This window comes from Callithrix jacchus, chromosome 2 (genome assembly GCF_049354715.1).
Source record: "Callithrix jacchus isolate 240 chromosome 2, calJac240_pri, whole genome shotgun sequence".
Classification (NCBI taxonomy): Eukaryota; Metazoa; Chordata; class Mammalia; order Primates; family Cebidae; genus Callithrix; species Callithrix jacchus.
The window spans coordinates 12147593-12217832 of record NC_133503.1 but is presented as its reverse complement, the minus strand read 5'-3'; the positions used below and the strand labels follow the sequence as shown (position 1 = coordinate 12217832).

At 53.2% G+C, this 70240-nt stretch overlaps 1 protein-coding gene across 3 annotated transcripts; it reads right to left on the bottom strand.

Annotated features, from left to right (window-relative positions):
* Window positions 1-27343: 27343 nt before the first annotated feature.
* MYL10 (myosin light chain 10) lies at window positions 27344-62161 on the bottom strand. 3 transcript variants are annotated; one of them, XM_078365736.1, is made up of 8 exons: window positions 62084-62161; window positions 37967-38059; window positions 37689-37790; window positions 36799-36874; window positions 35963-36067; window positions 30360-30438; window positions 27673-27721; window positions 27344-27585 (listed from the first exon to the last, which is right to left on the bottom strand). In XM_078365736.1, the coding sequence occupies exons 1-8, from the start codon at window positions 62159-62161 to the stop codon at window positions 27487-27489; spliced, it is 681 nt and encodes a 226-aa protein (XP_078221862.1). In that variant the 3' UTR covers window positions 27344-27486. The 3 variants fall into 3 exon arrangements, with proteins under 3 accessions (XP_078221862.1, XP_017821743.3, XP_035133432.2); XM_017966254.4 differs by lacking the exons at window positions 37689-37790; window positions 62084-62161 and adding an exon at window positions 41693-41729; XM_035277541.3 differs by lacking the exons at window positions 37689-37790; window positions 62084-62161 and adding an exon at window positions 38413-38590.
* Window positions 62162-70240: the final 8079 nt, after the last annotated feature.

Genomic DNA, 70240 nt, shown 5'->3' with positions numbered 1-70240 from the left:
GTAAATCAGGCCCTATCTCTGCCTTCTGGGTCCTGGTGGCCCCTACCTGCCATCCATTACGCTGCAGGTGGGGCATCTGACAGCCAGCCCCACACACCGCCCTCATGCCCTATGCACATCCATCACGTGGCTGACCCTGCATCTTCCCACCCTCCTGGGGGGCCCAGGTGTCCCTGCAGTTTTACTTGTCTCTTGTGCTTTTTATAAATAGCAGCTGTCCCAACCCCCGATTACACAAACCTGATTGGGTTTTAACGACATGCAAGTTTTAAAAGCAAGCTGGAGGGAGCTGCGGCTGGGCTTCTACCCTCTCTCTGGCCTGTGTCCCTGTAGGCTGTTTTGTTTTCAACAAGCCAACCATGCAAAGAGCAGGCAAAACCTCACGGGGTTTGGAATCATACCGGGTGGGCTGCAGTGGTTCTGTAATTAAGAGATTTCAACCCTCTGGCCATGGTGGCTCACGCCGGCAATCCCAGCACTTTGGGAGGCCGAGACGGGCAGATCGAGACCATCCTGGCCAACATGGTGAAACCCCTGTCTCTACTAAAAAGTGAAAAAATTAGCTGGGCATGGTGGCACATCCCAGCTACTGGGGAGGCTGAGGCAGGAGAATCACTTGAACCTGGGAGGCAGAGGTTGCAGTGAGCAGAGACCACGCTACTGCACTCCAGACTGGACAACAGAGTGAAACTCTGTCTCAAAAACAACAACAAAGAGATTTCAGCCAAGTTCTTTCTCTGGGCCTCAGTGTGTTCATCTGCAAGATGGAGATAATAGCCCCTACTTCCTCAAATTGTATCTCAGGGTACTAATACTCAGGTAATCAACATTAGAGAAACCCCCAAAACTGAGTGGCTTAACCAAACGTACAAGTTTGATTTTTTGCCCCATGCAAAATCCAGTATGACACCTTCCCTCTCTCTTACAGCTTTGTTACCTAGAGTGGGTGTTCCTCTAAGATCACAGCAGCAGGAGAGGAGAGAGGCAGAGAGAGGACACTGGCTCCTTACATCTCCAGCCCAAAAGAGATGCAGTCATTTCCTCTCACATCCTATTGGCTAGAACTGGTCACATGACCCCCAGTGGATTGCAAAGGATGCTGGGAGGTAGAGAAGCACTTGGCTAATTGCAGCAGTGGTTGTGAGTATTCAGTCACGTGCAGTTCTCAGGGCAGCGCACTGAAGGGCTTTAGCAGAGCCTCAAGATGTCAGAGATGAGTCTGCGATAAGATTGGCCGGTGCGGTGGCTCAGCCTGTAATCAGAGCACTTTGGGAGACTGAGGTGGACAGATCACTTGAGGTCAGGAGTTGGAGACCAGCCTGGTCAACATGGTGAAACCCCGTCTCTACTAAAAACACAAAAATGAGCCAGCTATGGTGGTGTGTGCCTGTAATCTCAGCTACTCCAGGATACTCTGGGATCATCCGAATCTGGGAGGTGGAGGTTGCAGTGGGCCAAGATTTTACCACTGCACTCCAGCCTAGGTGACAGAGCGAGACTTCGTCTTAAAAAATAATAATGAAAAATAAAAAATAAGATTGGCTGATGGAGGATTTATGTCCAGCTCCCTTCCAAAATGGCCCAGGGTGGTCACTGGTGGTGGGCAGAGCAATCACTTTCATGTTTCTGGGGGGCCTGACTGGACGGTATAAGGCCACACACCTGGGATGCCTCTTGGGGCCAGTTCAGCAATTTCTCCTTCAACCTTGGCCCGGGGGGAGGGACAGGCAGGCCCCCACTGTCGTGAGCAGCCATTCCTGAGGGTCAGGGAGCAGGCTGAGGTCAGACACATGTGGATCGGATCCTAGATCTGCTGTTGACCTGCCCCGTGAGCCCAGAAGAGTCATTGATTCGTCTCAGCCTTCTCAGTTTCCTTCCATGTTGAATGGAGGCCAGTCAGGTGACTGATGGGTAAAGGCCCAGAACTAGGTTTCTTATTTATTTACTTAATTTATTTAGTTTTGAGACCGAGTCTCACTCTGTTGCCCAGGCTGGAGTACAATGGCACGATCTCTGGGCTCACTGCAACCTCCGCCTCCCAGGTTCAAGCGATTCTCCTGCCTTAGCCTCCTGAGTAGCTTGGAGTACAGGGAGGCACCACCATGCCCAGCTAACTTATGTACTTTTAGTAAAGAAGGGGTTTTGTCATGTTGGCCAGGCTGGCCTTGAACTCCTGACCTCAAATGATCCACCCATCTCAGCCTCCCAAAGTGCTGGGATTACAGGTGTGAGCCACCGCATCCAGTCCCAGAGACAGGTTCTAATAGGAGCTCAGAAAGTGGGCTTCACCCAAGGCCACTCTGCTTTCCATGACCCATGCACATTCCCTAAGAGCTGAGCGCCCTCCCCTTCGTGCTCCCACCACCCATTTCTCCCTTGGGCTGACACCTAACAGCACCCATGACCTTTCCAAGCCCCTGGCACCTTCCAGCCTCTGTCATGGCTTCAGGCTCCCATTATCCGTAGTCTGCTGGTGGTCCTGGAGTGCCCTCTGGGCCGTGGCTGGATGGGGAGGAGGATCCAGCAGATGAGGGTCTCCTTCGTCTCCGATGCTGGCCTGCCCCTTAGGCAGCCTCTTCAGCTGGGCCACGTGGTTCCATGGCTGGAATGTCACATGCATGCGTGGCCCTACTTCTTCAAGCAAAGAAGCAACAGGACTCTGGAAAGCAGAGGGGTGGCAGGAACCCCGGGGGGACAGGCTGGGAGGCGCTGGCAGATATGGCAGCCTCTGTTCTCAAGATAGGAGGCTGGGGACCCAGGGCTGCCTCTCCCATGACTGGAGACAGCTGGGCTAGAAAGAAGCAGCTTACACTGTAGGGCGGATGCCTGGTTCTAGTTTTTGCCCGACTGCTAATTTAGCCTGCAGCCTTAAGCCAATTCCTTTTGTGTCCAGGTCTCAGTTTGCTCATCTTTAAAATGGGTATTGTATTTATCCTCCCCACCTTACAAAGTCAGCTCCAAAGCACTTACAGGAGTGGGCATGGGGATGGAGGGTATGGGAATCAGAAGGACCCTCTGTTGGGATCTAAAATCGTGGCTGGGCGGTGGCTCACGCCTGTAATCCCAGCACTTTGGGAGACTGAGGCAGGCAGATCACTTGAGGTCAGGAGTTTGAGACCAGAATGGCCAACATGATGAAACCGTGTCTCTACTAAAAGGTAGAAAAATTAGTCAGGTGTGGTGGTGTGCCCCTGAAATCCCAGCCACTCAGAGGCTGAGGCAGGTCACTTGAACCTGGGAGGTGGAGGTTGCAGTGAGCTGAGATCACGCTATTGCACTCCAGTGTAGGCGACAGAGTGAGACTCCATCTCAAAAATAAAATAAAAGTTTGCCTGGACCTGCTCTGGACTGGGCAGCAACTCTGTACCTTTGGAATTCAGGCAGGACCCAGAGGTCAGCCCTGGACTAGAGGGACCGTTCCTCCTTTCTCCCTCCTCCCACCCTAAGGGTGAAATCTGTTGCTTGTCCCTGGTGGAATTCTCTTTTTCCAGCTTCCATTCTCAAAAGCACCCCATAAAACACCAAAAATAAACACCGTGCATGGCTTCCATTTGGGAAGGATTTGTCTTTTTCCTTTTATTACTTCTTACCATGACATACCAGCCTTTCATCTTTGCACACCCGTGTCTGTGACCCTGGGAGGCCGGCCAAAGGCAATGTGTGCAGGCCTCTGGGGTCAAATGAGGACTCACCCCTCTGCATGCTGAGGAAAGCCCAGGGGACTTCTTGGGGGAGGCAGCACACAGCGAACAGCCAGGGAGACACTGAGTCTGGACCCTGAAGAATGGGATGAGTAGGAGTTTGTCAAGTGGCAAAATTGAGCGTGTGTTTCTGGCAGAGGGAGCAGACTGGGCAGAGATCGGAATGGGAATGGGCTGGCGTGCTTGGGGAGCAACTGGAAACTCAGCAAGGCTGGATGTTAGGGTTCCTGGGGATGGAGAGGCCAGGAGGACTGGGTTGTGGAAGACCAGACTTTATCTCCAGGACAGCAGGGAGCCAGGAGGCAGCGCAAGTGAGGTGGGGACATCCCAGGACACCTGCTCACCACGGCCAGCTTTTGTGACAGCACCAAATCTTGTATCGGTGGCAGGGTGGCCTGATTTCTCCCCAGATTTCACTTCCTCGGCAAAGGCAGTCTTGCAAGAATCTGAAAGGAGCCACCACATAAAATGACTTTTTTTTTTTTTTAGTAAAAAGTCAACAGTTTCGTGATCTTTGTGGAAATTAATCAGGAACACATGTGTTCTATTTTTCATAAATTGCAAGGGATCAAAAGGAAAGGAAAATGCTCTTAGGGTAAAAGACAATGGGAGTTCCATCACCAGCTGGAATGCCCGCACACTGTCTTGGAGTGGGGGGCCTTCCCTGCGCCTCGATGGAGAGAGCATGGGCTGGGCTGGGCATGGGATATGGGGTGACTTAGATGCCACCCAGACCTGAGATGCTCCCCGCCAGGGACAGGAGACCAGGCCCAGCAAGGGGCGACCCAGGGAAGGTCTCTAAGTGTCTCAGATGCAGGAGAAGGAACAGTGAGAGAAGAGACCAAACGGGTGAGCTGGGGATGTGGAATGTATCAAGACTCTCCCTTTTTTTTTTTTTGAGACAGGGTCTACCGCTGTCGCCATGCTGGAGCGCAGTAGCGCCATCTCAGCTCACTGCAACCTCCAACTCCCAGGTTCAAGTAATTCTCCTGCCTCAGCCTGAGATGGTCTTGAATGTACAGCTAAAGAATCTCGATTTTTCTCTTGTACTTTTCTCCCCAGCTGGGGCTAGCTATCTGAGATGGGAGCACAGTGCCAAAGGCCCTGGGCACAGAAAATCAGTCCAGCTTTTCTCTTATGGTGGGGCCAATCCCAGATTTTGTGGGGTGTTTTTCCATTTTAGTAGAAACAGGGTTTCACCATGTTGGCTAGTCTGGTCTCGAACTCCCGGTCTCAAGTGATCAGCTCACCTCGACCTCCTAAAGTTCTGGGATTGCAGGCGTAAGCCACCGTGCCTGGCCCCAATCTGATCCTTTGAACCTCAATTCCCTCATCTGTAAAATGGAGATCATAATGAGACCCATGTCCCCTGGGGCCTCACACTGGCATTCCCCTTGCTGGCCTCCCCTGGGTCTGTTTGCCGTGGGGGCTGCAGTCACTCATGGGCCGGAGAAGTGAGGAAATGCAGTTGCTTGGGCCTAGACCCAGCTGATCCCCTTGTGCCCAAAGCCCAGTAAGGGCCTGGGCCCCTGGTGGCCGGGACTCTCCTGTGTCCAACCCATGGTGGAGAAAGAGGCCAGGAAGACATGGCGCACTGAGGTCTTTGTGTGACATCCTCCAGGCACCAGACCCAGGGCTCCTTCTGCACCCTGAGCCCCCCCCCATGAGAGTGGAGCACCACCCAGCCTGCCACCAGCCACCCCCGTGGTGGCCTGGTGCCAGCCCTGCAGGCAGGCTGTGAGATAATCCGGCTAGACGGGCTGCCATCTTGGCACGTCCCAAGACAGCCCGGGGCCGCAGGGAGCTTCAAAAGGAAAATTAATGTCTCTTACCAGCAATTAGAGGAAATTATTCAGATAGAAATCTTGTTTTCTATCTCCTCATCCTTGTTTTTGAATCCCCAGCCTTTGATTTCTTTCTTCTCCGGGGATTCTCAGAAAGACACTCTGAGAGCCTGGGCTATGCACAGAGGCCTAATGAGCGCCTGGCACACCTGGCGTCGAGCCTCGCCCTGGGAAGTCGGCTTCTGAGGCCTGTGCCTCCTGAACCCAGCCCTGAGGTCTTCCAAAGAGGCTGGCAGGCCCTTGGCAGCTGAGGGCAGCTCTCCCGTGGTGGGTGGGCCTCTGCTGTTTCTGGCTTTCCCTGATGCCCAGGGGAAGTGGCACGGGGCTGTAGGCAGACGTCATGCACCTGGGCGGAAGGGTGCTGAGGGAAATCCTGGGTGGAGGAGAGGGCCAGGGATGGACTCAGTGAGAACTGACACCCTTCCTGTCTCAGCGGGGACCCCTCATGCGCTCCACCCTTCAGTCTTCCCCGTCTTGGATGTGGCCTCAACTTCCCAATCTGGTGCTCAAAGCCTTGCGGACCTATCCCCAGCAGCTTCCCTGGCCTTGCCCGCCATCCCCTCCTTTACAGGTCCCCCACTCCACCTGCCCCGGGCGCTGGGCTTGTCCTAGACCAGAGCTCAGCCGTTGTGTCCCACGGTTGCACACAACGACCTTCTTCTCTTTCTCTACCTGGTAGACTCCTGCGCCTCCTCAGGTGGCCCAGCCCTGCCTCACCTTCTCAGAGAGACACTGGCTTGGAACTCACCCATCAGAACAGCTGCCATCTCCATCACCTAGCTCAGGCATCATCCTGAGCTAGTCAGGAGCTCATCATGGGCCGTCTCCCCTAGAAACTCCTCGAAGCCAGGGAGAAGGGGGGCTTCATCTCCAGGTTCCTGGTGCCAGGTGGCCCAGAAGGGCTTTATAAGCTCCTGCTTGAATGAGTGACACCCGATGATAATGACGGCTTGAATAAATAAGGAATGAAAGAATGAATGGGGCTCACTAGAAGAGGCACCAGGAACAAGGTGTCAAGAGACGAATCTTGGCCAGAACAAGGTGCCTCATGCCTGGAATCCCAGTACTTTGGGGGGTCAAGGTGGGTGGATAACTTGAGGTCAGGAGATCGAGACCAGCCTGGCCAACATGGTGAAACCCTGTCTCTACTAAAAATACAAAAATTAGCCCGGGGTGGTGACAGGCGCCTGTAATCCCAGCTACTCAGGAGACTGAGGCAAGAGAATCACTTGAGCCAGGGAGGTAGAGGCTGCAGTGAACTGAGATCACGCCACTGCACTCTAGCCTGGGCAACAGAGCAAGACTCAGTCTCTAAATAAATAAAGGGGTTGAGCATGCAATTATACTAAAGGTCCATGTGCCACTCATCCTGCCCTCCCTTCATTCATCCATCCACTCATTCATCCGATTATCAATTCATCCATCCATCCATCCACTCATCCATCTATCCACTCATCCATCCATCCACCCACTCACACATTCACTCATTCATCCCCTCACCTATTTATTTATCCATCCAATTATCCACCCACCCACCCATCCATCCATCCATCCATCCATCATCCATCCATCTATCCATCATCCATTCTCTTGTCTATTCATGTAACTACCCACAGAAGCCTCCCACATGCCAGACCTGTGTTGAGGAATGGGGGACAGAGTGGGGTCGGAAGCAGGACCTACCTCCAGAACACTCTCAGAGAGAGGTCATCAGTGGCAGCAGAGAAGCCCAGACAGGAGCTAAGGGGAGGAGGCCAAGCATCCCATCTCAAGAGTGCAGCCCAGGCCGGGCACAGTGGATCACACCTGTAGGAGGCAGAGGCTGGCAAATCACTTGAGGCCAGGAGTTCAAGACCAGACTGGGCAATGTGGTGAAACTCTGTCTCTAGAAAAAAAAAAAAATAGCCAAGGCTGGGCATGGTGGCTCTTGCCTGTAATCCTAGCACTGTGGGAGGCTGAGGTGGGCAGATTACCTGAGGTCAAGAGTTTAAGACCAGTTTGCCAACATGGTGAAATCCTGTCTCTACTAAAAATACAAAAATTAGGTGGGCGCGATGGCATGTGCCTGTAATCCCAGCTAGAGGCTGAGGCAAGAGAATCGCTTGAACCCAGGAGGTGGAGGTGCAGTGAGCCGAGATTGTGCCGCTGCACTGTAGCCTGGGCGACAGAGCAAGACTCCATCTCAAAGAAAGAAAGAAAGAAAGAAAGAAAGGAAAGGAAGAAAGAAAGAAAGAAAGAAAGAAAGAAAGAAAGAAAGAAAGAAAGAAAGAGAAAGGAAGGAAGGAAGGAAGGAAGGAAGGAAGGAAGGAAGGAAGGAAGGAAGGAAGGAAGGAAGGAAGAAAAAGAAAAAGGTAGGCAAGCATAATGGTGCATGTCTATAGTCCCAGCCACTTGGGAGGCTGAGGCAGGATTGCTTGGCCCCGGGAAGCGGAAGCTGAGGTGAGCCCAGATTGTGCCATTGCGCTCCAGGCTGAGTCATGGAGCGAGTCCCTGTCTCAGACAACGAAACAAGACAGACAAAAAGAGCGCAACCCAAACCTCTGCCTCCCCCACCGCAAGTGCACCTGCTCTTGTGACGTTCAGCCAGCTTCAGAAACGCTGGGAGACCAGGAACGTTTCTGCCAGGGGCCCAGTTGGGAGGGCACTTGGAGGGGCTGGTCATGGAGGTGAAGAGGAAGGGAAAAGCGGACACAGAGAGGTTAAAGATATGCCCCAGCTACATGACTGGGAAGCTGTGAAATTGGGATGTGAGTCCTGAGCCACATTCTAACCAGGCCCGCAGCCCGGATCAAATGGGCCCTCAAGTCAAGTGCTCGGAAACCCTCCCCTAGCTGGCCGGCCAGCGTCTGTCACATACCTCCCCTGACAAGACCCTCATTGCCTTTCCAGGCTAGTGAGGCTCGTCTGTGCTCAGCTCTGACTGTGTAAAGCTCTTTCTCGGATAGAGGATCCACACTGGCCCTGGCTCTGCCCTCTGGACCCTTATTCCTGCTGACCTGGAATATCCCTGCAGAAACTTGAAGATCATGGCGTGTCTCTGAACCTTCTCTTCCCCAACCTGGGTACCCTTCCCTGGTCCCCCCCAGCCCTCTCACCTCTCGGCAGTCTGTCTGGCACAGAAGATCAAGTGCATTGTTGAAACCACAAGGGAGGGGAGGCAGCTTAGGAGATCAGGAAAAAGACTTCCGACATTCATTTAGGGTGTTAGCCTCACCCTTGACCTTATCCTGTGCCTTTCAGACGTTAACTTTCATCAGCCCCCAAATCTTGATTTAATCACTCCATCTTCATTGCTATCTAATGCCATTTGAGGAGTAGAGATAAACAATAAATAATAAAAAGACCGGTTAATCCCCCTAAGTTTGGGGGAATAACCACATCTGGGTCCTTTTTCTCTTGCCTGCTTCAAGAACCAATTGTTAATCCTTTTAGTAAGTTTCAGGCCAGTTGATGTCAGGCTAATATCTTGAAATCAATAACAGCTGGGCGTGATGGCTCATGCCTGTAATCCCAGCACTTTGGGAGGCTGAGGTGGGCGGATCACCTGAGGCCAGAAGTTTGAGACCAGCCTGGCCAACGTGGCAAAACCCCACCTCTACTAAAAATACAAAAAAATTAGTCGGATGTCATGGTATGCGCCTGTAATTTCAGCTACTCGGGAGGCTGAGACAGGAGAATCGCTTGAACCTGGAATCCAAGAGGTGGAGGTTGCAGTGAGCCGAGACCGCACCACTGCACTCCAACCTGGGTGACAGAATGAGACTCTATCTCAAAAAAAAAATCAACCGTAGTGAGGGTCTTTACACCATGAGAATTGGCAAATGCTACCAAAGTCGGGGCTTTCCCTGCTACATTTTCGAGCACACAACTAAATATGTCTCTCATCTTTCTTCTCCCCATGGAGCGGTCAAGTGAGGAAGACTGCTTGACCCTAGAGACCCTGATCCTCCCAAGATGCAGAATGAGGCTCTCATTCTCGGAAGACTTTCCCTCACCTGACTCTCCTCTGTGCACATGCTGTCTTACTCTATATTCTGTTAGGCGCTGGAGAGTTTCCAGAATGCATCCATTCATTCAACATATGTTGATCACCACTGTCAAGCACCGGGCTTGGGACCTGTGACTGGTGACTTCCGGATTGGACAGAGCCGCGGTCTCTACCAGTGCCTGAGGGGGACTCAGACGGTGGGATGTGTATTATACATGCTATGTGATTCAACCCTCACAACAGCCGGGCGCCTTTCACAGATGAGAAAACTGCAGAGCCTGGAGCACGAAGTGGGTCATTTCTATCTGTTCCACCCCGAAGACCCAGGCTTAATGCTCCAAAATGACAGTGGTGGTGATTTGTTTCTTTTCTTGTTTGGTCTTCACTGTGGCTCTGAGAGGAAGCGGTTGGCTGCTCTGTTTGCCAAGGAGGAAAACCTGAAGCTCGGGGAAATTGACTGGTCTAACTGGCAAGCTTGAATGAAAATGCAGGACTTGGCCGGGTGAGGTGGCTCACGCCTGGAATCCCAACACTTTGGGAGGCCGAGGAGGGCGGATCACCTGAGGTCAGGAGTACGAAACCAGCCTGACCAACATGGGGAAACCCCATCTCTACTAAAAATACAAAATTAGCTGGGCGTGGTGGCGCATGCCGGTAATCCCAGCTACTCAGGAGGGTGAGGCAGGAGAATTGCGTGAACCCGGGAGGCAGAGGTTGCGGTGAGCCGAGATGATGCCATTGCCCTCCAGCCTGGGCAACAAGAGCAAAACTCTGTCAAAAAAAAAAAGAAAGAAAGAAAGAAGGAAAGAAGGAAGGAAGGGAGGGAGGGAGGGAGGGAGGGAAGGAAGGAAGGGAGAAAATGCAAGACTCTGTCTCCTAAATCCAGGTAGTGGTGCAAAATGAGCCCTTCTCCTGGGGTGGAGCCTTGAGTTGGGAGCCCTGAGTTCTTGTCTTAGCTCCATTGGGGATGTCAAGGCTGACCCTGGACATGTCACTTCTCATGATCTAAACCATTCTGTGCCCCTCAGCCCTGATCACTCTGAACCCCAAACCTTGCTACCCCCCTCACTTGAGCTCTATTATGGGATGTTCCATGAACATTGCCAGTTATTGCCACACAGATGGAATTCTCTAAGCCTCTTTTCTCATCTGTAAAAACTGAAATAACAATAGTTTCTACTTTACAGGATATTGTGAGGATACAATAATACATTCTCAATGGATCCCTCAAGGATGCTCAATAAGTGTCAGCCATTAACTCTCTGGGAACATGTCCCTACTGTCTAGCTGGCTTTGGTGCTCATGTATGAAGCCCATGTACATTCAAGTGTCCAGCGATCACCTAACATGCACCCAAGTTCATTCATTCAACGTTGACATGGACAGATAGTATGGTGGACTATAGATGGCTACAAATCATTTGTCATGCCTTTCAAGAAATCTATTTCCCGGCCAAGCACATTGGCTCACACCTGTAATCTCCGCACTTTAGGAGGCCAAGGTGGGTAGATCACAAGGTCAGGAGTTCGAGACCAGCCTGGCCAATATGGTGAAACCCCGTCTTTACTAAAAATACAAAAATTAGCTGGGTGTGGTGGTGTGCGCCTGTCGTCTCAGCCACTTGGGAGGTTGAGGCAGAAAAATCATTTGAACCCAGGAGGTGGAGGTTGCGGTGAGTCGAGATTGTGCCATTGCACTCCAGCCTGGGCAACAAAGTGAGACTCCATCTCAAAAAAAAGAAAAAGAAAAAGGAAATCGATTTTCCCTTCTGTTGAGTCTAGGCTACCCTCATGGCTGCTTACCCAACAGCATGCAATGGAAGGAACAATGACCTGTTACAGTCCCGGTCTTTAAGAAGACTGGCAGTTTCTGCTTCTCCCTCTTGAAACACTTGCTCTTGGGACACTGCTTCTCAGAAACCAGCCATCATTCTCCAAAACATGTACAGAAGCCACATTTAGGCCCTCTGGTTGACAGCCCTGCTAAAGTCCCAGGCAACACCCAACATGAGCTGCCAGTCATGTGGATGGGCCGTCTTGGATATTACAGCCCACTGGAGCCCCCTGATGGCTGCATCCCCAACCAACATCACATAAAGCAGAAGAGCCTCCCAGCTGAGCACAGTCAACTGATAGGATAATGAGATTTAAGATGGTTATTGCTTTAAACCACTAAGTGTTGGGGCAATCTGTTATACAGCAAACCAAAACATATGATATACCCATTTATGAAACTGTAAAGTATTTATTTACTATTTTTTTTTTAAAAAATAGTCATTCTATACTACAGAAAACTATAGACAATAACTTGCTGCCTGTTTTGGTACAGGCTGCAAGGTAAGCATGATTTTTATACTACAACATGGCTGGAAAAAATCAAAAGAAGAATATTATTGTGTGAGCTATGTGAGAAATTTATATAAAATTCAAATTTCAGTATCCACAAATAAAGTTGGATTGAAACACAGGCATGCTTATTCTGTCACATCTCATCCACCGCTGCTTTGTCACAACAGCAGTAGAGTTCTGTGGTGGTATCAGAGGCCAAATGGACCACAGCAACTCAAATATTGACTGTCTGGCCCTTTCCAGGAAAAGTTCACCAACTTCCTTCTGTAGAGCATTAAATATGTATCACCATTTTGAACTTAAAATCCTGCACATAAGAACTTGTATGTGGCCAGGCGCAGTGGCTCACACCTGTAATCCCAGCATTTTGGGAGGCTGAGGCAGGAAGGTCACAAGGTCAGGAATTTGAGACCAACCTGGCCAACATGCTGAAACCTCATCTCTACTAAAAATACGAAGATTAGCTGGGCATGGTGGTGGGCTTCTGTAATCCCAGCTACTCTGGAGGCCGAGGCAGGAGAATTGTTTGAACCCAGGAGGTAGAGGTTGCAGTGAGCCAAGATTGCACCACTGTGCTCCAGCCTGGGAGACTCCATCTCAAAAAAAAAAAAAAAAAAAAAAAGAACTTGTATGTTTCTGAGCACTTATTTACTGAACCCTGCAAAGAAAAAGCAAAAAAGTAACAGTGGACTTTTCTGCTTATTTATTTTTAATGTTTATAGAGACACAATCTCACTCTATTACCCAGGCTGGAGTTCAACTGTGCAGTCATAAGTAACTGCAGCCTCCATGTCCTCAGCTTGAGTGACTCTACCACCTCTGCCTCCTGAGTAGCTGGGACTACAGGTGCATGCCACCAAGCCCAGCTAAATTTTTTATGTTTTATTTTGCAGACACAGGGTCTCACTATGTTGTCCAGGCTGGTCTCAAACTCCTGGGCTCACACAATCCTACCACCTTGGCTTCCCAAAGTTCTGGGATTACAGGCATAAGCCCCAGTGCCTGGTCTATTTGTCTGTAACTTTGAAAGTTTTCAGAAGTGTCAGAATGGCCCGACAGTGTGCAAATGTAGGAGGAATGGCTAGAAAGCATTCAAAGAGAGCTCAAAGGGAGACTCTTTGATTGGGGATGAACAAAGGACTTTGAAGAAAGAAACTAGAAATGGAAGGGGTGCTACTGAGACAAGGACATTTCCTAAGGCCCACACAGCATCCATGTCCCTGGTCCCTTCTGTCCACCCCGCCCCCACTGTCCTATCCTGGCGGGAGCTCCAGGCTGCACTGTTCCCACTCTAGGGCCTCCTACCCGAGCTGTCCCCACCTTTGTCCCCTGCCCATCTTCCTTCACTAGTGCTCAGCTTGACAGCCCTTCCTCCTGCAGCCTGCCACCTCCAGGCCTCCATCCCTCCCTTCTCCATGCTCTGAAGTTCTGTATACAGGACTTGCCTATAAAATCCCACTGGCCAAATCATACCATTGGGTCCCAACCGCTCATTCTCCCGCTCGCTGGGCTGGGTGCGCCTTGTGGGTAGTCACTGGGCTTGTTTATCTCTGGGCCTCCAGGGAAGGCATTAGAGCCAAGCTGCTGAATACAGGGGCCCTGCAGCTTGTACTGAGCATCTGAGCACCAGAAACTTCTAGGATTTCATGGTGGAAGACCCTGAGGTATGGCATCTCCTCCCCATACCCCACTATCAGGGACGAGGGGTGCAGAGACATTGGGGCCTCCCAGCTGGAGGGATTGTTCGGGCCCAACTTTGAGCTGCCTTCCACCCTTGCCTAGCCTCTGGCGGGCCTCTGGCCAGGCAGGAACGGCCAACAGAGTCACCTCCTGCTGACAAGCCTGGCGCTGACAGCTGGGATCTAGGAGAACAAGAAGTCCATTCAGGGCACAGGGCCGGGCGAGCCTGCTTTCAGGTGCATGATCTCACCTCTCGGAAACTGGCAGGCCGCTGGAGGCCTCGTGGAGCCTTCGGTGACCCAGCGCTGAGGACGCAAATCGCAGGCCCCTAGGCCTCCTGTGCCGGGCCGACACCCTGCTCCAGGGACGAATGATTGAGCCCAGAGAGGGTCCCAAATGGGGCTGGGTAGGGGTGAAATGGCACAGGTGACAGGCAGAGCATCCACCCTGGAGAACAGACCCAGGCCCTACGGGGACCCAGAGCCTGGACGAGCACGTGGAGGGGCAGGGATGGCCCAGCCCCCTCCCACCCCATTCCTGTGAAGCACAGCTTGTGTGTTCTGGTCAGTCGGTTTTGGCAAAGCTGACTGGTGACATCAGGCAGGCAGGCACCACCTCTCATCCAGATCTCAGGCCCCCCCAACACGCTGGGCCCAGCTGGGGGCTGGAGCTAAAGGAACTTTGCTCCCAGCTCAGCTTGTGCCTGGGCTTGGTCGCCCAGTGGCCACTGGCACCCCGGTGGAAGGGACCGGCCGGGGGAGCAGTTCCCCATCTCAGCTGGAATCTGGCAGGGTGGCTTGGCCTGCAGCTCACTGGAGTCTGTACTTTTCTGTGAGCTCGCCGGGAAGATCCCAGGAGCCAAAACTGATGACCCAGAGGGAATGGAACTCAGATGGCCAAAGAAACCACTGCCCTCTGCCCTCTTGGCATGCGACCTTGGTTCCGCCCACGAAGACCAGATGGCGGCCGTCTCTGGTTTTCCAAGGACTCCCGGGGCAGGAGGCCAAGACAGAGCACACACTGTGCTCTCACCATGCCCAGTGGTTCCGCCTTCACCTCTGTGGACGGCAGCACGGGCTTTCCATCCATTCCCCAAAAGGAAGGCAAAGCCGGGGGCCCTAGCCTCGGGGGAGGTTCCCCATGCCTTCGAAATGACAACTCTGCTCTGGCTGGAAGCCCCGGGTCCTGCCACCTGACCCCGAGGGCCTCTCTCAGCTCAGGCCCTGCCTCCTGACCACTCACTGAGCTTGGCCCCCCAACGACTGTGACAACAGGCTGTCGACTGCCTCTCAGAGCTCCTCCTGCTCTGGCGGGTCTGGCTCATTGGTGCCCTGGGTGGCTCCCCAACCCCCAACAACCAGACATCTCTCCTCCAGGCCCCCCAGGGACTCTGCCTAGCCCATGCCCCGGGCTGTTTCTGGATGCATCCACTGCTCAGCCTCTCAAGGACAGAGGTTGGGTGCGAGCCTGCGTCGATTCTGAGTGCTTTACCAGAGCCTGGTGCTAGGAGGCACCCACCGGTGGTTTGCAAAGTGAAGTCTCTGGTCATCGACAGGGCAGTGTGACCACATCCTCGGAGTGCAAAGATGTCAGGCTTCGAGAACCGACAGCTGTGGGCAGTGGAGGCCCTTGGACAAGTATCTTAGTTTCTCTGAGCCTCAGTTTCCTCATCTGCAGAATGGGAATATTAGCACCCATTCCCCTGCAAAATAGCACAGCAACACACGGCTAAAGAGAGGGCTTTTTTTGGCTGGGCGCAATGGCTCACATCTGTAATCCCAGCACTTTGGGAGGCCGAGGCTAGCGGATCACCTGAGGTCAGGAGTGCAAGACCAGCCGGGCCAACATGGTGAAACCCCATCTCTACTAAAAATACAAAATTAGCTGGGTGTGGTGGCACATGCCTGTAATCCCAGCTACTCGGGAGGCTGAGGCAGGAGGATGACTTGAACCCAGGAGGCCGAGTTTGCAGTGAGTCAACATCACGCCACTGCACTCCAGCCTGGGCAACAACAGCTAAACTCTGTCTCACTCTGTCACCCAGGCTGGAGTGCAGTGGTGCAGTCTCAGCTCACTGCAACCTCTGGCTCCCAGGTTCAAGCAATTATCATGCTTCAGCCTCTCGAGTAGCTGGGATTACAGGCACACAATCATACTCAGCTAACTTTTTTTTTAGTAGAGATGGGATTTCACCATGTTGGCTAGGCTAGTCTCGAACTCCAGACCTCAAGTGATCCACCTGCCTCGGCCTCCCAAAGTGCTGGGATCACAGGCGTGAGTCACTGCATCTGGCCAGGCCTCCAGCTTTTATGGGAGACTCACATCTGCCCACTTGATGAAGCACTGGGCAGAGCAGGAAGGAGAAGCAGCAGCATTTACCGGAACGGATGAGGGATTCCAGGAGGGCCTTTTGCTGAAGGGAGGCAGTGTGGAAAAGGTGCACGCGGGACCTGGATGTGCAGGAGCCTGAGCTGCCCCTCGAGGCTGTCCCAGGAATCCGGAGCCTCAGCCAGGACCTGTCCTTGACACTTCCACTGCCCCCGGCCATGGAAGCAGGAATCTTGTCACCCCACTTAGGGAGTCAAACTTCACAGACAAAGCCCTCCCACTGGAGGTACCTGGAGGCCTCGCACCTGCATCCTTGAATAACCCAGTGCACTGACGGCCTGGGCTGCAGTGAGGGAGGAGAGGTGAAGGGAGTGCTGGGAGTGGAAATGGCTGGAGGTACAATGTCATTCCATCTGCAGTCCAGGAAACAAGAGATGACAGAGGGGATCACACAGCCAGGCAGTGACAGGTCGGGGACAGAAAGGGACACCCCTGCCGGGCGCAGTGGCTCAAGCCTATAATTCCAGCACTTTGGAAAGCCAAGGTAGGTGGATCACGAGGTCAGGAGTCCAAGACTAGCCTGGCCAAGATCGTGAAACCCCATCTCTACTAAAAATGCAAAAATTAGCCGGGAGTGTGCCTGTAATTACAGCTACTCGGGAGGCTGAGGCAGAGGTTGCAATGAGCCAATATCGCACCACTGCACTCCAGCTTGGGTGACAGAGAAAAAGGAAAGAAAGAAAGGGGGGGAGGGAGGGAGGGAAAGAAAGAAAGAGAGAAAGAAGAAAAGAAGGAAGGAGAGAGAAAAAGAAAAGAAAGAGAAATGAAGGAAGGAAGGAAGGAAGAAGGGAAGGGGGAAGGGAAGGAAGGAAGGAAGGTTGGAAGGAAGGGGGAGAGAGAGAGAGAAAGAGAAAGAGAAAGAGAGAGAGAGGAACACCCCCCTGCCACTCGTTTTCCTTGGGGTGCTGCCCACATTCCTGAGTCAGTGGTTGGGTCCGGTCACCTAAAGAACCCTTGGAAGCCCACGAGGAGAGGAAACCCACCTCCAACAAATGTGGAGAAAGGCGTGAATCGGAGTTTAACAGGGGAGGTCCCTGATGACTGTGTCCTGTTCCTCCTGTGGACATGGGACCAGCATCTGGCAAGGTCTCTTCCCCTGAATATCCAGCCCTCCCTAGCCCCCTGCCAATTGCCTGCCTTCCAGTGCCCCAAGAGCGCAGGACTGAGGCTGGATAAACGATTGCTTCATGGATCATTGCTGGGGCCTGTGGACGGGCAGGGTCACCAGCCCAGAGCAAAGACTACACCAATACATGGAAACACTGAAGATGGGGACACAGAGGCACCAAGCATTAGGTGGCTGGAGACACCCGATCACAGCATCTGGAGCCAAGGGTTTCCACTGTCACCAGGTATAATCCCTCCCTGCAGCCGTGCAAGGTGGGTGCCTCAGATGTACTCACTCGGCTGGTCTATGGGTCGCACAGTCAGTAAGCCGCAGAGCTGGGATAGGAGGTCAGGCGGGTAGGTGTCTTACCCTCTCTAGCCTCAGTCTTCTCATCTGTCAAATGGTCTAATAATAGGATCTACATCTCAGGGTTGCTGGGAGGGTTATACACGTGAGTGCACAGTGCCTGGGGCTCAGTGACTGTTCTCTAAGCGTTTGCTGCTATTTTTTTTTACTAACGGAAACTTGTCGAAGAGGCTAACACGCAGCCAGGGCTTGCATATTCGGTCTTGCCCGCACCAAAGTTGTGCTTTGGACGCCTGCCCCCACGGTGATCCGGAGATGCCCAAGCCCCAGAGGCTCTGGGGAAGGCGGAGCCAGGCGAGGCTGCTCAGTTGTCAGTAGATGGCGCTGCGGGGCCGCAAGAGCCTCCCTCGCTGCAAAAGCGCGTTGACGCAGCAAGCTGTGCACAGACTAGGGTCTCCCCGCTCTAGGCCAAGCCCTGCACCAGGTATGGCCCAGGAGAGGGGCTGCCGCTTAACCTGCTTCTCTGACGAGGGATATGAAGGCTCAGAGAGGTTGAGCCACTCGCCTTGAGGTCACACAGCTATAAGGGGCAGGGCTGAGGCAGGGCTGGGGCTCCCACCCCAGATGCCCACCTCACTGAGATCTCCAGCCCCACCTCGGTGCCTCCCCCCAACCCCTCACCCTGGCCCTCAAGAGGCCACAGTGACTCCCCAACGCTTGATGGGAACCAGGCTCGCCCCTCCTCCCCTCATGGCTGGACATTCCAATGAAGCTGAAGCCACCGGCTTTGAAGAGACAGCTAAACCCGGATTAGGGCGGCTCCAGGCTGGCCTCCCCCTCCGAGCTCCATTGCCAGGCCCACGCCCACCAACCATGTCAGGTCAGAGTCCCCGTCCGTGCAAAGGGGTCTGGGGCTCAGAGCGGGCAGGACCTGCCCAGCACAACACAGTTCTGCTTATGGAGGCTCCCTGCTAAGGAGCCTCAGGGGCCCCCACGACCAGCCTGAAACCCCACATTGCGTGGCTGCCAGGCCGGAAGCTCCCACGGGGCTGGGCTGCTGTCTGTCCGTCCGTCTGGCCGTCGGTCTATCTGTGAGCAGCAGCCACGCTTCCCCATCTTCACCCTGCCTATGTGGTTTCCAGGATCAAGCCTTTTTATTCAAAGAGATTCGGGCTCAAGACCGGAAGATGACACTGGCGTAGAGAAGTTACATCAGTTCCGGAACCCGTGTTCCAGAAGGTTCTGGAACATCCACCTTCAGATTAATTTCTCCAGAATTCAGCTCTTCCCAGACTTCACTATTCTATTCTATTCTATTTATTTTATGACGGAGTCTTACTCTGTTGCCTAGGCTGGAGTACAGTGGCACCATCTCGGCTCACCGCAACCTCCACCACCTGTGTTTGTGATTCACCTTCCTCAGCCTCCCGAGTAGCTGGGATTACAGGCTCGTGTCAACGTACCTGGCTACTTTTTGTATTTTTAGTAGAGACGGGGTTTCACCATGTTGGCCAGGCTGGTCTCCAACTTCTGACCTCAGGTGATCTGCCTGCCTCGGCCTCCCAAAGTGCTGAGATTACAGGCATGAGCCACCGTGCCCAGCCTTATTTTTTTATTAGTTTTTTGAGGTGGAGTTTTGCTCTGCCGCTCAGGCTACAGTACACTGGTTGGATCTCGGCTCACTGCAACCTCTGCCCCCACTGAGTTCAAGCGATTCTACTGCCTCAGCCTCCTGAGTAGCTGGGATTACACACACACATCACGCCTGGCTAATTTTTGTATTTTTAGTAGAGATGGGTTTCACCGTGTTGGCCAGGCTGGTCTGCAATTCCGGACCTCAGGTGATCCACCTCGGCCTCCAGGCGTGAGCCACCGCACCAGCCTCTTCCCAGAATTCAGCAATTTCCATTCCACCATCCTGACTTCTGTTTGGTACCTAAATATTGCTAACATTTATCTTTTTCCTTAAACCAACTCCTTTTCCGGAAAGCTTTTGTAAAAAAGAAACCTTGTTTATGTTTATTTTAAAGAAAGCTTTTGTAAAAAAGAAACCTATCATGCTATCATACATGAAAAGCTAGTTCCCTGTGCCACGTCCAGACTATAAGCATAAAAATGCATGCCACGGCTGGGCACGGTGGCGCACACCTGTAATCTCCGAGCTTGGGGATGCCAGGGAGGGTAGATCATGAGGTCGGGAGTTTGACATCAGCCTGGCCAATATGGTGAAACCCCATCTCTACTAAAAAAATTAAAATTCGCTGGGCATGGTGACAGGCGCCTGTAGTCCCAGCTACACAGGAGGCTGAGGCAGGAGAATCACTTGAACCTGGGAGGTGAAGGTTGCAGTGAGCTGAGATCGCACCACTGCACTCCAGCCAGGTGACAGTGCAAGACTCCATCTCAAAAATAAATAAATAAATGAGTAATGCATGCCACGAAAACAGAACAATGCTGTTCAATTCTGGCTGGCAGCCGGGGCCTAGGGATGGCTCTCAGCCTGGTGTCTGCTGTCTTGCTAGAGGGCAGTGGGCTGGACAGAGACCTGTCTGCACCAAATTCAGCCTCTCCTTGATGCAGCCAGGAGCAGACACTGTGGAAGGAGACTCCCTTTCAGCCTCTTTCCTTTGGAGGCTGGTCATTGGTCTCCTCTTTGTCTGCATTTCTCCTGCCCATTCTTCAGGTTATCACCTCTTCCAGGAAGCCCTCCAGGCAGTAAAGGGCATCCTGAATGTGTATCTTTAGCACCTCAGGCATTTCCTGACTTGGCATTTGTCATCCTGGTTTCATAAATCATATTTCTAGTTATGTCACTCCCAGTGGAGTGAAAGTGCCCCTTTTTTCCCCTGAGAGACAGGGTTTTGCCCTGTCACCCAGGCTAGAGTACAGTGGCACAATCATAGCTCACTGCAGCCTCCAATTCCTGGGCTCAAGCAATCCTCTTGCCTCAGCCTCCCAAGTAGCTGGCACACACCACCACGCCCAGCTTTTTTTTTTTTTTAGATGGGGTCTCACAATATTGCTCAGGCTGGTCTTGAACTCCTGGCCTCAAGCAGTTCTCCTATCTTGGCATCCCAAAGTGGTGGGATTACACATGGGAGCCACCGCACCCAGCAAGGGCCAAACCTTTCCCATGGCCTGCACAGGTATGGGTCAGTCCCTCCCACCCGCAGCTGCCGTCTGGCTGTCTACCTGTCTGCTGCTCTGAGTTCTTCTCATGAACTCAATGAGTCATGATGTTCATGGTGTCAGCCCTCTCTTGTACATAAGCTCAGCGTGGTCCAATGAGGTGTGATCTGTCCACCGTCAGGTCCCCAAGCCTGGCCTTCGTGAAGGAATAGAGCAGCCTGGAAACTTAGCTTTGTCACTGTCTCCATTTTCCTAACGGCAACGCTGAGTCCCACTGAGGTTGGTGACCTTCCCAGGGTCACCCATCTAGCCGTGGTGGACCTGTAGGCAAACCCCGGCCTCGGAGCCAGCAGGGATCCGCCCTCCCCTAAACTCCTTGTCCTCACAGGGCTCTTCACCTTGATCAAGTGAGACGGTGTGTTTGAGAGAGACAGGAAGAGAAACACAGACAGAGACCCCCAGAGGCCCAAACCAAGCCCCCCCACCCACCAGACTGAAACCCTTAGCCCAGCCAGGGCTCAGCTCACAGCAGGCATAGAGTACAACTTCCCATCAAGACTCTGGCTAGGGGGGTGTCCCCTCGGAACCTCACCGCAGGCCTTCGCCAGCCCCTGTAGCCTGAAATTCCATGAGGACGTTTCATTGCCCTGAGGTTTGGTGTCCCAGACTAAAGACACCATCAGTCCCTAGTCCCCACTCCCACCCCGGCCATTTCCTGGCTGTGAAAAAGGTGCAGCCACCCCCAGCGTTGCCACAAAAACAGAGTGATGGTGGAAGCCGGTGCCAGGCAGGGTCCTTCCACCAGCCGCGCTGTCCCAGGAGGGGCCCCGCCCTCCTGCGGTCAGCAGAGGCTCCCTGGGAGAGTCCCCGCCCCGCCAGCTCCAAGCCCCTGGGGTCCGGCCTGGAAAGACCTTCAAAGGACTTGACCATTCTTGAGTGAACGCCAGGACGGAATCTGCTCCCAGAGTCAATTTAAGCAGCCGCACGGGTGGAAGGAATTTGCCATTTCTCTTAACAGCGACCCCCTCATGATTTATATGGGGACCACTGTCCACAGGCCCCAGCTGATGGATCCTGAGTGGAAAAATGAAATGCCAAGACCCAGGCATCTTGCTGGGCTAATTACCCTCAATGAGACGCAGCTGGCTGCGGGAGCCGGCGGGGCCCGGGCGGGGCCAGATCCCTTTACACAGCTCCCTGGGGCTGCAAAGGCTGGTCCCAGCCCTGCCTATGTACCCTGTCTGTCACCTACCAGGCCAAGTCTGGGGCCACCAGGAATTCCAGGAGAGCCATGTTGGCCAAATAACAAGACAGGCCACCTTGGATACCACCAAGCAGGCCCAGAACTGGCCTTGACCTTGGGTTTGTTGGTGTCCTGGTGGGGGGCAGGGGTAGAGATCCTTCAGACACCAGGGGCCCTGGGGTTCCATTCTGCTTATGGGAAGACTAAGGCCTAGGCAGACAGGGAAAGCCCCCTGAAGCCCCAGGAGGCTCAGGAATAATTGCAATTCCAGCCTCAGCTTCTGCCCTGTAGTGTCTTGGACACCCAAAGCCACCGAGCTGCTTCCAGATAACTCCTATGGTTGGGGCTGGCTCTCTGGGCATCCTGGGGCTGGTCAAATATTTCCCAAGAGCCTCCTCCATGCCAGGCCCCATGTAGGGAAGGTGTGGGGGCATAGCCATGGGCAAAATCCAGCCCAATCCCTGCCCTCAGGAACTTGTAGCACTCTGGGGGAAGACACATCACTTACCAAAAAGCAAGAGTTCTCGGTGCCATGAAAGTACATGGAAAGTGACTTGGCCTAGTCCAGCATCAGGGCCTTAGGCTGTGCTGCTGACCTGAGACCAGAAAGCGAGTAGGGGATGTGATGCTTAGTACTGAGTGTCAAATTGATTGGACTGAAGGATGCAGAGTATTGATCCCCGGTGTGAGGACTCTGTGAGGGTGTAGCCACAGGAGATGAGCATTTGGGTCACTGGGCTGGGAAAGGCAGACCCACCCTCAGTCTGGGTGGGCACCAGCTAATCAGCTGCCAGTGCAGCCAGGACATAAAGCAGGCAGAAGAACTTGAAAAGACTACACTAGGCCAGGCACAGTGGCTCATGCCAGTAATCCTAGCACTTTGGGAGGCCGAGGCAGGTGGATCACGAGGTCAAGAGATCGAGACCATCCTGGTCAACATGGTGAAACTCCGTCTCTACTAAAAATACAAAAAATTAGCTGGGCATGGTGGCGCGTGCCTGTAATCCCAGCTACTCGGGAGGCTGAGGCAGGAGAATTGCCTGAACCCAGGAGGCGGAGGTTGCGGTGAGCCGAGATCGCGTCATTGCACTCCAGCCTGGGTGACAGAGCGAGACTCTGTCTCAAAAAAAAAAAAGACTACACTGGCTTTGCCTCCCAGCCTATCTCCTCTCATGCTCGATGCTTCTGGTCCTTGAACATCGGACTCAAGTTCTTCGGGTTTGGGACTCAGACTGGCTTCCTTGCTCCTCAGCTTGCAGACAGCCCATTGGGGGGACCTTGTAATCCTGTGAGTTAATACTTAATAAACTCCCATATATATATATAATATTTATATATAATAATTCTTTATAAATATATGTATGTATTCTATTCGTTCTTTCCCTCCAAGAACCCTGATTAATAGAGGGGGTATTGGGCAAAGGGGGCAAAGAACCCTGATTAATACGGGGGTACTGGGCAAAGGCAGAGAGAGCAGCATGAGCAAGCACTCTGCAACAGAAGGAAATGTAGGGCCCCAGATGAAACTGTGCCGTTGGAACAGGACGGTGGTGCAGGGAAGTTCAAGAGGCCGGCAAAGTGTTCGTTTGTTTGTTTTGTTTTGTTTTATTATTTTGTTTTAGAGTTAGGGTCTTGCTTTGTTGCCGAGGCTGGTCTTGAATTCCCGGGCCCAAGTGATCCTTTCACTCTGGCCTCCCAAAGTGCTGGGATTACAGGCATGATGCACTGCGCCCCGCCACGTTCTTGTACCTTTAGAAAGGTGGTTCCAGATAGAACTCTGGAAAGGCAGTGTGTCCATATCCACGCTCATTCTCCAGGCACGCGCTCATTCTCCAGGCACGCGCTCATTCTCCATGCACGCGCTCATTCTCCATGCACGCGCTCATTCTCCATGCACGCGCTCATTCTCCATGCACGCGCTCATTCTCCATGCACGCGCTCATTCTCCATGCACGCGCTCATTCTCCATGCACTCGCTCATTCTCCAGGCACGCGCTCATTCTCCATGCACGCGCTCATTCTCCATGCACACGCTCATTCTTCATGCACATGCTCATTCTTGCTCATTTCTCTCTGGCTCTTGGGAGCCTCAGCTGTCCACCCCTGGAAGGGCAGCTCTGAGGATCACCCCAGCTACAGGGACCAGAGGAAGAACTGGAGAGCCTGAGCTCCTCCAGGTATTCCTCGAGGACTGGACAGAAAGATGTGGATATTGGAGGCGGCTGGTGGTGTGCCCAGGTCAGGGCAGTCAAGACCGCCAATAACCACAGCTTGGATGAGAGGGGCCTCCAGGAGGCCATGCTGTTGTTACGAGTAAAATTTCCATGCCGCAAAAGAAATAGCACTGGAAGATAAATCCTCTCAGTCAGGTAGTTTACTTCTATAGAAGGGTGTGGTGCACCGGTGGGGCAATGGCAGCCGCACATTTGGACAAGGAGAGGGAGGGTACTTATGCCTGACGGGGTCGCCCCTACTGCTGTGTCCTTCCCCTATTGGCTAGGATTAGACGGCACAGGCTGATCCTGATTGGCTATTTTAAAGAGAACAGGGGTCCGAGCTGGAGTGGCAGGGTGGGTGCTGTGGCGGGAAGGACGGTTACGGGAGGGTCAGAGCAGGTAGTCAGGGGCGACCTAGGACAAAGGGGACTGGAGCAGGTGACTGGGATGAGTCAGGACGGAGCTGGGCGCCGGGGGAACAGATGTGAATTACTGATTACAAGGAAGCTAAACTTTAAAATAGAGAATTAAGGAATAAGAGCTGAACATACCGACATGCTGATCCTTTGAAGAGAAATTTGGGGTTCACTATAACACTGTGTAACTCCCAACAGTGGCAGAGACCAGGGCGTTGAAGCCACTGGCAGCCTGACAGCTGGCTTGTGCCTTCCGAGAGGACCCCTGCTTTTCTTTTCTTTGCTCTGGGGCCCCCACTGGAGCTGCACCACTCCCATGCCCCTTCCCTACCCCCACCCTGGCATCTCCCACCGATACCGTTGAGGGCAGAGGTGAGGTATTACTGGTGATATTGATCATCCACTCTGAGCACTGGTACAGAGGGACTGAGGACAGAGGAATCAATGAGACCAATGCCCCTGGCCTCCTCTCTGAGCTGACATGGAGCCCCTCTGGTCTTCCCTGCCAGCTGGCCCTGTGTCTTCAAGGAGCTGGGCTCCTGCAGGTGGGCAGGCTTAGCTGCAGGGAGCAGCTGGCAAGCAGATGCCTGTGGCCTGCGGTGCCTTGGCTCTAGCTTGGTTCTGTGGGACACAGACAGGTCTGACTAGTTCCTCAGCAGCAGAGACAGGGCTCACTCCATGATTTCCAGGAAAGTCAATGTCTTGGAGAGCAAGCGGAGCCAGGCTTGGGGTGGAAGGAGGAGCCGCTTGGAACACAGCCCCTCCTCTGCCATGTACCTGTTCCCTGTGTGATGGAGGTGCGGAGGTGCTTCTCTCCCGCCTCTCACAGAGGGAACAGGGGCTTAGCCGTGGGAAAGGAGGAGGGGAGGGCTCTCGCTCTGGCCCAGGGGTCAGGGAGTGTGGCCCGCATGGTGAAGCAGCTACCATCAAAACCAGGGCTGGCCCTCTGCAGGGTGCAACATGCCACCCTCCTTGGCCTCCTTCCTCTTGGCTTCTCAGAGTTTGAATTCTACCCTTAACCCACAGCCTCCAACCCTTGGCTCCAGGGACCTCGTCCCCCAACTTCAGACACCTGATTCCAAGCCCACACGTCAGACCTGCACTTCTCCTCCTTAAACACTAAGCTCTTCTCTCTTTCTCTGTCTCCTCCTCCCTCCCTCCCTCCCTCCCTCCTTCCTCCCTCCCCTTCCCTTCCTTCCTCCCCTTCCCTTCCACCCTCCCCACTCCCTCCCTCCCCACTCCCCCTTTCCTCCCTCCTCCCTCCCCTTCCTCCCTCCTCCCTCTTTCCCCTCCTTCCTTCTTTCTCTCCCTCTTCCTTCCTTTCCTTTCCTTCCTTCTTTTCTCCTTTCTTTCTTTCTTTCTCTCTTTCTTTCTTCTTTCTCTCTCTTTCTCTCCCTCCCTCCCTCCCTCCCTCCCTTCCTTCCTGGGCAACAGAGTGAGACTGTCTCAAAAAAAAAAAAAATGATGGATTTTGTAGTATGTGAATCATATCTCAATAAAAAAGCACTTTAAAAAAATATGCACTCTTGCCTCTGTCTTTTTCCATACAACGTAATATATACGAGCAGTTGACGAAGCTGTTGTGTACATCAGCGGTTTATTCTCACAGCCATGTGGTATTCCCACGTATGAGCGCCCTAGCATTTGTTATTATTAATTTTATTTGGAGACAGGTTTTCACTCCGTCCCCCAGGCTGGGGTGCAGTGGTGTCATGCAGCTCGCTGCAGCTGCTAACTCCTGGGCTCAAGTGATCCTCCCACCTCAACCTCCTGAACAGCTGGGACTACAGGCACACACCACCATGCCAGGCTAAGTTTTAATTTTCTTTTTTTTTGTAGAGATGGGGTCTTGCTATGTTGCCCAGGCAGGTCTCAAACTCCTGGCCTCAAGCAGTTCTCCTGCCTTGGCCTCCCAAAGCTCTGGAATTACAGGCCTGAGCCACTGTGCCCAGATCTTTTCAGATCTTTTTTTTTTTTTTTGAGATGGAGTCTTGCTCTGTGGCCCAGCTGGAATGCAGTGGCATGATCTTGGCTCACTGCAACCTCCGCCTCCCGGGTTCAAGTGATTCTCCTGCCTCAGCCTCTTGAGCAGCTGGGATTACAGGAGCGCACCACCACACCGGGCTAATTTTTGTATTCTTAGTAGAGACTGGGTTTCACCATGTTTGTCAGTCTGGTCTCGAACCCCTGACCTCGTGATCCGCCCACCTTGGCCTCCCAAAGTGCTGGGATTACAGGCGTGAGCCACCACACCCGGCTTTTCTTTTCAGATCCTTATGGCCATTTGGATTTTATTCTTGTCATCTACCTTTTTTGGGGTTATAATCTATTATAGACATGTGGGATTTAAAAAAATATCCTCTGGATGTGAGATCCTTGTCACGATCTGAGTTGCTGACATCTTTTCTCGTCCGGCGTCTCTTTTCGCATTTTTAATTGCATCTTTTCGTGAGCAGAAGGTTTTCATTTTGATGAAGTCCAATTTACCCACTTTTACGGTCAGAGCTACACGTGTCCTGTTTAAGAAACCCCTGCCTACCCCCTAAACATCCCTTGAAGCCGCCTCTTCCCTTCTGACGTCTTCGCCTCCAGCCAGCTCTTTGCAGCCAGTTTTCTCCCGTGCTTCTTCCCCATTCTCCTCCCACCGATGTCCCCACCCCACTTTTTGCCCCATCCTCTGCCTTCCTCACCGCCATCAGCTCGATCTTCCCGCCCAGGAACAGTCCTGGCTCTTCTGCGAGTCCCTGGGACCAGCACAGTCTCTGGCACGCACTAGGTGCTTGATAAAGCTCCATGAATGAAGGCGCTATCCTGTGGCTTAGCTGGGGATCTTAAAACTGTCCATTAGCTCTAATCACCGGCTTCTCAGGAACATCTGAGCAGAGCCAGGGACACAAAAAAGTTTTGGAAAAACCGACGAGACAGGAATATTTCGTTCTCTCCGTCACCGGAGCATTTACCGCACAAACGCAGACCTCGTTAGCATTATTTATTCTTGCTTTGTCCCCAATCACAGGACAAGGGAAGCCTTTTCCCTGCACCCCCTGGCTGCAAGAGCTCCCCGTCACCCCTCTCCGACAGTGTTTGCTGCCCGGAATGTCGGGGAGGCCTGCGATCCCCTAGTCCTTCTCTTCCCCGTGAGTGATGATGTGGCACAGGTTTCTGTAATCCAGGTTACCACACACATCTGGGGGAAACGCTGCAAACATCTGCTTGACCTGAGAAGGAGCCGAGAGTCAGCCTGCAGCAGGCAGGTGGGAGCCAGAGCGGGGAGTCTGCTGTGCCCACCCAAAGCCCAAATTTACCTCTTCCTCACTGAAGCGGTCTGCCTGGGTCATAAGTTTTTCTTTGATGCTGTACAAGGGGGAGACACAGTCATGTTCAGGGTAAGGGATACACAGCTTGGACATGCAGACCCCAGGGGTGATGAGGGGCAAGCGGGTGCGGGGAGCATCCTGGCCCAGGAGGACGTCCCCTGGGGCTGGTCTTGTCAGCACCTCTGAACTTTGGTTTTCTCCTCCATGAAGCGGGCTTTCCTGCCAGCATCAGGTAGGGATCAAAAGGAATGACCTGGGGACCCCAACGTAGGGGCCACTCTGAACTTCGGTTTCCTCCTCTGTGAAGTGGGCTTTCCTCCCAGCATCGAGTAGGGACCAGATGGAATGACCTGGGGACCACTCTGAACTTCAGTTTCCTCCTCTGTGAAGTGGGCTTTCCTCCCAGCATCAGGTAGGGATCAAATGGAATGACCTGGGGACCCCAACATGAGGGCTACTCTGATTTCCCATCATGCACTATCACCAAGCTCTGCATCACTGAGGGGAGACGGCTCAGGTCCCCCGCCCAGACCCTCTTCTCCCTGACTCTGGACACACTGTTTTCTCCAGCTTGTGATGTTCACTGACATCCAGACAGTGTTTTAGAGACGACAAGATGCTTGTGCTTGGCTAAGGGCACAGGAAGGCCTGCCCAGGCCCGTGTCCTCTTGAGCCTGCAAGGGACTGGTGCCCCTTCAAACTTGGAGGGCCCTGCAGTGTTCCTGAGGGGCTCAGTGGGCAGGAATGGTACCCGGCAGCTAAGCAAGGCCTCCTCCACCCAGAGCGTCCTCTGGCACTGGCTGCGGCGGGCCTTGCAGAGGACCAGTGCACATTTTCCATTATTTATGTTTCTGTGGGACAGTCACAGTTTCCAGCTCTCCAAGCTGGGGACTTTTCACAGACTCTGTTTCAACCAGAGCCTCCACCGTGGCCTGTCTGGCCTGCAGCCACAGGTCCGTCCCAAGGCAGCGCCTTCCGTTCCCAAATTGGGTCCCCAAAGGGTCTTTCCCAGCTTGTCCTTGCACCGGTGAGACTGAAGGCAGTTGACAGGGGAAGGAGGGTTCGGGGTCACTCCGGGGGCGCCAGAAAGGAGGCAGGAGCCGCAGACCCCGAGGGAGGGAAGGAGGAGAAGACTATGGCTTGGAGCAGCCCTCTGTGTCCGCTCCCCACCCCAGGGGAGTATGACTCATGGTTTCAGAGTTGAGAAAGTGTGAGACGAACAGACCCTCTCCACCTCCACCCCTGCCCCGTCTGCCCTCTCCCCTCCACCTCCATATGTGAGAATCTGAAAACCAGCCTCAAAATCCTAAGACCACAGCATTGCAGTAACTGATCCGGAAGCCCGGGCCGGGGGAGGAATCTCACCTGCCCCAGGCCACCCCCAGGTCCAGCAAGGTTCTGAAGGGACTGCCCGGGCCTAGCTCAGAGGTCTGCCCTGAAGCCAGGGTCCTGGGCAGGCTGCCACTTCCCTGCCCAGCCCTGCCTGCAATCCTTGGCTCTCTGCTCCCGTGTTGTCACTGAGTGGGGCACTCCTTCCGTCACGATGGCAGCCTGGTGCCTGCCGGACAGCTGCCTGCAGCCAGGTCCCCTTCATGCATTCCAAGGGAGCTGGTCACCTTCCCCAGACCTCACTTCCCTCTTGCCCAAGGCGGTGCTGGCTACGATCTGGCTCAGTCCTCTCCCCAGATCCCGGATCCTACCAGCGCTGGCCTCTGGCTCTTTGCTTATCTGTCCACCCCACTCCGTCTCGACAGCCATGACCCTCCTGGGAGCTGCAACCCTCTCCTCTCCTCCTCCAGGCTGGCCTCCATGGTGTCCTTGCCTAACTCCTTCTCGGGCTCTCCCATGCTCCCAGGGCAGACACAGGGTCCAGGGGCTGGGTGTGAGCAGGCCTCACGCAAGCCCCGCCTGCCACACTGTGCTGAGTCTCTCCTCCACCCACCTCCACCCGCGCCCTCCAGCTGCAGCCAACTCGAAACCAACATGCACACGCCAAGCCCTGGCCCTCTGATCTCTCCGTTCCCACATCTAGAATGCTGTTCCCACCCTAGCCTGGGCAACCCATGGCCATCCTTCAAGGCCTGCCTTTGCCCCCACACCCACCCCACTAGGAAACGCTCTCAGAGTGACCTAACACTTCTTTTCTTTTTTGGAGACAGAATTTCACTCTGCTGCCCAGGTTGGAGTGCAGTGCAACAGTGTGATCTTGGCTCACTGCAACCTCCACCTCCCAGATTCGAGTGATTCTCTTGCCTCAGCCACCAGAGTAGCTGGGATTACGAGCACCCGCCACCAGGTCTATTTTTTTTTTTTTTTTTTTTCCCAGTAAAGACAGGGTTTTGCCATGTTGGCCAGGCTGGCCTCAAACTCCTGGTCTCAAGAGATCTGCCCACCTCGGTTTCCCAAAGTGCTGGGATTACAGGAGTGAACCACTGCGCCTGGCCTGACCCATTTCTTATCCATTTCTACTTGCAGGTGCACATAAAGATGGGGACACCAAGGCTCAGGAGGGGAAGGGACATTAAGCGATATCACTGGGCCAGGCAGCCGCCTCCCAGCTCCTGGGTTCTGGGAGAGGAGACTGGGCCACCACCAGCCCTGACCCCAGCCCTGAGCGGGCTTACCCCTGAGCCTCTGTAGGGAGCAAAAACGGAAGGAAGTCAAGGGAAACTTACACATCGGCCTTGACAAAGCCTTTCCCTTCAGTGTCGAACACTTTGAAGGCATGAAGAATGGTCTCCTCTGGGTCCGTGCCTATAAGCAGCACACACAGGGCAGGGAGAGAGGCAGATGGAGAGGGCCCCACAGAGACAGGCACCGAGCTGGACAGGGGCTGGGGCTGGGGCCAAGTCTCGTGGCCCCTGCACAGTGGCACAGCTCCAGGGAACTTCTTCCCCAGCTTCCACTGCACAGAGAGGGCGGAGCTCACTTGAAGCAAGAGCAAAGAGGGAAACAAGTCATTGTAACTATAGACAAGGGTTCCATGTATATATTTTTGTGAACAACCTGTGCAACTGTACATGGGAACCCTAAGCATTTACTTTGTGTTTAACCCTTCCTTATTTTACAGATGAGCAAGCTGAGACCCAGAGAAGTTAAGCGACTTGTCCAAGGTCTCACAGCCGAGGCTACTGCATGACCAGTGGTCCGAGTTGGGGGCATGACTCTGGGCTCAAGCTGTGCCCAAGAGGCTGTGGGCAGAGGAAAAAGAGTTCTGTACGTGGCTGCCAAAAGGCTGGGGCTTGGGCAGTGGCATTGGAGGGGTCTGTGAGACTGGCCCGGCCAGAAATGGGGCAGGTGGGCCAGCGGGCCAAGGGAGGGGACTTGGGGAGGCAGAAGGGCAGACAGAGATATTCTGCTTTTGTCAGGTTCACAGCGCAGCCTTGGGGAGAGATGCCACCTGAAGATGTGAATCTGATACCCATAATAGCCTTGAAGGTGCAGCCCCTGCGTTGAACCTATGGGAAACCGAAGCCCAGAGAGAGGAACAGGCTGCGTGAAGGACAGCAGGTGACCTGGCCACCCTCACCCGGTGTGATTTTCCCCTCTGTCACCATGTCCCCCTTGTTCACTGTGGATGCGGGGGTGCCCCCTTCCTTTCTTCAGTGCTCACCTGAGTCATTGGTGAAATGGGGACAGGGACAGTGCTTGCCACCCACCTCACAGGAGCAGCTAAGGTAACACACCGTTCATGGTAAGGTTCTGACCATGTATCGACCAGGGCTGCAAACACATCTGCAGCTCCAGGCCTGCAGCTTTAAGATTTTACCCGCTGGAGCTCTGGGAGCACCATGGAGTAGATGTGAATGTCTTAGTTTATCATAGAGAAAACAGGCTTGGAGAGGTTTTACTACTTGCCTGAGGGCCCACTAATAAGAGAAGGGAGGATTTAAACCCACCTCTGTGGACTCCAGAGTCCCCTGCTCCTTTTGCCACCCTGTGCTCCTGCCAGTCAGATTGGGCAGGGTCATGTGCCTCCCGCATTAGACTAAGTCTGATGTGCCTCCAGCATCACGCTAGGTCAGGAGCGTCTGTGCCTCTCCCATCAGACTGGGTTGGAGCCATCTGTGCCTCCTCCATCAGTCTGGGTCAGTGCCACCTGTGCCTCCTCCATCAGACTGGGTCAGAGCCATCTGTGCCTCCTCCATCAGTCTGGGTCAGTGCCATCTGTGCCTCCTCCATCAGACTGGGTTGGAGCCATCTGTGCCTCCTCCATCAGACTGGGTCAGAGCCATCTGTGCCTCCTCCATCAGACTGGGTCAGAGCCATCTGTGCCTTCCCCCATCGGACTGGGTCAGAGCCATCTGTGCCTCCTCCATCAGACTGGGTCAGAGCCATCTGTGCCTTCCCCCATCGGACTGCATCAGGGCCATCTGTGCCTCTCCCATCAGACCAGATCAAGGCCATCTGTGCCTTTCCCATCAGACTGGGTCAGGACCATCTGTGCCTTTCCCATCAGACTGGGTCAGGACCATCTGTACCTCTCCCATAAGACTGGGTCAGGGATGTCTATGCTTCTCCCATCAGATCAGATCAGAGCCTCATCTGTTCCTCCCCCATTAGACTGGGTCAGAGCCATCTGCTCCTTTTCCATCAGACCAGATCAAGGCCATCTGTGCCTTTCCCATCACACTGGGTCAGGGCCGTCTGTGCCTCCCCCATCAGACTAGAAACTACCTGGGACTGGGACTGGGCAGTATCTGAGTCTCCGGGCATCTCTGAAACTGGCCCAGAGTGAAAAAGCCTGGCACACACTGGCCTCACTGGCCTGGGAGCTCCTAGAGGACAGAGCCATGGACTGCCTCTGGGCAGGGTGGCAGGGAGCTGGTGTGCCCAGCAGAGAGGCTCAGCCCAAGGCGCACTGGGGACACTCCAGGCCCTTACAGCCTGACTAAGCCAGCAGGGGTTGGGGGTGCCTCCAGGCTGGTGAGGGTTGAGTGACCAGAGCATCACGTGGGGCACCCATGTGGCATTTGCCTCTGAGGCCATGGTCTCCCAGGTTTCACTGATTAGTTGAAAAATTTCCTCTTCTTTGAAGAGGCCTCACTGCTGGGACAGGTTTGTGGCTGGCTCCTGCCTGGCCCCCTGCGGACCATGCACATGGACTTAGCTCAGGCTCTTAGGCACCCAGCACAGCCCCGCCATTCCCTGTCGCCATGGCTGGCAGTCCTCCCTTCCCTCCTCCCCAGAGAGGGCCTCTGTTCCTGGGACTGTGAACCTCATAAAATCTGCTACAGAGTGGCCACTTCCCCCCATCGTCGCTGGGAATCTCACCACAGTCTCCTCTTCCCAATTAGCAGGGTGAGGTGGCGCCCGTCCCAGCCCCCTGCCCTCCCGGCTCCTGTCCCCTCCCACCCGTCTCTCACGAGGTCTGGCCACGTCTGCACGACAGGCTGAGCCGGAGCCCCAGTCCCGGTGCCCCCTTCAAAAATGAGAAAAAGCTGCATCCCTGCGGCCCACTCCAGGTCCTGGGTAACAGCTTCAGCTCAGTCATGGACCGACATGAGCTCTTGGTCTCTATCTTCCCATCTGTGAAACAGGTTTGGGGCCCATTGTGAGCTGACAGGGTCCCCTCCACTTCCCCCAGCACTCCCGGAGATCTCTCTAACCAGAAGCCACTTCCCCAGGCCCACCCGCTGGCCTTGAACACGTCTTCAGTGACGTTCCTCTGGATAAAAGAATCAGCCTGTCTGCTTCCTTTGAAGTTGCTGGCTGAAGTCACGAATATCTTTCCCATAGAGCATTCTTCTGTCCCAGCCTCCTGGGCTTCTGAGCTTTTCCAGGAGGCAGCCAGGGTCCTGGAAATAGGTCCTGACCAGCTGCCCCCAGAGGTGGGCCCAGTGACACTCCTGATTTGGCTGGACAGCCCCAAGTTCAAGGCCTGCTCCAGATGAGCCTGCCCTCCCCTGCCCTGGGTCTCCTCGCCTCTTGTGCGCAGGCTGATGGCTGCCTTCCTGCTAGTTCTAGATCAGCCAGAACTCGGTGCGTGGAGGCTGCTCTACCCCCCCAGCAGGTCGCGACCCATGAAAACACTGATTTTTCACCCCATCAAACTGTGATGTCAGGTAGGACCACCCTATCGTGGACTGAATGGTGGCTGCTGAGCAGATATGTCCACCAGAGCCTGCAAATGTTACCTTATTTGGAAAAAGGGACTTTGCAGATGGAACTTAAGCATCCTGAGATGCAGAGGCCATCTCGGATGATCCAGGTGAGACCCAAATCCATGGCAAACATCCTTCTAAAAGGCAGGTGGAGTCCGGGCGTGGTGGCTCAGGCCTGTAATTCCAGCACTTTGAGAGGCCGATGTGGGTGGATCACTTGAGGTCAGGAGTTCGAGACCAGCCTGGCCAACATGGTGAAACCCTGTCTCTACTACAAATACAAAAAAATTAGCCGGGCGTGGTGGCATGCATCTGTAATCTCAGCTTCTCGGGAGGCTGAGACACAAGAATCACTCGAACCTGGGAGGCGGAGGTTGCTGTGAGCTGAGATCGAGCCACTGCACTCCAGCCTGGGCAACAGAGTGAGACTCTGTCTCAAAAACAAAACAAAGAGGCAGGTGGAGGGAATTTAGACAGAAGAGGACGGGGCCACTGATTACGAGGCTGAGATGGGAGAGGTATGCCCCCCAGGGGCTGGAAGAGGCAAAGAGTGGATTCTGCCCCAATCCTCAGCCCGATTTTGGACGTCTAGACTCCAGGACTGTGAGTGACTACATGTCTGCTGCTTTGAGGCACCCGGTTTTGGAGAATTTGTTACAGTGGGTTTAGGAAACTATTATAAGCCCATTTTACAGACCAAAAAACTGAGGACAGAAAGCAGATAAATCTGTGCAAGGTCAGCCTAGGAGTCAATGGGAAGCCAGGGCCTGACCCTAAGCCTAGCAAGGGAGGGGACCTGGCAGGGGTGGCCTTGAGGCTGGAGGCTGCCCCCAGGGCAGCCACTGCCCGGGCTGACCCCCTGCTTTCTTTCTTTCTTTTTATTTTTTTTGAGATGATTTCTTGCTCTGTCACCCAGGCTGGAGTACAGTGGCACCATCTCAGCTCACTGCAACCTCCATCTCCTGGGTTCAAGCAATTCTCTGGCCTCAGCCTCCTGAGTAGCTGGAGTTACAGGTGCCCACCACCACACCCAGCTAATTTTTGTATTTTTAGTAGAGATGGGTTTCACCATGTTGGTCAGGCTGGTCTTGAACTCCTGACCTCAGGTGATCTACCCACCTCGGCCTCCTAGAGTGTTGGGATTACAGGCATGAGTCACCGAGCCTGGCCTTGGCCCTTCCTTCTAACCATGGAACCTTCAAGCTCCGGGGACGTCACTATGGGAGAGCTCCCCCAGGCCAGGACAGACAGGGGACACAGAGGGCCCAACACTCCACTCCACACCTAATGCTGTGTCTAGGGTGGGTACACTGGTTAGAACCGGGGTTGGGGTTGAGGCTCCATCCTGGCCACCTTTTGCTGGGGCACTTGGGGCGGGGTTCGTGACTCCTCTAGGTGTGAGTCTTTTCATTTTGTGATTGAGGCTCCCTGATCCTTCCTCTGGGGGCTCCGGTGACCACAGAAAAAGACAAGGGGAGTAACCTGCGCTGCCCTCAGCTCAGCCTCAGCATCTTTCGGAAACACTCTCCCTCCAGCACCCTCTGGCTGTCCCCCTCATCCACATCTGCAGAGTGGGTAAAGTGAGCCCACGGATAGGAAGGTAGGGGAGCAGCGTGGCTGGGAGCAGTGGGACTGGGTGTACTGTCCTGATGGTGGGCAGAGGGGTTAAAGGCAGGGTTTGCTTTTTGCTGTTGTTGCTTTTGAGACGGGGTCTTGCTCTGCCACCCAGGCTGGAGTGCAGTGGTGCGATCTGGGCTCCCTGCAACCTTCACCTCCCAGGCTTGAGTGATCCTTCCACCTCAGCCTCCAAAGTAGCTGGGACTACAGGCATGTGCCACCATGCCTGGCTAATTTTTGTGTTAGTAGAGATAAAGTTACATTCTATCACCCAGGCTGGTCTCAAACTCCTGGACTCAAGCAAATCTCCTGCCTCAGCCTCCCAGAGTGCTGGGATTATAGGCATGAGCCACCATGCCCGGCCAAGGCAGGGGTCTTTACAGTTACCCCAGTCTGCAGTGAAGAGAGGGAAACTGAGGCAGCGACCTGGAAGTTGTGTGCACCGGGGGCAGATATCTGGGGTCACATCATGTTCCCACCTGTGGCCTGTGTGTGTGTGAGGGTCCCGCCCACCTTCATTCCCCGCCACCCCTCCGGCCCCCAGGAGCCGGACTCACCCTTCAGCTTCTCCCCAAACATGGTCAGGAACACCGTGAAGTTGATGGGCCCGGGGGCCTCCTTCACCATGGCCTCCAGTTCCTCATTCTTGACATTGATTCGGCCTGGAAGAGACAAGAGATGGGGAGCCCAGGAGGATATGAGAGAACAGAGCTTGGACCTCGGAGGGTTCCGCAAATCCTCCCCACTTGGCTGCCCCACTTGCCCACCACTCAGCCCTCAGGCCCTGCTGCCTTGCTGGGGGCTCTTTGGGGGGCATTCGGGCCACAGTCAGCTTCCGGCTGCCCCCAGCCTCATGGGAAGGGGAGCAAGTCACTCTCATCCCCATTTCACAGGTGAGAAAACTGAGACCCAAGAAGGTGCAGCTGAGGTGCACAGGGTGCCCCAGGAGGGGGTCAGTGGATGCCTGGATGCCGGGATTCCCCGTGGTTCCAGGGGACACTCAGATTCTCAGGGCTTGGTCCATTCCGCCATCTACATGCCCCATGGGTGACTTCAGGCTCTTCCCTGGATCCTTAGAGGGGGCAGGAACCTCTCTGAGTCTTTCCCCCTGACTCAGCTTCTCCCCTGCTTTCCTGGACCCTCCCTACACCCAGGGCCCCCAACACCAGGCCCAGGCCGCTGCTCCTGTCCCTGGAAGTGTCCTCCCCTTCCCTGGAGTCTTTCTCCAACCCCCAAGAAGATCCCCTGACTTTTCGGGCAGCGACTGCCTTGCCCCTGCGCTCCCCAGCACAGGAGCCCCTCACTCTCACTGAGGGCACTGCCCCGATGGCCCCTGCCACCCACTCTCTCCAGATGGTGTGGCCACAAGCTCCCCGGCTGCTGGTTCACCCACCCAGTGCGGCAAAGGTGTCCCTCAAGTCCTCCTTGTCAATGAAGCCATCGCGGTTCTGGTCCATGATGGTGAAAGCCTGGCAGAGACACGGATGGTGAGTGGCAACCCACCCTTCCCAGCCTGGCCACCTCCCTCAAAGGCTGTCCTCCTGCTGACTGCTGCTCAACAGCTCAGGCCAGGTCCCTTTGGCAACCCAGCTGGAATGGGCTCCATGCCTAACCCCTCATTTCAGGCTCACAGCAATCCTGGTTTACAGAAAGGGAAACTGAGGCTCAGAGAGAGAAAAGCCTTGCCCGAGGTCACACAGCAAGCACAGGCTCAGGTATAGAGAGAGGAAAAGGCTGCCTGAGGGCAAAAGGTCACACACCCAGGCTCTGGGCTGTGGCCGTGGCCGTGGTGACCTCAAAAAATGGTGGCATTGGCAAGGCATGGTGGCTCATGCTGGCAATCCCAGCACTTTAGGAGGCTGAGGCAGGAGGATTGCTTGAGGCCAGGAGTTTAAGACCAGCCTAGGTAGCATAGTGAGACCCCCTCTCTACAAAACATTAAAAAATTAGCCAGGCATGGAGATGTACACCTGTAGTTCCAGCTATTCGGGAGGCTAAGGTGGGAGGATGGCTTGAGCCCAGGAATTGGAGGCTGCAGTGAGCTATGACTGCAATACTTCACTGCAGCCTGGGTGACAGAAACAGATCCTATCTCTAAAAAAAAAAATAATAATAATAATGGGCCAGGCACAGTTGCTCACACCTGTAATCCTGGCTGAGGGAGGTGGATCACCTAAGGTCAGGAGTTTGACACCAGCCTGGCCAAAATAGTGAAACCCCATCTCTACTAAAAATACAAAAACTTAGCGGGGTGTGGTGGCAGGCACCTGTAATCCCAGCTACTTGGGAGGCTGAGGTAGGAGAATTGCTTGAACCCAGGAGGTGGAGGTTGCAGTGAGCCAAGATCACGCCATTGCACTCCAGCCTGGGCGACAGAGTGAGACTCTGTCAAAAAAAAAAAAAAAAAAATATATATATATATATATATATATACATACATACATACATACCTAAAATCTTCAGCCCCCCGAGACTGAGGACCCCGCCTCGGCCCAGCTCCTTCAGCAACTGGCATGCATTCCATGCATCTTCACAACTGCCCTGTGAGGCAGCAGACCCACCTCTTTAAACTCCTGGATCTGAGACTGATCGAACATAGAGAAGACATTGGAGCTGGCAGTGCCTTCTGCTCTTTTCCGAGCTCTTCTCGGTGCCTGCAAGGTGCCAGACAAGGCCTTGCAGCGGCCCCTGCCTCGGGGGTCAGTCCCCACTCCCTGCCTCACCTCCCAGGGCATCACGGTCCGGAATGACACTGCTCTGCCCTCCCCAGTGCCCACAGCAGACAGACAAGGCTGCCCCTGAAGCTGTGCAGGTTATCAGGACATTTACCCAGCACGTAGCAAGAAGCCTGCGTGGGGTGCACCCCCACAGAGCTGGACAGCTGCTTCCTGGCCCTGATCCCGGGGCTCAGGAAGGTGGGCACCTGTGCTGCAGAGCAGAGGGGGACATCTTTTCCTTCAGCCTCCCCATCTCCACCCGGCATCCTCCACTACAGCTAGAATCTGACCTTGTCACCAGCTGCTGAAAACCTTCTTCATGTTCTCAGAAAGAACAACTGAGCTCTTAGCCCTGCTTCTGGATCTGCCGCTTGCCCCCTTTCGGAGCCTCTATTCCCTCTCACCCAGGCCCTCTACTCTGCCCCAAAGCAGCCTCCCTTCCTGCCTGCATTTGACCCTGCCTGGAATGCTTTGCTCTGCTGGAATTCCCTGCCTTGAATGCCCCGCCCCCCCAGGAGAATCCATCTGGAGACTCCTACCCATCCTGCAGCCTCAGCTCTGCATGACCTCCTCTGAGAAGCCTTCCCTGACCCCAGGCCATTCTCCCCTCTCACACGGCTCCATACGTGGCTCCATCATAGACTGTCACCCCCACAGCATGCACCACACTGTCCTGGCATATCTCTGCATCTGTCTCCCCAACTAAGTGGATACCTCAGGGATAAAATCCAGTTTGTCCCATCTCTGGTTCCTCCTGTCCCCACCCTGAACCTGCCTCAGAGTAGGGATCAACCAGTGCTTGGAAATAGCTGCCCAGAACTTGGGGCCAACCCACGCAGCAGGCAAAGCAGGAGACCACCCACGTGGAGTAGTTAGATGGTCTCCAGCCGGCCTTCCTGCTGATGTCGGGGTGCCTGGAAGTCCACCACTGGGCATTTGCTGAAAGCCCCAGGTCCCCAAGACCCCTAAGGGACCTGTCCCTCGGCAGCCATCCTTACAGCCCCCAGGGGCCCTGTGAGCCCCAGAACGGGCTCTTGTTGTGGGGAAAGAATTGCTGGACTTCACAGGGGAAGGTGGACAGGATGGCACAGACAGGCTCCCACCACAAGCTCCTTTCTCCATCACAATCCCCAGCACCCTCCCCTGCCAACCCCCTGTCTACCCGCCCTGCTGGAGCAAAGGACTCCCCTCATTCCCTGCTCCCCTCCCCCAACGCCCGTGTGGTCTTCCCTGCCCCCAGCCCACTGCAGTCCCCACCCCCTCCCAGGAGCCCAAGTTGTCGAGGGCGGGGTGGAGGGGGGCAGGCAGAGTGCCGGCTGACTTATAATTAGCTTTTACTGGGTGCTTTGTCTCTACTAATCCTTTGAAAGGGGGCTGCCAGGGCGGGCGGGACGTTATGATGCTGTAAAACCTCTGTAATATTTATAAACCCTTTCAGACACCATAAAGAAAAGAACTTCCCCGCAGAGTTCATCTCACATAATTACATATACATTTCCTCCGATTAATAAAAAATGATCACTTCCGTCTGTGGGAGGCTCTGCCCTTTCTCTGGCAGACCCGGCTGGCCATGGCCTTGGCATCCTCAGTCCCTGCCCCCCAGGCCCCTAGCCTTTCATGAAACCCCTGGTCACACCACCACCCTAGGGTGCCCCAGAGCTCCCCAAGGGAGGGAGAGATCATTTTCTCTACTGCCAAAGAGAGTCCTAAACCTGAGGGTCTTTGCAGCCCAGCTGTTTTAGAAATTCCTTTTGAGAATGGGCCCCTGAAAAATAAAATTCCCCTGGACCTGAGTTCAAAGCCTGGCTTGGCTGCTCCCAGCCTCTGTGATTCACTTGTCGGCCAGGTGCGGTGGCTCATGCTTGTAATCCCAGTGCTTTGGGAGGACAAGCCGGGTGGATCATTGGAAGTCAGAAGTTCGAGACCAGCCTGGCCAACATGGTGAAACCCCATCTTTACTAAAAATACAAAAATTAGCTGGGGCTGGTGATACATGTCTGTAATCCCAGCTACTGGGGAGACTGAGGCAGGAGAATTGCTTGAACTCAGGAGGTGGAGGTTGCAGTGTGCCGAGATCAGGCCCCTGCACTCCACTCTGGGCGACAGAGAGAGACTCCGCCTCTAAAAAAAAAAAAAAGGCTGGGCGCGGTGGCTCACACCTGTAATCCCAGCACTTTGGGAGGCCGAGGTGGGCAGATCACAAGGTCAGGAGTTCGAGACCAGCCTGAAACCCCATCTCTAAAAAAAAAAAAAAGAAAAGAAAGAAATTCACTTGTCATCTCTGAGCCTGTTTCCCCATTTATAAAACCAAGACCATGTCTACCTCAAAGCATCAGGACATATATCAGACTCCTGCGGACCTCCAAGCAGGTCCCGTGCCCAGTCCTGGGGACCCAGGGCTGAATCAGGCCCCATCTTGGTCCCGAAGAAGCTCCCAGTCCTGCTGGAGACAGGCAATCCATAGAGGCTGACACGGAGGAGGGGACAGGCGCTGAGAGGTCGGAGAAGCTCGTAGGCCCTCAGGCAGTCAGGAGGTGACAAGCCAAGACTGACAGCCGAGTCAGAGCTCTGGGCAGAGAGGGACTCACTAATGAGGCAGGTGAGACGCATGCACAAAGGGACAGCCAGATTGAGACCCTGCAGGGAGTCCCCAGGGGCAGGAGCCCTGGGCAAGCCCCACATCGAAAGAGGCCCACAGGCAAGGATGAGCAGGGAACCTCGGAGCTGCAGAGGTGTCACACTGTCGGGAACACGGACCTCTGACCCTCCCAGGGGCCCATGCCCTCAGAGCCACCGCCCCTATGAAGCCCCCAGGCCCTGCCCACCCCATCTCCCTCCACCCTCCCCTTCCTCACTCCCCAGCAGCTCCCACCGAGTCCAGGAAAGCAGAGACTCAAATCACGACCCACGTGGAGGGGACTCCTGGGTGGGGCAGGTCCAGACATGACATCAAGAGGGAAGCGCAGGTCAGACCAGGGACAACATCAGACCAAGGTCAGGAAGGTGAGTGAGAGGCAGGGTGAATTCAGGCAGGAGGTGAAGGTCAGAATCACAACCAGAGTCCAGGTCACAGGATGAGCTCAGGGCTGAGGAATGAGACCTGGTGTGGCAGCTCACACTTGTAATCCCAGCACTTTGAGAGGTCAAGGTGGGCAGATCACTTGAGGTCAGGAGTTCGAGACCAACCTGGACAACATGGTGAAACCCCGTCTCTACTGAAAATAGAAAAATCAGCCGTGCGTAATGGCACAAGCCTGTAGTCCCAGTTACTCAGGAGGCTGACGTAGGAGAATCGCTTGAACCCGGAAAGTGGAGGTTGCAGTGAGCCAGGATGGCGCCACTGTACTCCAGCCTGGGCGACAGAGAGAGAGACTCTGTCTCAAAAAAAAAAAAAAAAAAGAAAGTTGTGGAATGAGGTCAGGTTCAGGGGCGGGGTCAGGGGTGGGCGGGAGGGGACTGCGGTGCTGAAGCCAAAGATGCAGATGGAACATCCACAGGTCTGAGCTCCCTGGGGAGAAGGTGGAGGTGAGGGGAGGTGGCTGTGGCGGAGGCGGAACAACCCCAGCCTACCATGGTCTGGAGAGCCCCCTGGAGCTGCAGCTGGCCTGGGGACAGCTCGAGGATGACCCTTAAATAGTGGTCCTCCCAGGGCCCCTGGCATGCACCAGGCCCAGTGAGGAAGGTGATCCAGGACAGAATGGGGGCCTCCCTGCCAGACACCTGCTTGGGCCATTCAGAGTGGGTGGGGCTGGGGGGTATACGTGGGCAAAAACCACGGATGCAGGGACTGCCTAAGCCTCCAGATCCCTGAGAGCCCTGAGCAACTGTTTTCTCTAGACCCAAGGGACTAAGGCCCAGGAAGAAGCATTTGGCCAAGGACACAGAGTGAGTTGAGGCTGGTAACCCCAGTGGGAAGACTTGGTCTGGAGCCATCAGGGAGTTTTCCCCAGGGTGGGGCCACCCGTGATGGCTAGGACCCACTCAGACTGCAGCATGGCCAGACCTCTGGAGCTGTGGGACTCTGGGTGGGGCCATCACCCTCCAGGAGGCTCAGGAATTCAGTGGAGGGTGTGACACCCCACTGGTCTGCTTGTGGAGAGGGTTTCTGCACCAACCTGGCCCTCAGGGGTCCCTTCTACCAATATACCTATTATCATGGCCCCCATTGCCCACCCCCAGGCTGGGGGACCCCCTCACGGTATTGAAATGCTAAAGGAACAGAGAAAGCAAAGAGACAAATAAAACAAAAACGGGGCAGGCACAGTGGCTCACATCTGTCATCCCAGAGATTTTGGAGGCCAAGGCAGGAGGATTGCTTGAGGCCAGGAGTTCAAGACCAGCCTGAGCAACACAGTGAGACCCCCCCCATCTCTACAAAAAATAAAAAAAAGTAGCCGAGCATGGTGGTATGTACTTGTAGTCCCTCAGGAGGCCAAGGCAGGAGGATTGCTTGAGTCTGGGAGTTTGAGGCTGCAGTCACCTGTGACTGTGCCACTGCACTCCAGCCTCGGTGACAGAGTGAGATGTTGTCTCTTTTAAAAAAAAGAAAAATGGAGGTGACTCTGATGAGGAAGAACTGAAAAGGGAGACCTCCATTCCACCCTGGCCTCACACACACACAGCCATCCCCACCAGGCTTGGCCCAGCCCAAGAATTCTCTAGAATATCTGCCAAACAGAGCCCGCATCTGCCCTGGAGAGCCTCTCCTGTGTCCAGCACAGCCCAACAGCCCCGGCTCCGACTTAGAGGCTGCCACTGTCCATCTGGGCACCGCCGCATCTGATCAGCTGCCAGGGCCGGCAGTGCTGGGTTCAGACGGTGAGCTCACGGGTCCCCAGAGGCTGGAGAGCTTAACTGTCCCTGGAGCTGGCCTCAGGACTTCAGGCCAGAGTACAGCTGATCCCCTGCCCTGGGGGAAGGGAATGGCATAATAATAATAATGAGAGCAGCTACTACACAACACAGAAGGTCAGGCCGTGTCCTGAAACACGTGTCCTCACATTCAACCCATACCCCATTTTCCAGATGAGGAAACTGAGGCACACATGGGTTAAGTCACTCAGCCAAGTCAGGTAAGAAGTGGGGCCGTGGCCAAGTGCTGGTGGCTCATGCCTGTAATCCCAGTACTTTGGAGGCCAAGGCAAGCAGATCACCTGAGGTCAGGAGTTTGAGACCAGCCTGGGCAACATGGTGAAATCCTGTCTCTACAGAAAAAAATTTTTTAATTTAAAAATTAGCCAGGCATGGTGGTGAAATGGAAGAAGTTCCCTTATCCCCCTTGAAGTGCATGCGATGGGGATGTGGCTCGCTTAAACCTCTAGGGGAAGATGCAGGCGGGCAGGCGGTGGGGCTCCGACCCCATGGCACTGTCTAGGGGTGAATGCTTACAGCTCCCGAAGCCCCAGTGGGCGCGTGTTACAGGGTGCTCTTTCAGTTTTGTGGTCTGTGGGCGGCTTGTGCTAATCTGCTCCGTTCGAGCCTCCGCCTCATTGAAGAAACAAAGGGCTTTCTGTATCTCGGGGTTCTTGCCTTGCTGTCCTGTAAATGGATCACACGTGGGCTTGGAGAATGAGTGCCAGGTTTTGTCGAGTGCTGGAGGTAGCTCTCAGCAGATGATGGGGAGCCGGAATGGGTAAGGAGTGGGAAGGTGACTTTCCCCTGGAGTGAAGGCGTTCAGGGGCTGGACTGTCCTCTGTCTGCCACCTCCCCACCCCCGCCAAATTCCCCAGGTCATCTGCGCTATTCCGCCCATGGATGGCCGGTGCCTGTCTGTGTGCTCCTCCGCTCCTTTTGACGTCCAGCCACCTGCGTGTGTGTGCCTGCTAGGGTCTCAGGGTTTTTTATTTTTATTTTATTTTATTTTTTTTGAGATGAAGTCTCACTCTGTCTCCAGGCTGGAGTGCAGTGGTGAGATCTTGGCTCACCGCAACCTCCTCCTGGATTCAAGTGATTCTCCTGCCTCAGCCTCCTGAGTAGATGGGACTACAGGCACACGCCACCACACCCAGCTAATTTTTGTATTTTTAGTAGAGACAGGATTTCACCATGTTGGCCAAGATGGTCTCCATCTCTTGACCTCATGATTGGCCCACCTCGGTCTCCCAAAATGCTAGGATTACAGGAGTGAACCACCACGCCCAGCAGGTCTCAGGGTTTTTATAGGCACATGATGGGGGCTGTAGTGGGCCAGGGTGGTCTTGGAAAATGCAATATTTGGGCATGAAAACAAGAGTGACTGTCCTCACCTAGGTCTGTGAGCACAGGCCAAGGGTGGAGCCCTCAGCAGGGAGCCCGTCTTTCTCCTCCCAGCACTTTCCTGTCTGAACTCTCCTATCAGTGGCACGCCTGTAGACCCAGCTACTTAGGAGGCTGAGGTGGGAGGATCACTTGAGCCCAGGAGGTTGAGGCTGCATTGAGCTATGATTGCACCACTGTGCTCCGGTCTGGACAGCAGATCAAGATCCCATTTCTAAAACTAAAAAAAAGAGAGAGAGGTGGGGCCAAGACAAGAGTTCCTCTCTTTCTTTCCTTCTTTCTTTCCCTCTTCCTTCCTTCCTTCCTTCCTTCCTTCCTTCCTTCCTTCCTTCCTTCCTTCCTTCCTTCTTTCTTTCTGACAGAGTCTCGCTCTGTTACCAGGTTGGAGTGCAGTGGTGTGATCCAGGCTCACTGCAACCCTCTGCCTCCCGGGTTCAAGTGATTCTCTTGCCTCAGCCTCCCAAGTAGCTGGGACTACAGGTGCGCGCCACCATGCTCAGCTAATTTTTGTATTTTTACTAGAGAAGGGGTTTCACCATGTTGGCCAGGCTAGGCTCGAACTCCTGACCTCGTGATCCACCTCCCAAAGTGCTGGGATGACAGTCATGAGCCACCGCAACTGGCCAAGAACCCTTCCTTCTAGTGTTTCCAGAATTGAGCTTCCAAAAGGTTCTGCTCATCCAAACTATCTCCTCCTCCTGCTCCCCTCCCAGTCACCCCCAACTACAGCTGACTCTGATGTCCTTGAGCTCCTGTGACTGAGTCCTCCTCCCAGAGCTGGTGCCAGGTCCTGCCATAATATTGCACAGCCCACTTTCTGCAGCAAGGAAACTGTGTGCCTCAGTTTCCCCTGACAGGGCTCCTCTCCCGGTGTCCTGGTGTTCCTCTCCAGGAAGACAAACCACACGTTCCATAGGTGTGTTCACAGGTGTGTTCAGCAGGCTGGGGAAGGAGCGCCCAGCTCTGGGGATGGGAGCCCGGATCCCAGTCCCAATCTCCTGGACCTGCTGCAGAAAGCGGGCGGTGTGGCGGCGACAGGTGCCTGCCGCTTTCCGGGCTCGGGCAGCAGGACAGTGGCCATGGGGCAGGCTTTCCATGCCCTGCCTGTGAGCCTGGCCCTGGGGGCCTCCTGCATCTGGGCTTGCAGGGGGTAGAGACGATGTTATTTGAAGCTATTACTCCTGCTTCCTGCCCACCCCCAACCCCAGGCCTCTGCAAGTGAGGGATCTCGCCTCTGGGAAGCATGCCCAGGACCATGGCAGGAGCTCCTGAAGGCGGGGGCAGGCCTGAGCAAGCAGAGAGCTGCCTGGCCTGCCGGGAGGAGGGGAAGAGAAGCTGGTGAATCACACCGGGCTTACAAATTGGTCTCAGTGGATTTTTTTCCCTGGCCGCCTCCTTCATAGGACCGGAGCGGGGAAGAGCCGGTGAGAAATCTGGTAGGGAGGTTAAAACCCTGGGGTGAGATGGTTGGCAGATGTTTGTTCCTGAGGAGGTGGGAAGTGTGAGGGTGCAGGGGCCCTGAGAAGGGGGAGCCGTGAGTTCCACACCCACTGTGGGACCCTCAGTTTTCCCCATCTGAGAAATGGTGCCAGCAGCCGGGACCCCTTCAAGCTGCCATCCGGCAGCCTAGTGCCATTGGAAGGAGGTGGGCTTTGGGGTCATCGGCCTGGGGTTTGGAGGGCAGAGCTTTCCCCTGCCCGCCTCGTCTTCCGCGTAGATGGGTCCTTGGCAGAACTCACAGCCTCTCCAAGCTGCAGCCCCCTTACCCAGGTGAGGCTGCAGTGAGTCAGTCCTCCTGGTTGTGTCACACTGACTCAATGGACCACAGGGCCAAGGGCAGTTCTTGGGGTCAGAGACACTCTGAGGGGTCTCTGCTCCCAACCAGGGGACTCGGGAGAGCAAGCAGCCTCTGGATTGGAAATGCCAAGTCTGCCCGGGGTTGAGTCAGGGAACACCTAGCACTCTCGGTTTTTAGAGGTAACCAAGGTCCTGGGAGTGTCCAAGCCAGGAAAGGAGCTTGCGACAAGTCCAGCTGCCTGGCAAGGGGACAGCTGTTCCCCAGACAATACTGAAACAAGCTGGGGAGATGCCCTCCCCTGTCAACCCTCACCCCTAACCCCTTACCTCTAACTTCTCAGGGTCAGCAGGCTGTCCCGGTCCCCCAGCCCCACAGCCTGGACCCCTTCCCTGGCCAGCCACCACCCTGACCTCAGTTGTTCTTCAAATGCTTCCCAAAAATCTCCCTCCTTCATGCCTTTGGCCACATCACATGTTCCCCTACTCATCACAATCACAGTCTCCAGCCTGCTGCTTTAGAACACCTCTCGGCCGGGTGAGCTGGCTCAAGCCTATAATCCCAGCACTTTGGGAGGCCGAGGTGGGTGGATCAGGAGGTCAAGAGATCGAGACCATCCTCGTCAACACGGTGAAACCCCATCTCTAGTAAAAATACAAAAAATTAGCTGGGTGTGGTGGTGTGTGCCTGTAATCCCAGCTACTCAGGAGACTGAGGCAGGAGAAATGCCTGAACCCAGGAGGCGGAGGTTGCGGTGAGCCGAGATCGCGCCATTGCACTCCAGCCTGGGTAACAAGAGCGAAACTCCATCTCAAAAAAAAAGAGTTCAAAAGCTGAAGGACTTGGAGTCTGATGCTCAAGGGAGGGCAGCTTCCAGCATGGAAGATGAAGGCTGGAAGACTCAGTGAGTCTTCTTATTCCACATTCTTCTTTCTGCTTTATTCTGGCCTCACTGGCAGCTGATGAGATGCCGCCCGCCCAGATTTAGGGTGGGTCTGCTTCTCCCAGTCCCCCGACTCAAATGTCAATATCCTCTACCAACACCCTCACAGACACACCCAGAAAGAACATCTTGCATCCTTCCATCCAATCAAGTTGACATTTGATACTAGCCATTACACCTACCTACCGTATTTGAGGCCCTAGGCCACTTTCTGACCTCTGTGAGGAATTTCAGGCTGCTGTAAAAAACATCTGCACATGTTTTGACACTTTTCCCATGGAGAAGTGGGATCTATAGCACCATTCCTGGCCAGCGGAATGCTGCTTCAACCAAGAGAGTAGGGTAGGACTGTCACCATGTGACTTCTGAGCTTAGGTCACAAAAAGTCATGAAGCTTCCACCTTATTTGCTGGGACTTTGTGCTAGAGCCCTGAGTCACTCTCTGATGAGTCTGACTACCATGATGCCGCCATGTTGTAGGGAAGGCCAAGTCACATGAAGAGGCCTGTGTCTGCACTCCAGTCAGCAGTCCTTGCCTTTGAGTCATCATCTGAGCCTCCCAGACACCCAACATGTGAATGATCAGCTTCTGAGTGATTCTGACACCAGCCATCGAGTCACTCTCATCCTCAGAGTCCCCACAGCTGAGGCCCTAGACATTATGACAAGCCACTCTCACCATGCCTTTTCTGAAGTTCTGATCCATAAGAACCCCTGAATATACTCTTATCCTTTGGGGAGATTTAGATTTTATTTTTTTTGGAGACAGGTCTTGCTCTGTTGCCCAGGCTGGAGTGCAGTGGCTTGATCCCAGCTCACTGCAGCCTCCATCTCCCAGGTTCAAGGAATTCCCTGACTCAACCTCCTCAGTAGCAGGGACTACAGGCCCCCGCCACCATGCCCAGCTAATTTTTGTATTTTTAGTAGAGATGGGGTTTCACCATCTTGGCTAGACTGCTCTTGAACTCCTGACCTCATGATCCACCGGCCTTGACTTCCCAAAGTGCTGAGATTACAGGCATGAGCCACTGTGCCTGGCCAGTTTTTTTTTTTTTTTAATTTTCACCTTTTTTAAAGAGTCTCTCTCTGTTGCCTGGGCTGAAGTGCAGTGGTGCAATCTCAGCTCACTGCAACTTCCACCTCCCAGGTTCAAGCAATTCTTCTGCCTCAGCCTCTCAAGTGGCTGGGATTACAATGCCCATCGCCACGCCTAGCTAATTTTTGTATTTTTAGTAGAGATGGGGTTTCACCATGTTGGCCAGGCTGGTATTGAAGTCCTGACCTCAAGTGATCCACTCGCCTTGGCCTCCCAAAGTGCTGGGATTATAGGCGTGAGTCACCATGCTCTGTGCTTTGGAGTAATTCTTTACAAAAGAACATGATAGCCATCCCAGTGAGATTTAAATGTGATCTTCAGGGGGACAGGCTGCACAGCCACCGTCTACTCCTCAGAGCTCTGGGACCCATGGGAAGATGAGAGCATGAATTTGAAATCAGATGAAAGTGGGTTCAAGTCCTGCTGGACCACTTGCTAATGTGACCCCACCCACATCACTGAATTTCCCAGAATCCTCAGCTTCTCCACCTGTCCCATGGAGTCAGTTTCACTTGGCAAGTTTGTTACATGCTGGTGCTAATAGATTACGGCTACCAATCCTTTCTGGTTATCGGCAGAGGACATGCTGCTCGTGACAAGACACTGAGCCGGGAGATGCCCCTCTTGGGCTTCCAGAACGTGCTTCCTGTGCTGCGGCTTCTGTGTCTTTAGTGGAGGAGAGACGCCCTCATGGCCTGCCCTTTCTGTCTGGCCAGGGCAGCATCACTCCTTGGACGATCTCTCTCCCCATCCCAAATGTCACAGCCCTGGACCACTGCTTCCCTCAGACCCTGTGGCTCAAAACAGACAGTAGGCTGGGTCCACAGGAACGCCCAAAGCCACAGAGTACCGTTTGCCCGTCCCTCCACCCACGTCTCCTTTTTCCATCTCTGTCACGTATTGAGCAAATGCGTCCAGCTTGGGGGTGCATACAGCCCCTGAGCTCCTGCAGCCGCCAAGACTGCTGATCGGCTAGAGCCGCCGGGAACCAGAGGCTGGCTCAAGCCATAGCAGCCCACACATAGCATTTCAGACACACCCTGACTCAAGGCCAATTTGCCTCTTTGTCCTTCTTAACCCAGAGGAAATAGCCTTTTGTGGCATCAACTCTCTCATTACCAGGTGGGAGGTCTGAGATTTTGAGGACAGTTAGAATGGGTGGGCTATCTTTTCCCAAAGCCCGTGATGTCCCCTCCTCCTCAGCTCCTGTCCCATCTGGAGCCTTCTTCCTATTAGAGGCCATTTAGAAAAGACAAGGAAATCCTTAAACTAAGAAGAATGTCTCCTGGAATGCCTCTTGCCTGTTTTATAGCTGTGGCTCAGCAGGCTGGTGAACTTGGAGTCTATGAGACTGTGTCCCCCCACCCCTAAATCTTATCTTGAATTGTAGCTCCCATAATTCCCATGTGTCGTGGGAGGGACACGGTGGGAAGTCATCGAATCATGGGGTTGGGTCCTTCCCATGCCGTTCTCATGTAGTGAGTGTGCAGAGATCTCATGAGATCTGCTGGTTTTATAAAGGGGAGTTTCCCTGCACAGGTTTTTCTCTTGTCTGCCTCCATGTGAGACGTGACTTTCACTTTCCCCCATATACTTTTCTCCTGTGAACACAGAAGCTCAAGAGAGGCATCCCATTCAAGGGTCCTGTGGCCACAGCATCCTGCAGTACAAATAGCTGGGGATGGCTGGGCATGGTGGCTCACACTTGTAATCCAAGCACTTTGGGAGACCAAGGTGGGAGTATCATGGAGGTCAGGAGTTCGAGACCAGCCTGGCTAACATTGTGAAATTCCATCTCTACTAAAAATACAAAAATTAGTCAGGCATGGTGATACACACCTGTAATTCCAGCTACTCAGGAGGCTGAGGCAGGAGAATCGTTTGAACCCAGGAGGCAGAGGTTGCAGTGAGCCGATATTGTACCACTGCACTCCAGCCTGGGAGATGAAGCCAGACTCTATTTAAAAAAAAAAAAAAAGCTGTACAATTGATGGCTGAGGGGGGAAAGGGGTAGGGTTTTTCTGTCCAGTGGGACCGGAAGTTGCCCTAAATGGCAGTACATGGGGTCTCTGAGACGGGTCTGGGAATCTGCAGCTGGATCTCGTTTGCTTTTTATTTTTATTTATTTATATATTTTTTGAGACCGGGTCTCACTCTGTTGCCCAGGCTGGAGTGAAGTGGTACAATCAGGGCTCATTGCAGCCTCCCAGGCTCAAGCAATCCTCCCACCTTAGCCTCCGGAGTAGCTGAGACTACAGGTGCACACCAGCATGCCTGGCTAATTTGAGTATCTTTTATAGAGACGGGGTCTCTCTAGGTTGCTCAGGCTAATCTCAAACTCATTGGCTCAAAGTAACCTCCCGCCTCAGCCTCCCAAAGTGGTGGGATTACAGGCGTGAGCCACCACGCTCAGCTGGCTTCCCTACCTTTGGGGTTTTGGGACTCCAGCTGGCTTCCTTGCTCCTAGGCTGGCAGACAGCCTATTGTGGGACCTCACCTTGTGATTCTGTGAGTCAGTTCTCCTTAATAAATTCCCTTTCATATATATGTCCATCCTATTACTTCTGTCCCCTGGGGAACCCTGGCTAATACATGAGGGGAGCCAGAATTCAGATCCTGGCCTGAGGGCCTCTGTTCCACAGCCAACTACGTGAGCCCAGGAAGTCCAGGAAAATCAGCGGGGATTGGCATAGCATGACAGGTGGTGGCTCTCTGGCCACGGCCAGGAAGCCCTGCTTTTGGAAAGGCGCCTGAGAAGAGAAGAGAAGAGAGGTCAAGCCCCCGTTTGCTGCCGAGAACAACCTTGAGAGGAGGCTGGGCCCTCCTCCAACCAATGCCAGGTCCCTCTGACTCAGCCTGGACCGGGGTATCACCTCTCTGGGTCTGTGTGTCACTGCGTACCCTTCCTTGAGCCCTTGACCCAGGCCCTGGAGGACGGAGGGGCTTACACGGCCTCCTCTTGCCTCACTCTCCATTGATAGCTGTAGAAACGGAGGCTCCCAGGCTGGCCTGGTGGCTCACACCTGTAATCCCAGAATTTGGGGAGGTAGGCAGACCACCTGAGGCCAGGAGTTTGAGAGCAGCCTGGACAATATGGTGAAACCCCATCTCTACTAAAAGTACAAAAATTAGCCAGGCGCGGTGTTACGCACCCGTAGTCCCAGCTTCTCAAGAGGCTGAGGCAGGAGAATCACTTGAACCCAGGAGGTGGAGGTTGCAGTGAGCTGAGATCTCACCACTGCACTCCAGCCTGGGTGACAGTGAGACTGTCTCGAAAGAAAGAGAGAGAAGGGGGAGGCGGGGGAAGAGAGAGAGACAGAGAGAGAGAGAAGAAAGAAAGAGAAGAGAAGAAAAGAAAAGGAGAAGGAAAAAGAAAAGAAAGAAGCTGAGGCTCGCAGCAGGAGGGCTGAGTCTCCTAAGCCAGCCGGGTGCACGGGCTCAGGTTCATGCCTTCTCCTGCTCCTGTGGCATTTTTGCCAGAGCTCAGAGCAGAAGAGAATGGTGAGGTGGGAGGAATCCCTGGGGCCTGCATGGAGGAGGATGAGAGAGAGAGGATGAGTGGTGCCCTGGTGGATGCCTGGGTTCCCTATCTTTCCCCCAAGAGCCAGGCTGACTTCGCCCTGCTGGACAGCTGAGGAAACTGAAGCCACGAGGGGCTTGCTCGAGGTGCCCCACCTCGCTTCCAGCCTCGAATCCACCCACCCCATTCTCCAAGGGGTGCCTGGGAGCTGAGTAACCTGGAAGTTGAGGTGGGGCCTCCCCGAGGCTCTCGGCATCTCTGCAGCAGACAGTGGCTCAGGCAGGCAGTGCCCAGGCTCGGGACCCTTGGAGGTTGCCAAGCGGGCCCAATTTGCTGTGCTAATGCGGGCTTTCTGCTGTTGGAAACTGCGCACACCCTCCTCCGAGAGCTGAGCCGGCAGCACTAGGACAGACTGATTATGACAAGTTACATCCTGTTGTCCCGGCTGAAGGATTAGCCCCCTCACCCAGCACCCAGCAGCTGACACTCCAGACAGCGTCTGCCAGAAGCAGGGAGGGCGAGGTGAGACATTTGTTTATTTAATTTTTATTTATTTATTTATTTATTATGTTTTGAGATGGAGTCTCACTCTGTCACTCAGGCTGGAGTGCAATGGCATGGTTTCGGCTCACTGCAAACTCCGCCTCCCAGGTTTCAGAGATTCTCCTGCCTCAGCCTCCCGAGTAGCTGGGATTATAGGCACCTGCCACCACGCCTGGCTAATTTTTGTATTTTTAGTAGAGACAGGGTTTCACTATGTTGGCCAGTCTGGTCTCAAACTCCTGATCTTGTGATCTGTCTGCCTTGGCCTCCCAAAGTGCTGGGATTACAGGAGTGAGCCACAGCGCCCAGAAGAGGTTAGCCATTTGTTAACGCTCGCCCCCTCATTTTTCCCGCTAGTTACCCAGCCCCTAAACCTGACCTCAATCACCCTCCAAGGGAGATGGCTGAGCTGGACCTTCCACCAGCCTCCACAGACCGTGGCACCCACAGCAAGGAGGGTCATGGACAGTAAGAGCCCTCCTGAAAAATATTCCACAGCAACCCTCATATTGCCACCTTTAATCCCATACTTCTGGAGCTGGGCTCTGAGGCCGGAAGGTCATCCATGTTTGTGCCTTGCATGGCTCCATAGACCACAACAACTTAGAACTTTAGACTCCAATGAAAGTGTGGCGTCTGCAGTTGGGCAGCTGTACATGTTCTCCCAGGTACAGTTTCTCAACTCCTTCCCTCAAGCAAATAACACACAAGTCTTGGAGGCACAGGTCCAGCCACCCAGCTGACCAATCTTGTGACTGCATTTCCAGAATGTTCTGTGTGAAGTGGTAAAACGATTCTTTCTCTTCTCCCCTCTTGTGGGCCGGTGTCATCATGGAGTTCTGAGTACAATTCCCAGCCTGCTCTGGGAGAGAAACAGACACACGGAAGGAAAAATTCCAGGAGCTTGGGAGAGAGCAGGGACCCAGACCTACATTGTCTGAGCCTGGCTGATGTTCAGTCAGCAGAGCTTCTTGGACCTCAAGTTTAGAGAGTTAGATTCATCAGGAGCTTTGGGTCGTGGGACACCTGGTCCTTGGCCTGTAGCTGGCCCTTTCTTTCCCCATCTGGTTGGTTGATTGATTGGCTGATCCAACAAACATCCACGAACACGACCCAAGCCAAGGACTAGAATATCCCCAGTAACTTACATCACCTAAGCCTTCTAATACGATTTGGCTGTGTCCCCCCATCCCCGAATCTCATCTTGAATGGTAGCTCCCACAATTCCCACATGTCGTGAGAGGGACCCAGTGGGAAGTCACTGAATCACGGGGACGGGTTTTTCCCATTCGGTTCTCATAATAGTGAATGAGTCTCATGAGATCTGATGGTTTTATAAAGAGGAGTTTCTCTGCACAGGCTTTTCTCTTGTCTACTGCCGTGTGAGACGTGCCCTTCCCCTTCTGCCATGATTATGAGGCCTCCCCAGCCACGTGGAACTGTGAGTCCACTAAACCTCAGTCTTTCGTAAATTGCCCAGTCTCCGGTAAGTCTTTATCAGCAGCGTGAAAACAGATCAACACGTATTCCCATCCACCTGCCCTCCTCCACAGAGAGGAACGACCATCCCGAGCTTGTACCTATCGTTCCTGCACTGCTTTTGTGACATCTGCATGCACACTTAAACAATATAGAGTTGAATTTTGCTTATTTTTAAACTTTTTTTTTTTTTGAGGCAGAGCCTCGCTCTGTCACCCAGGCTGGAGTGCAGTGGCTCAATCTTGGCTCACTGCAACCTCTGCCTCCTGGGCTCAAACAATTCTCCTTTCTCAGCCTCCCAAGTAGCTGGTACTACAGGTGCCTGCCACCCCATGCCCTGCTAATTTTTGTACTTTTAGTAGAGTTGGGGTTTTACCATGTTGGCAGGGCTGGTCTCAAACTCCTGATCTCAGATGATTCTTCCGCTTCAGCCTCCCAATGTGCTGGGATTACAGGCGTGAATCACCGCACCCAGCCACGACATCATTTTTATTAAAAAGAAAACAACAACAATTATTGGCCTGGCTTGGCAGTTCACAGCTGTAATCCCAGCACTTTGGGAGGCCAAGGTAGGAGGATCACTAGAGGTCAGGAATTCAAGACCAGCCTGGACAACACAGCAACACCCCATCTCTACTAAAAATAAACATATATATTAGCTGGGCATGGTGGCATGTGTCTGTAACCCCAGCTACTCAGGAGGCTAAGGTGGGGGAGGATCACTGAAACCCAGGGGTTGAGGCTGCAGTGAGTGATGATGGCACCACTGCACTGTAGCCTGGGCGACAGAGTGAGATCCCTTCTCAAAAAATGTGTATCTTTCTTTCTTTAGTAATAATTGACCTCAGCTTACTGTAACTTTTTTACTTATAATCTTTCCAATTCTTTTCAACTTCTTTACTCTTCTGTAACAACATCACTTTAAAACACAAACCCATCATACAGCCATGCAAAAGTATTTTCTTAGGCTGGACATGGTGGCTCATGCCTGTAATCCCAGCACTTTGGGAGGCCAAGGTGGGCGGAACACTTGAGGTTGAGAGTTTGAGACCAGCGTGACCCGCATGGCAAAACCCCGTCTTTACTAAAAATACAAAAAATTACCCAGCCATGATGGCAGGTCACCGTAGTCCCAGCTACTCGAGAGACTGAGGCAGGAGAATCACTTGAACCCAGGAGATGGAGGTTGTAGTGAGCTGAGATTGCGCCACTACACTCCAACCTGGGTGACAGAGCAAGTCTCCATCTCAAAAAAAAAAAAAATTTTTTTTCTTTATATTCCTATTCTATTTTTTGCTATTTTTAATTTTTGTTTTTACTTCTTAAACTTTTTTGTTAAAAACAAAGACACAAACACACACGTCAGACCAGGCCTACACAGGGTCAGGATCGCCAGCACCACCGTCTTCGACCTCCACATCTTATCCCACTGAAAAGTCTTCTAGGCCGTGTGCGGTGGCTCAAGCCTGTAATCCCAGCACTTTGGGAGGCCAAGGCGGGTGGATCACGAGGTCAACAGATCGAGACCATCCTGGTCAACATGGTGAAACCCCGTCTCTACTAAAAATACAAAAAATTAGCTTGGCATGGTGGCATGTGCCTGTAATTCCAGCTACTCAGGAGGCTGAGGCAGGAGAATTGTCTGAACCCAGGAGGCGGAGGTTGCGGTGAGCCAAGATCGCGCCATTGCACTCCAGCCTGGGTAACAAGAGCGAAACTGTGTCTCAAAAAAAAAAAAAAGAAAAGAAAAGTCTTCTAAAACTCATGGAGCTGTCATCACCTATGACAACAACGCCTTCTCCTGGGCACTTCCTGAGGCACCGCCTGAGGCTATTTCATAGTTAACTTTTGTTTTTTAAATAAGTAGAAGTGGTACACTACAACACAATGATAAAAAGCCTAGCATAATAAATAGGAGCTCACACCTGTAATCCCTGCACTTTGGGAGGTTGAGACGTTCAGATCACCTGAGGTCAGGAGTTCAAGACCAGCCTGGCCAACACGGTGAAACCCCGTCTCTACAAAAAAATACAAAAATACAAAATTAGCCAGGCGTGGTGGCACACAACTATAATCCCAGCTATTCAGAAGGCTGAGGCAGGAGAATTGCTTGAACCCGTGGGGCAGAGGTTGCAGTGAGCTGAGATGGTACCACTACCCTCCAGCCCTGGGGGACAGAGCAAGACTCGGTCTCAAAAAATAAACAATAATAATAAAACAAATACATACGTACATACATAAACCCGCAACAGAGTCATTTATTATCATTGCCAAATATTATGTACGATACATCACTGTATGTGCTACACTTTTTGTTTATTTTTTGAGACAGAGTCTCATTCGGTTGCCCAGGCTGGAGTGCAGTGGTGCGATCACAGCTCACTGCAGCCTCCATCTCCTGGGCTCCAGTGTTCCTCTTGCGTCACTCTCCCAAAGTGCTGGGATTACAGGTGTGAGTCACTGCACCTGGCCTTGCTTATTTTTAACCTCTATATAAAGGGGTTAGCAAAAGTCTAGGAGTTGCCTTTTCACTCGAAGTGACACAATCAGGCATCGCTTAATGACAGGTCTGTTCTGAGAAATGTGTTCTTAGGTGATTTCATTGCTGTGGGGACATCCCAGAGAGTATTTTTTTTCCTTGTTTCAAGTTTTAATCAAAGCTTGTAGATAAGATTACTTTATTCCTGCACCTTCTCAATTGTGTCTTCCTTGTATTTACTCTTCTCCTTTCCTACTTGGTGAGATCTGGCTTTCTGTTCAAGGGTCTTTTTGCGGTCTTTGTCCAGTTTTAGCCTAGGGAGAGCCACCTTGCCGGGTGAATGCCTGCGTGGACGGCTGCGCTCAGTGTAGGTAACGTATTTCTTCCTGTAAAACTGTACTACTTTGCCAGTCTGCTGACCTTTCCAGTGTCCTCGTACAACCTGCACTTCATCAGCCTTTCGATGGGCGTGATTAACACGCTGCATTTCTGTCTCAGCTCTTTGGAAACAGGGGAAGACATCATCTTCCTGCGAATGTGGGAAGGTGCACTGAAATGCCTTCTTCGACGTGTGCTTCGGTCGGAAGTCACAAAGGGATGGAATTTCATTTTGGCGGCTACCGCTTCAGTGATGTCCACAAAAGGGCAGAGCCTAGAGAGTATTTACACTAACCTTAATGGGCTAGCCTCCTACACATCTAGGCTAGAGGGTCTAACCTGCTTCTCAGACGCTACAGAACTGTACAGCGTGTGACCGCACTGAGTTCTGGAGGCGCTTGGAACACAAGGGTAGGTGGTCAGGCATTTGGCCAACTCACCGTATTTAGATGGGGGATTCCACCTCCACCAGTGGGGTCAACAGATGATCAGGGCACATGTGACCCGCTTTGACCAATGGCATGAGAGGAGAAGTGACGGACCAGTTCCAAGTCTAAAGCATCGACTCTCTCCTCCTGCCTTCATCCCATGCCATGACCAAGACACAAGCTGAACCCTCAGCCTGGGACCCAGGAAGAATACACGTGGAGCAGAGCAGCCCCGGCCAATCCCCAGACCCTCAGCTTGAGTCAGGACTTCCCACCAAGCTCCACGTAGCCCCAACCTAGATCAAGCCGCAGCCAAGCTGCAGAGCCTGAGCCTTAATGAACGTTGCTTTGAGCCCCCGGAGATGAGGGTGATCTGTTACTCAGCATCATGGTGTCAATGGCTAATCCATTACCTCAAAATTCACCTGTGTTGCTATATGACGTCACATGTGGCTTATTCTTAATTGTGTAATTATGGGACCATTCATGCATCCACTTTTCCTGCTGATGACTAACATTCTTTTAAAGTTCTCTGCTGGTGCAATGGTTCATGCCTGTAATCCCAGCACTTTGGGAGGCTGAGGTGGGGGCGGGGGTCACTTGAGGCCAGGAGTTCGAGACCAGCCCAGCCAACAAGGTAAAACTTCACCTCTACTAAATACAAAAATTAGCCGGGCGTGGTGGTGGGCACCTGTAATCCCAGCTACTCAGGAAGCTGAGGCAGAGAATTGCTTGATCCTGGGAGGTGGAGGCTGCAGTGAGCTGAGATCGTGCCTCTGCACTCCAGCCTGGGCGACAGAGTGTGATTCCGTCTCAAAATAAATAAATAAACTTTCTTGATGTGTGTGGGCAAAAATTTCTCCAGAGAATATAGCTAAAAGTAGCAACACATACCCAACTTTACAAGACAGTGTCAAATTGTTTTTCAAAGTGGCTGTGCAGATTGTCCCTCCTGCCAGCCAGCCATGCAACCCTACTCATTTCATCCTATCTGATATCTGCTGTCAGTCTTGGGACTTTTTAAAAAATAATTAGCTGGGTGTCACTCTGTTGCCCAGTCTGGAGTGCAGTGGTGCAGTCACAGCTCACTGCAGCCTCAAACTCCTGGGCTCAAGCCATCCTCCCACCTCAGCCTCCTGAGTAACTGAAACTACGGGTGCACACCATATACCTGGATGATTTTTATATTTTTATTTTTGTAGAGATGGGGTCTCACTGTGTTTCCCAGTCTGGTCTCAAACTCTTGGTTTCATGCAATCCTCTTGCCTCGGCCTCCCAAAGTGCTGGGATTACAGGTGTGAGCCACTGCACCTGGCAGAAAAATATTGTTTTATAAACGGAGTGTGGCCTAAGTTGTCCATTTAATGTAGCCAAAGTTTTCAATCTTTTTTTTTTTCATGTTGGCTGTTTTGATGTGTCTCAAACAACTTTACTAACAGCGAATAACATTAACAGGAACTAGATGTTGCTAAATGTTCTATAACGGGGCTAAGTTGAATTATGTCAAATCCACACCATGAAATACTATACTGTAGGCCGGGCGCGGTGGCTCATGCCTGTAATCCCAGCACTTTGGGAGGCCAAGGCGGGTGGATCACTTGAGGTCAGGAGTTCGAGACAGTCTGTCCAACATGGGGAAACCCCATCGCTACTGAAAGTACAAAAATTAGCCAGGTGTGATGGCACACACCTGTAGTCCCAGCTACACGGGAGGCTGAGGCAGGAACATCACTTGAACCTGGGAGGTGGAGGTTGCAGTGAACTGAGATGGCACCACTGCACTCCAGCCTGGGCAACAGAGCGAGACTCCATCTCTGTGGGTCTCCAAAAAAGTGGGTCTGTTTCCCTCACTGACACGGCTTTGGTCTTGTCCTCTCCAGAACTGTACATTTTCCTGGGGAGCCTGGCTTGTATCACCATAAAACCCTCTCTAGCAATAAAGGGCTCTTTCCTAACCTGTGCGGATGGACTCAGCTCGGATTAGATTGATTTCTATTCTAATCAATGACATAAACTGATGAAAGCAGTGGTCGTTTTGCTGAGATGTGCTTCGTTCCTGCCCTCCTGAGGTTGGTCCCTGCAGCCCTGTCTGGGAGGATCCTGGGGTGCCAATCTTTGTTCCCCAGCAAAGTGCCAGAAGGGGCCAGTGGAGGGTAGGGAAGATAGGGAGAGTCAACATTTCTTTATCATATAAGATTAGAAACAGGTCAAGTGTGGTGCCTTACGCCCGTAATCCCAGAGTTTTCAGAGGCTGAGGGGACAAGATTGCTTGAGCCCAGGAGTTCAAGACCAGCCTGGGCAACATAGCAAGACTCTGTGTCTACAAAAAAATTTAATAATTAGCTGGGTGTGACGGTGCAGATCTATAGTCCCAGCTACTCAGGAGTCGGGGGAAGGATTCTTGAACTCAAGAGATCCAGGCTGCAGTGAGTTATGATGGCACCACTGCACTCCAGCCTGGGCGACAGAGCAAGACCCTGTCTCTAAAAAATAAAATGAGGATGGCAAGCAGGGTGGCCAGCACTTTGGAAGATCAAAGTCAGCAGGTCACTTGAGGCCGAGAGTTCGAGACTGGCCTGGCCAATATGGTGAAACCCAGTCTCTACTAAAATTCAAAAATTAGCCAGGCATGGTGGCAGGTGCCTGTAATCCCAGCTACTCTGGAGGCTGAGGCAGGAGAATTGCTTGAACTGGGAAGCAGTGGAGATTGCAGTGAGCTGAGATCATGCCACTGCACTCCAGCCTGGGTGACAGCAAGACTGTCTCAAAAAATAAAAATAAGAAAATGAAAAAAATAAAATCAGGAACAATCTATTGGAAGGTGGGACTTCTTTGAGATTTGCATCAAAGTTATATTTGCATGACAGATGCCCTAAATTACTTAGATCTTCTACGTCAGGAGGCTGGGCACAGGTGGTGGGGAAGCCCCTGTAGAGATTGGAGGGGGAGCTAAAGATCCCCCTGTGCTGTGTGTGGTGTAGGTCAAAGTAACAAGGGGTTTCTTTCTCCGCAGGGAAGGAGAGGCGTATCTAAGACCAGAATGAAGGGTGCAGAGGAGAAAGGAAAGCAAGAAGAGGGTCTCCCCCTTCTCTCTGCCCCATCTCACAGCCTCCTAGCAGAGCTGGGCACACGGCGGGTTCTCCGGGAAACCTCCCAGGCTCCACTCCCACTCCCACCTGGCCCCAAGCGACCCGGGGTGCCCTCGCTATGGGGAGCCTTCAAGGCGCCCGAGTGAACCTGGGGACTGTTTGAAGTCCCGGCACCTTCTAAGGATTCTGTTTAGCAAGCTGGGTGCTGTGGGCACCTGGATGAAAGGTGCTGTAAAAAGACATGATATCATTACCAATTAAAGCTTGTTTTCTTAGAAATAGGAAGGTCCATTTGCCAAGAGTAAACGGTAAGGGCAGGCCCTGCCCGGGCACAGGACACTGCCGTTGGGAAAGTCATTCTGGGTGGGCTCAGGAGCCAGCGTGAATCCGTGTGTGGAGGTGAAGAGGGGTTGGAGATCTTCCCTGCACCCCACCCCCAGGAGGGAGAAGTCAGCAGAAACAACAGCTGGGGACCCAGGGGGCTGGAGGGTTCACCCAGCCTAGCAGGAATGAGGGAATTACTGGCCTGGTCCGGATGGAGGGAGCCATTCTGTCAAACTCACAAACACCCCAACATCCTCTGTAGAATGTCACCTCCATTAAGGGACAAATGGGAGATGCTGGCCCCGTAATTCCCTTTTCATTAATCCAACAAATGTCAGGCTGGGCGTGGTGGCTCATGCCTGTAATCCCAGCACTTTGGGAGACTGAAGCCGGTGGATCACTTGAGGTCACGAGTTCGAGACCAGCCTGGGCAACATGTTGAGACCTGCCCCCCGCACCCCCTACTCCATCTCAATAAAAAATACAAAAAATTAGCCGGGAGTGGTGGTGTATGCCCATAATTCCAGCTACTCCGGAGGCTGAGGCAGGAGAATCGCTTGAACCCGGGAGGTGGAGGTTGCAGTGAACTGAGATCACCCACTGCACTCCAGCCTGGACGACAGAACAAGACTCCGTCTCAAAAACAAAAACATGTTTTGGAAGAGGTGGTGTCTGTGCTTCACCTGGAAGGACGAGTAGGACTTGAGAGAAGAACAGGGGGGGACACAAGCATCTTGAATAAGTCCAGGGATTTCCAGAGGCAAAATGCGCTTCACCCACCCAACAGGAGGCCCTGGCGGGAAGCAGGGCGGGACTGCCCATCGCTTCTCGAACATGAAGAAGCCAAGGCTTGCAGCCTGTGACCCAGCCCCGACCAGACCCTCGCCTCCCACCCAGCTCTCCCGACCCCCACCCTGCCAGGCCCTGTCGCCGAGGCTGCACCCCGTCTCCCTGCAAAGTCCAATCAGCCCCCCAAATACAACCTCAGGCCGCGCCCCTGGCAAAGGGCCCCGGAGGAGCCAGGCGCTGCTTCCCTGCAACTGCGTCTCCTCAGCCTTGTTTACAGTTGTTGAACTATTTTCGTCAAATTAATTAAATACACGTTAAATCCTCTCCAATTTGCTGTGCGATAAATTAAAGATGAGAAGTTTGTGAAGCGCTCAACAAGACTCGTTGATGCTGATAAAAGCCGGCAAGACGGTCCCGAGCCAAGGGCCACGCAGCCCGGAGTCTGCCTGTGCCACCCGGCTGAATCAGAGCGGGGATCTGAGGTCTCAGCGGCCCGGCTCCGGGGAAGACTCATGTCTACCCACAATGGAGTCTCAAGGCGCAGAGGTGCCCCATGTCACTGGAGAGCACAGTACATGGCTGCCAGGAGCATAGGACACAAAGTCCTTCCCCAGAGTCCGCCACACGGCTTCCTGCAACCCCTGGGCTAAGCGGGCCGCAGGAATAGCAACAGCTGGACCAGGCGTGGTGGCTCACACTTGTAATCCCAGCACTTTGGGAGGCTGAGGTGAGAGGAGCACTCGAGCCCAAGAGTTTGAAATTAGCCCAGGAAACATAGGGAGACCCCATCTCTACAAATAATTTTTTTAGAAACTAGCCAGGGCCGTGTGCGGTGGCTCATGCCTGTAATCCCAGCACTTTGGGAGGCCGAGGCGGGTGGATCATTTGAGGCCAAGAGTTCAAGACCAGCCTGGCCAACATGTGAAACCCCGTCTCTACTAAAAACACAAAAAATCAACTGAGCAGGGTGGCGGGTGCCCGTCGAAAGGCCGAGGCAGGAGAATCACTTAAACCCGGGAGGCAGAGGTTGCAGTGAGCCGAGATCACATCATTGCACTCCAGCCTGACCAATAGAGACTCTGTCTCAAAAAAAAACAAAAAATGATGAGATTTTTTGCAACTTTTGTAGCTCATCAGCTATTGCTAGTGTCGGTGTATTTCCTATGTGTGGCCCAAGACAATTCTTTTTTTTTCTTTTTTTTTTTTTTTTTGAGACGGAGTTTCGCTCGTTACCCAGGCTGGAGTGCAATGGTGCGATCTCGGCTCACCACAACCTCCACCTCCTGGGTTCAGGCAATTCTCCTGCCTCAGCCTCCTGAGTAGCTGGGATTACAGGCACGTACCACTATGCCCAGCTGATTTTTATATTTTTAGTAGAGACGGGGTTTCACCATGTTGACCAGGATGGTCTCGATCTCTTGACCTCATGATCCACCCGCCTCGGCCTCCCAAAGTGCTGGGATTACAGGCGTGAGCCACTGTGCTCGGCCTGTCCCAAGACAATTCTTCTTCCAATGTGGCCCAGGGAAGCCAAAAGTTTGGACACCCGTGGATTGGAGGGACACCGATGGGGAAGAGCCGGGAGGATGTGAGACCACCTGTGATCAAGGAGAAAGGCCACCCCACTTCCTGTGCTGTGGGCAACAGGTGGTGCCGGTCCCGCCCCTTCAAGGAAGCAGAACTGAGAGGGGTGTTTATTATAGAATAAAGACAAGCCTTGGCCGGGCGCAGTGGCTCACGCCTGTAATCCCAGCACTTTGGGAGGCCGAGGCATGAGGATCACTTGAGGTTGGTTAAGAGTTCGAGGCCAGCCTGGCCAACATGGTAAATTCCTGTCTCTACTAAAAAAAACCAAAATTAGCGAGTCATGGTGGTACACGCTGGTAATCCCAGCTACTCCGGAGGCTAAGGCAGGAGAATCGCTTCAATCCGGGAGGTGGAGGCTGCAGTGAGCCGAGTTGGGCACCACTGAACTCTAGCCTGGGTGACAGAGCAAGATTGTCGCAAAAAAAGAATGAGCGTTGACATGGATGGGACAGTCTGCAGAAATCAAGGTCCAAAGTGGGGGAGATGTACTGGGGACCAGGGGAAAGTCACCCACCAGCCCTCCCACAGCAGGGAGGCAGCCAGAAGAGCCGGAGCTTTCGGAGAATCCGGGAGCCAGGTGGATCTGGCAGCTGCAATACGAAGGCAGGGCCAGTGTAGACACCCATGGAGGTCTCTTCACACCACCTCCGTAAGGTCACAGCCAAGCGTCCGGGGAAGGCACGGGTCACTGTGGCTTCTTAACAGGGCCAGCAGTCAGAGAGAAGAGCCAGCCAGTCAGGGAATAGGACAGGCAAGAGTGTGGAGAAACTGGAACCTGCGGGCACATCTGCGTCCATCTCTCCACCCCGCCTCTAGCCATGATGCTGCTCAGAGCAGAGTTTGCTTTAGTCCAGCTCTCACTCAGACTCACAGCGGGGAGGGGATTCTGGGAAACAAGACTCCAGCTTGGCCAGCTTGACTCAGTACAAAACCACCAACCAGATCACGAGGTCAGGTGTTTGAGACCAGCCTGACCAATATGGTGAAACCCCATCTCAACTAAAAATACAAAAATTAGCCAGATGTGGTGGTAAGCACCTGTAATTCCAGCTACTCAGGAGGCTGAGGCAGGAGAATCGCTTGAACCCGGAGGCAGAGGCTGCAGTGAGCTGAGATCATGCCACTGCACCCCAGCCTGGGTGACTGAGCAAGACTCCATCTCAAAACAAACAAACAAACAAACACCAGGAAGAGATGCAGCCCTTTGCTGAGACCAGGCACCAGGGATGCGGGCAGGTTCAGGGATGCTTGGTATGGTTGTGTATGTTGTTCACAGCTCAAGAGCACCTGGCAGGGGCTGAACCTGACCCTGGCATGAAGTCATATCTACCCGGAGGAAGGAGCGTCTTTTTCTAACTTGCATAAGATACCATTCAAACTGGGCAGGATGAGGGGGAGGTGTTGTGTTCTGGCTGACATAGGAGTTGTTGGGGTGTCCACAAGGTTAAGCTGCTCTCGGCATCTGTCATCGCCCTCTGTGACCAAGACTGTAAAGGTCCCATACCCGGGGCCCTTGCTATCTTTTGAACTAACCAGTAGCAGCCTTGGTCCTAAAATTCCCAGAGGGCAGGCAGAGCAAAAGCGGACAGAGCCAGATAACTTGGAGGGAGGACTGTGCCCTAGGTGGAACTGTTTCAGATCCCTTTTGAGGTAGCGAGCTCCCCGTTGCTGGAGGTATGCGAGCAGAGCCAGATGGAAGTGTGCACGGTTTGGCGCAGGGAGTGTCATGAAACTCCAGGTGGCAGTTCAGCCACTCGCCTCCCCTGGACAGCGAGTCAGACATGAGCAAGAACTTGGAAGATCGGTGGCGGGTTAGGGGAGAGGGGTTCCTCTCCAGCCCTCTCCCACCCTTTTTCTCTGCTCACTTCTTTCTGGAACCAGCTTGAGTATTTAGAAGATTAATTTCATGTTTGTGCAGAGCAGGGGATTAGGAGGGGAGGGGACTGAGGTTCTCTGCCGGTTGTTAATCTAAAAAAAGACTGCAAAATCGCTCTGGCTACGAGTCACAGCTGAGCATGCCACTCACCGTCAACAAGCCAGGGCATTCATCACTAATTCGTTTTATTCTCTGCCATCTAAGGACCAACACGCTTGGGCTCTGGGGAAGATCAAAGGCAGAACACGGGGTGGTGGCCTCTGTGCCCCAGCGCAAGGAGGCTGGGATGCCACCCCCATCCTGCCGAGGTCCAGACTGCAGACTCGGACAGAATTCCTGCCACAGGACCACTCTGATGCCTCCTGCATCACTCCTTAGTGCTCCTGGGGGAACCAGAGGCTCAGAGAGGGCATGGATTCACCCCAGCACACACAGCAAGTCGCTGATTCCTGGTCCAGAGCTCCTCCTCGATGCTGCCACTTAGAGCTGAGGCAGGAGGAGCTGCTGGAGCCCCTCTGGGGATATCTGGAAGCACAGCCCATGCATGCAGGAGTCAAGTGGGATTTTTTTTTTGGGGGTGGGGGAACAGCATTATTGGGATATAATTCCCAAGCCATACAATTCATCCACATGAAGTAGGAATGTGCAGTCTTTTGGCTTCCCTGGTCCACAGGGAAGAAGAATTATCTTGGGCCACACCTAAAACACACTAACACTAGCGATAGCTGAGCTGAAAACAAACCTACAGAAAAAACGAGGGCCGGGCGCAGCGGCTCACGCCTGTAATCCCAGGGCTTTGGGAGGCTAGGGCATCACGAGGTCAAGAGATCGAGATCATCCTGGCCAACATGGTGAGACCCCGGCTCTACTAAAAATACAAAAATTGGCTGGGCATGGTGGCGCGTGCCTGTAGTCCCAGCTACTCAGCAGGCTGAGGAAGGATTGCTTGAACCCGAGAGGCAGAGGTCACAGTGAGCCGAGATGGCACCGCTGCACTCCAGCCTGGGCGGCAGAGCAAGGCTCCATCTTAAAAAAAAACTATTGCAAAAAAAAAAAAAAAATGTCATAATGCTTTAAGAAAGTTTACAAATTTGTGTTGGGTCACATTCAGAGCCGTCTTGGGCCACATGTGGCCTGCAAGTCACAAGTTTGACAAGCTTGAAGTGTACAGTTCAATAACTATTGAATTTTTGTATATTCAGAATTGTAAAGCCACCACCAAAATCAATTTTAGAACAGTTTCATCTCCCCAAAAAACAACCCTGTAATCATCGGCAGTCACCCTCATTCCCTTTCTCATCCCAGCCTCTGGTAAATAGTCTACTTCCTAGCCAGGCAGGGTGGCTCATGCCTGTAATCCCAGCACTTTGGGAGGCCGAGGTGGACAGAACACTTGAGGTCAGGAGCTCAAGACCAGCCTGGCCAGCATGGTAAAACCCTGTCTCTACTAAAAATACAAAAATTAGCCAGGCATGGTGGCGTGTACCTGTAATCCCAGCTACTCAGGAGGTTGAGACAGGAGAATCACTTGAACCTGGGAGGTGGAGGTTGCAGTGAGCCAAGATTGTGCCTCTGCACTCCAGCCTGGGCGACAGAGCAAGACTCCAACTCAAAATAAATAAATAAATAAATAAAAATGAGATCAGGAAAGATTTGGCCAGTTTACAAGCAAAACTAGAAGGGAAAAGGAAGAGGCCAGAAATCTGGGGGTTTGCAGGGTTTGAAAAGCCAACTGTAGGCGGGTACAGTGGCTCCTGCCTGTAATCCCAGTTCTCTGGGCGGCCAAGGTGGGGAGGACTGTCTGAGCCCAGGAGTTGTCGAACAACCCTGGCAACATAGCCAGATTCCATCTCTCCAACAAATTGCAAAAAGGCAGTGTGCACCTATCGTCCAAGGTACTCGGGAGGCTGAGTGTGAGGATCACTTGAAGCTCGTTCGAGACCAGCCTGGGCAACATAGCAAGTCTCTGCTGGAGTCCAAGGCTGCGGCGAGCCACGATCACATCGCTGCACTGCAGCTTGGGTGACAGAGCAAGAACACGTGTCAACGCAAACAAAACAGAAGAGAGTGAGACAAGAAAAGCCAACTCTTCTGGCTTTTAACTGCATGTATGTTAAATGTCAATAAACTTACCTTCGTGTATGTAACATGTCAATTAAAAAGTGCCCTTGAGTAAACGAAGTTAATTCAGGGGGTAGAGGATAACTTGAATAAAGTTTCTAATTAACATCCCCAGAGGGATTCACTAAGTAAACAAAGAAACAAACAAAAGCAGAGCTCTGGGAAATTCAAAATGTCTTTGCTAGAATTTTTAAAAGGTAACAAAAGACTTGGTGATGAAAGTTGAGTAATCGCCCAGAAGAGAGGAAAACAGAGATGTGAGATAAAAGATCAGATGCAGAGGGGAAATCCAAGGCTACCCTGGGAGTTCCAGAAAGACGGACGGAGAGGAGGGAGTGAGTGATCAAAGAGAGGTTCCCTGAACAGAAGGCTGGGAGCCTGCAGACTGACTGCACGTGCAGCAGGATAAAGAAAACGAAAGCTGGCCAGGTGCAGGGGCTCATGCTTGGACCTTAGCACTTTGGCACAGTGAAGTTGGAAGACTGCATGAGGCCAGGAAGTTAAGACCAGCCTGGGCAACATAGTGAGACCCCATTTCTATTTAAAATAAAATAGGCTGGGCGTGGTGGCTCACACCTGAAATCCCAGCACTTTGGGAGGCCTAGGCAGGTGAATCGAGACCAGCCTGGCTAACATGGTGAAACCCCATTTCTGATAAAAATATAAAAATTAGCTGGGTGTGGTGGCGCATGCCTGTAGTCCCAGCTACGTGGGAGGCTGAGGTAGGAAAATCGCTTGAACCTGGAAGGCGGAGGTTGCAGTGAGCTGAGATCATGCCACTGCACTTCAGCCTGGCAACAGAGAGAGATTCCATCTCAAAAACATATATATTTAAAAAATTTTTTTAATTTAAAATAAAATAAAATTCCTGACGTCAGGTGATCTGCCCGCCTTTGCCTCCCAAAGTGCTGGGATTACAGGCATGTGCCACCATGCCCAGCTAATTTTTGTATTTTTAGTAGAGACAGGTTTTCGCCATGTTGGCCGGGCTGATCTCAAACTCCTGACCACAGGTGATCTACCTGCCTCGGCCTTCCAAAGTGCTGGGATTATAGGTGTTAACCACCATGCCCAGCTCCCCAAAAAATTGTTTTAATTAGCCAGATGTGGTGGTGAGCGCCTGTAGTCCCAGCTACTTAGAGGCTGAGGTGGGAAGATCACTTGAACCTGGGTGCTCGAGGCTGCAGTGAGCTATGACTGTGCACTGCACTCCAGCCTGGGCAACAGAGCGAGACGCTGTCTCCAAAAATAAATAAACACAATTTAAGAGTCACATTATGGTTAATGAGCAATCCAGGTGTGACAGTCAAGGGAAGCCTCTGAGTGGGGTGGAGAGGAAGTCATTGGCCCCACTTTGAGACAGGTGACCCTCTAGGCTCAGAGGCCGCTAGGGTGGAGGAATGACAGGAACCCCATAAATGGAACTTCACTGAACAAGGGGTTACGGGGATCGGTGAATGAGCTTCCAAGGATCCTCAGAGTTCTTTCTGCTGCCTGGCCAGGCCAGCATCCCACAGCCCAAGAGGCCAGGCTCTGTATTTGGCTCATTGATCCAAGCTCCCTCGAGACCCTGGGCTCATCTTCCTGCCCCACCCACGCTGATCCCTCCCGCTTCTCATCTCAGCCCACTCCAATCCTGACAAACACATTCCCCAGGGCCTTGTCAAATCCCTCATGGGTAAATGCTCGGGAAGGAGTGGAGTTGGTTCCAGAGAGATTGGCAGTGAACTGGAGTGAGGGATGGACAGAGAAACTAAAGGAATTTTCCTGGGAGGAAGGGCTTGAGGGTGGAGGTCGGGGTGGGAGCAGCTGCTCAGCTGCTGTCAGCAAACATCTGTAGAAGATCCAAGGAAGGGCTGGGCACTGTGGCTCATGCCTGTAATCTCAGCACTTTGGGAGACTGAAGCGGACAGATCACGAGGTCAGGAGTTCAAGACCAGCCTGGCCAACATGATGAAAACCCATCTCTACTAAAGATACAAAAAAATTATCTGGGCGTGGTGACAGAAGCTACTTGGAGGCTGAGGCAGGAGAACTGCTTGAACCTGGGAGGCGGAGGTTGCAGTGAGCCGAGACTGCGCCACTGCACCCTAACCTCAGCGACAGAGCGAGACTCTGTCTCAAAAAAAGAAGAAGTAGAAGAAGAAGCTCCAAGGAAGAGGACCAACTGCAGTCTGGGACCCCAGATGGCTGAGCCATCAGCAAGCAGAGGGTGCTGCCCGTAATTCATTTGGGTTCAAATAAGGAAGCCCACATGAGGGGGTGAGTTCTCCATCCGAGGGGGTGTGTAAGCAGAGGCTGCACATCTACCCCGCTGGGATGGTGCTGGTAGCGTTCAGGCATGAGATGAGGATCTCCTCCAGCCCTGAGACTCTCAGAAAAGGAGATGAAGAGCAATGGGAGGGAGGGGAGAGCAAGGCAGGGCCCGAGGTTGAAGAACAGATGCCACGATCGCAGCTGTGGAGGCAGCAGCTGCAGATGGAAACAAGCTCTCGTGTGTGGGGAGCTCGTCTCAACAGATGAGACTCAGCGACGATGCTCACGACGTCTTCTGAAATGAATGCCGTATGGGAAAAAACAAATTCAACAGGACCAATTTGTTTTCCACTAATAAACCAAGCCAATTTCAGTGCCATCCTGTACCTATTGAGAAAAAAGGTCTTTATTCTCAGGAGGTGGGCTACTCCTTCCTTATTATTATTATCATCATCATCATCAAAAAAAATTTTTTTTTGTGATATAGTCTGGCTCTGTCGCCCAGGCTGGAGTGCAGTGGTGCAATCTCAGCTCATCGCAACCTCCGCCTCCCGGGTTCAAGCGATTCTCGTGCCTCCGCCTTCCAAGTAGCTGGGGTTACAGGTGTGCTTCACTATGCCCGGCTAATTTTTTTTTCTTAGTAGGGACGGGATTTAGCCATGTTGGCCAGGCTGGTCTGGAACTCCAGACCTCAGGTGATCCTTCCACTTCAGCCTCCCAGAGTGCCAGGATTACAGATGCGAGCCACCGCGCCCGGCCTTACTTTCTTTAGCATTGGATGGACACCTGGGTTCACTGCCATTCCCTGTGTGTCTTGAAATGCATATATAAAGACAAGAACATCCCCAAGGCCCATGAGTGGGACTGGAACTCCCGAACGGTAAGACCCACAGGTTCCGTAGCAGTGTATAATGACCAACTGCTCCCCACTGTGGGTGAGCTGAGCTGGGTCTCCACCAGCCATGAATGAGACCTCCCGCCGTCACTCCTTCCAAACAATTGGTGTTGGCTAACTTTTAAACTTTTGCTAATCCGGCGATTTTAATTTGCATTTCCTTGATTCCTTGGTTGAGCATTTTTTTGTTATTTGTTTCTATTTTTATTTATTTATTTTTGAGACAGAGTCTGTCTGTTATCTAAGCTAGAGGGCAGTGGTGTGA

Bases quoted from the DNA above. Each gene is read 5' to 3' on its own strand.
- MYL10 (XM_078365736.1), bottom strand. From the start codon at position 62,161: ATGTTGGCCAGGCTGGTCTTGAACTCTTGGCCTCAAATGATCCACCCG. The intron at 37,791-37,966 runs GTGGGTCTGCTG...TTTTTTTGACAG, and splicing joins AGATCCAGGAGTTTAAAGAG to AGTCTCACTCTGTCGCCCAG. The intron at 30,439-35,962 runs GTGAGTCCGGCT...TGCTGCTTATAG, and splicing joins GTTTGGGGAGAAGCTGAAGG to GCACGGACCCAGAGGAGACC.